At 26.1% G+C, this 72,089-nt stretch overlaps 7 protein-coding genes across 17 annotated transcripts in view; 2 read left to right on the top strand and 5 right to left on the bottom strand.

Annotated features, from left to right (window-relative positions):
• LOC107161528 (uncharacterized) overlaps positions 1–2,356 on the top strand; it is an 18,050-nt gene extending 15,694 nt beyond the window's left edge. For 4 of the 5 annotated variants that reach the window (XM_015507961.2, XM_015507959.2, XM_015507963.2 and 1 more), the window contains 4 exons: positions 490–620; positions 686–793; positions 1,125–1,199; positions 1,431–2,356. In XM_015507961.2, the coding sequence (XP_015363447.2) occupies positions 490–620; positions 686–793; positions 1,125–1,199; positions 1,431–1,642 (526 nt within the window). In that variant the 3' untranslated portion in view covers positions 1,643–2,356. The remainder of the gene's footprint in view (positions 1–489; positions 621–685; positions 794–1,124; positions 1,200–1,430) is intronic. The other variant, XM_015507962.2, reaches the window with a different exon arrangement.
• Positions 2,357–6,599: 4,243 nt separating this feature from the next.
• On the bottom strand, positions 6,600–11,718 carry LOC107161530 (uncharacterized). Of its 2 annotated transcripts, none has more exons than XM_015507965.2 (6): positions 11,360–11,718; positions 11,080–11,241; positions 10,207–10,411; positions 9,890–10,133; positions 9,077–9,290; positions 6,600–9,002 (listed from the first exon to the last, which is right to left on the bottom strand). In XM_015507965.2, exons 2-6 carry the CDS (start codon positions 11,207–11,209, stop codon positions 8,701–8,703), a joined length of 1,095 nt encoding a protein of 364 aa, XP_015363451.1. In that variant the 5' UTR covers positions 11,210–11,241; positions 11,360–11,718; the 3' UTR covers positions 6,600–8,700. The 2 variants fall into 2 exon arrangements, with proteins under 2 accessions (XP_015363451.1, XP_015363450.1); XM_015507964.2 differs by having other exon boundaries at positions 11,080–11,252.
• On the top strand, positions 11,078–22,248 carry Fibp (acidic fibroblast growth factor intracellular-binding protein). 6 transcript variants are annotated; one of them, XM_015507971.2, is made up of 9 exons: positions 11,078–11,210; positions 16,588–16,688; positions 16,788–16,986; positions 17,234–17,353; positions 17,448–17,555; positions 17,633–17,860; positions 19,501–19,629; positions 19,708–19,833; positions 21,470–22,248. In XM_015507971.2, the coding sequence occupies exons 2-9, from the start codon at positions 16,595–16,597 to the stop codon at positions 21,540–21,542; spliced, it is 1,077 nt and encodes a 358-aa protein (XP_015363457.2). In that variant the 5' UTR covers positions 11,078–11,210; positions 16,588–16,594; the 3' UTR covers positions 21,543–22,248. The 6 variants fall into 6 exon arrangements, with proteins under 6 accessions (XP_015363457.2, XP_015363458.2, XP_015363454.2 ...); XM_015507972.2 differs by lacking the exon at positions 11,078–11,210 and adding an exon at positions 11,788–11,923; XM_015507968.2 differs by lacking the exon at positions 11,078–11,210 and adding an exon at positions 11,815–11,965.
• Positions 22,249–22,852: 604 nt separating this feature from the next.
• Positions 22,853–33,822, bottom strand: LOC107161510 (uncharacterized). The gene is made up of 11 exons (XM_089216030.1): positions 33,527–33,822; positions 33,295–33,460; positions 31,183–31,318; positions 30,834–31,123; positions 30,685–30,759; positions 25,483–25,608; positions 25,201–25,420; positions 24,824–25,111; positions 24,597–24,763; positions 23,414–23,533; positions 22,853–23,348 (listed from the first exon to the last, which is right to left on the bottom strand). Coding segments are annotated over exons 1-11 (1,701 nt in total). The 5' UTR covers positions 33,529–33,822; the 3' UTR covers positions 22,853–23,237.
• Positions 33,823–35,504: 1,682 nt separating this feature from the next.
• LOC149060684 (uncharacterized) lies at positions 35,505–38,649 on the bottom strand. Its single transcript, XM_089230235.1, has 5 exons — positions 38,333–38,649; positions 37,898–38,162; positions 37,597–37,819; positions 36,271–37,167; positions 35,505–36,181 (listed from the first exon to the last, which is right to left on the bottom strand). The coding sequence occupies exons 1-5, from the start codon at positions 38,647–38,649 to the stop codon at positions 35,505–35,507; spliced, it is 2,379 nt and encodes a 792-aa protein (XP_089086361.1).
• Positions 38,650–46,221: 7,572 nt separating this feature from the next.
• On the bottom strand, positions 46,222–52,930 carry LOC107161512 (putative defense protein Hdd11). Its single transcript, XM_015507943.2, has 4 exons — positions 52,773–52,930; positions 51,210–51,588; positions 50,533–50,627; positions 46,222–46,533 (listed from the first exon to the last, which is right to left on the bottom strand). The coding sequence occupies exons 1-4, from the start codon at positions 52,877–52,879 to the stop codon at positions 46,440–46,442; spliced, it is 675 nt and encodes a 224-aa protein (XP_015363429.1). The 5' UTR covers positions 52,880–52,930; the 3' UTR covers positions 46,222–46,439.
• A 16,157-nt stretch (positions 52,931–69,087) lies between these two features.
• LOC107161518 (reticulocalbin-2-like) overlaps positions 69,088–72,089 on the bottom strand; it is a 5,230-nt gene continuing 2,228 nt past the window's right edge. The window contains exons 3-6 of the mRNA XM_015507950.2: positions 71,957–72,080; positions 71,337–71,535; positions 71,108–71,231; positions 69,088–70,888 (exon numbers count right to left, since the gene is read on the bottom strand). Of these exons, the coding sequence (XP_015363436.1) occupies positions 70,738–70,888; positions 71,108–71,231; positions 71,337–71,535; positions 71,957–72,080 (598 nt within the window). The 3' untranslated portion in view covers positions 69,088–70,737. The remainder of the gene's footprint in view (positions 70,889–71,107; positions 71,232–71,336; positions 71,536–71,956; positions 72,081–72,089) is intronic.

Consider the following 72,089-nt stretch of genomic DNA (forward strand, 5'->3'; position numbering starts at 1 on the left):
TACAAATTTGTCAAACATTTACTTGAAAATAGCTTCCTCACATTTTTAAATTAATTTTTTTTTGTCTTCAATATCATTCAAATTTTAAAATTCCTAATTTAAAAAATGTAAAATCTAATGTTGAAGGGTTATTGAGATTAATTTTTAAAAAAGTGGGATAGTTATTTTTAAGAAAACTTCATGAATAATTCAAATATGTTTTCAGAAATTTTATCTGATGACCAAGATAGATAATATAGACATAAGACAGATCTATTTTGATAGTAAATAAAGATAAGATAGAATTGTTTTAAGCCAATTTTTTTTTGTAGTAATTTATAGTACTTGATTAATTAAGATGTCTTCAAATAATTCAAAAACAGAGTATATTAATAGATGATATTTTATTGTTAAATTTAGTATTTTATTATTAAGATTGTTTGGTAGGTTATATTATTATGAATTGTAATGTATTGTTATTTCAACATTTTCTTTTTATAATAATTATAGAGATGAAGCATTACTTGATCAACAACATTTACAGTTCTTAGCTGAAGTTTCTAGTAGGAATATTGGTATAAATATAAATGAACCGTCAGTTACGGAACCACTTGAAAGAGAACCAGAGAAAACAGTTGAGAGTAAGTAGTATATAAATTATGATAGTAAAATAAATTTATTATATTATTATTGAATTTACTCACAGAAATAGTAAAGCCATCAGAAAAACTACAATCTAAGCGCAAAATAAGCAGTCATGATCAACCATCTAAACGCAGTAAATTATCTACTACTACTGCTCCTTTACCTTCAGGTAGTTAATTTTTGAAATTGGTGTTTTTAATTAAACTTTGGTGATGTGCGGGCTAATCATTTAATCTATTTTTAATATGCTCCAAAATATTTTTGTGATATTTCCATACATCATTGAGTAATGATATTGTTTGTAATTATCACAGTATCACAAAAATGCCAAAATAAAATGTTTTCTTATAAAGTTTAAAATAAATTAAATTTTTACACAAAAAGAATATACTTCAATATCAATTAAATAAAAAAATATATATTAATATTATTTGAACCAACGAAAATAACCACGCACGTCACTAAATATAAATGTATAATTAAAAATAAAAAATTTATAGTAAGTCGTGCTAAACAACTAGATGAAGACATAATACCGTTATCCCCAAGAGATGGCAAACCAATTGTTAAATACAGTAAGTTAAATTACATTTTTTATCTTAGTAAAATTAATGGTAATGTATTTGAATGATTATTATGATATTATTATAAATAATCATAAACTAAATTCAAAATTAGATTAAATAAAATTATATTGAAATATATTGTATGTATGATCTGATTAGCAATTTCTAACGCATAATATGCTATAATAATTATTATTACAACCTTTAATATTACATCTACATACAATTTTAAAATTTTAGCTCCAGGAATGAATTCAGCCCAAAGGCAAGCTATTTTAATGGCCAAAATAGATGATTTACGTAAAGAATTTAAAACAGTGAATGGTCGTTTATCTGTGGTTCATAGAAGATCGAAAAAAATTAATAAACGAAAAAGGGAGCAAGCCAAAGCTGCTAGCTTGAACCAAAACAGACATTTACAAGTAGCTAGTGGTGCTAGCACATCTAAATAAATCCGCCTATTAAAATTTAAGTATGAGATATAATATATATTAACTATTTGATATAATATCATTGAGAATGTAATTCTAAATAATATTAAATACTTCATTGTATTTATTTGTTTTTATACCTTCAATTGAAGAATATCTTATTTTTTACTCAGTAGACTAGACATTTTTATGACAACATATTAAAATTTAAAATTGTACCCTATTTAATGTTACCTAGCTATTTAGTATTAGTTCAGTGACTTTGTGTGTTAGCACTTAGTTAAAAAAATGTTTAGTTTCAAAAATTTTTTTTTTTTTTAAATTCAAATGCAATTTAAGTTTATTTAGCTGTTAAATTTGTTTTTTTTGCTAAGCTTTTGATTTGTGAGTGTGCAGAGGAAAATTGTGCCTTATAAAGATATTATTAAGCGTGTAAATATTAAAGTAGTATTTAAACACTTCCTCTTTTGTCATAAAATTAAGTGTTTTTCTATTATTGAGTAATTTCATTCTTTTATATTCATTAAGATGTTTGATTGTATTCTAGCTCTAGCATAATAAGCTAATATTCCATCATTCCTTAATTTATTCAAAAATCATGAAATAAATTAATAAATACTATATTATGTTCTTATATTTGCTGAACATAATGAAATTATTTAAACTTAAATGGTTCTTAAAAACATTATTTATGTTGGTAACTAATATAATAAATTATAAAATCATTAATATTGATATTAAGTTTTGTGTTTATTTAGAAAATAGTTCACAAGTATTTTTATGTATAAAAATTTTCAACTTTTTGATGCTATCTTCTACCAATTGCTATTTGTAATCAAATCCTGGACCTAGGTTTTCAGCTTAACATTACATTTGACAAAATACTTTTATTAGATATTCTAATTGATTATCATTTGTATCAGTGCTAATCTGGCACATTAAAGACTGAAATTTTTTTAAAGAGTCCCATAATAAACAGTATCATAATTAAAACTTGTGACAAAAATTACGATTGGTTAAATATTTCTATAAATACTTTTCAAAAAACTTGCAAGGGCCATCAATTTACTGTCCAGCCAAGTCCAAAATTTTTTTCTGAAGTCCTATCTGGTAGGGTTTGAACAATTTTTTGGAAAACTGCCCGGCCAGATCCAGTGCAAATATTTTGTGAAAAAAGACTACCGTGGAAGTAAACGTTTTCAAAATACGGGTTACAAATGTCTAACATAATGTTGGTGCGTGAGCTTATTTGGAGCTCCTTTTTTGGAGGTTCAGAATTTACTTATAAATATTAGCCTTAAGGTTATATATTTTAGCAGTGCTGTTAATTACATATTTGTTAATTATATATAAATATATATATTAACTTAATTAAAAATCAGTTACTTTTTTCATATAAAATTAATAATAATACTTACCATTTTTAAAGCTCACAAATATTATAGTAATTCAATAAATGTTTTAAAATTAATTACTGTATAGCTTGTAGGTATTTATATTATACTTAAAACCAATGGAATTCAAACAAATAATTAAATAACTTTAATGTATTTATTCAAGTAATGCCCCACAACTGTACTAAATATGATAAAATAATACAATTATTATGCGTCCTGTAGTATTGTTATATACTACACAATAAATACCAAAAGTCCATGAACTACGCTACTGTAGGTTTGCATTATTTGCACTAACGGGCGAATTAATTGTTTTAAGTTAATGAATGAATAAAAATATAATAATAAGTAATAAGTTAAATTAATAATGATTAGGTAGATAATAAATAATGACTAATTAGTTTACAAACGTGTATGGGATACTGAAAATAAATAATAATATATTTTTTTTATTTATTATGACGCAGTTACCCCTATAACATTTCTGTTTATAATATTTTAGTGTGTATTATATTCTGTGAATATGCAATAATATAATAACTATTATACATTTTTATTTTCAAATAATTGATTTTTATAAAATTGAAAATATTTTCCTCTGTAGTTTAGGAATACAATTAACTTAAAGTGTCAATATTATAAATTAATTCATAAGTTACTGAAAAACATGAAAAAAGTAACTCGTTATTTAACTTAGTTAAAAGTAACTTCACTTTAAACTAACCTCATATTATCTTTAATTACACTCAGTGTTCAGTTCGGGAAACTCATATACACAAAAGTTCAGGTCATTACACTATTACACTAACAGTTAGTAGTTACACAGCATTACAGCAGCCATAGGTGTGGGCTAGGCAGGCCACGGCCTACCCTGCAAGCCATACTGTACTTGTTATACAAATCGTAACTTGATACATTTTTATCATGCAAATGAATTAAATTACAAATTACAATTTTCTATGATAATAGCTAATTAAATACATTGAAAAATTGAATTAATAAAATATCTTTAAGTACCTATCTAAATCATAATTGGTTTGGCCTACCCTGCAAAAAGGTTTTGAAATATTTCTTAAATAATTCCTTAAAAATAGTTTGTTTTCAACAGCCTCATGTACAAATGAGTAATGACTAACTAGTTCACAACATAAAAAGCCACCTGATAGACCTTAATAAATAGTAAAAATCATTGTCATATTAATTAGTAATAATATAAGTAATTTTTTTTTAATGGATAAGCATTGGTAATATTTATATACTTGGGTAACTTGGCTAACAGTATAGGTACTAGGTAGCATTTATAAATTATAGTAAAATGTATCAAGGCATATGAAAAATATTAGGCAATAAATAATAATATACATGGGGCGTTAAGCAGTGACATATACACAACTTTTGTATTGGGGGGGGGGGGGGATTATAAATAATTTTAGTCAAATTATCATGGAAGAAAAATGTACCAAAAAATTGTACAATATTAGGTACTCATCAATTTTAATAAAAAATCAAGTTTTATTTTTATTTTTTATTTTAATTCAACCATTATTAACATTCAGAACTTACAAAAATATTCCTTTGTACTGCCATCAAAAAGCTAGCTCATTTAGCCGCTCCAAAAAACAATAAATTCATTATGTAATAACGCCTATAAAATAATAGTACCTAACTAATAACAATAAAGTAAATTTATTTATATTGTTTTCATATAACATGAACTCTTTCATGGTGTTCTTTAACTAGGTCTTAAGCTATTTTAAACACTAAAACATTCTATCAGGTGTAGCAGTAGACGTGATGTCTACGTCCCAACGTGTCATTACCCGTGGTTAATGTACAAAATATTCTAAATAACTTTGATAAATTAGGATAAATAAGTTGATTAACAAAAACCAATCAATAAAAAACTAAAAGTAATATTGTAATATTATTACTTAATATTCAATCCTAAACAATGTATAAAACCTAAATAAATATAACAATTTTCAGTCGTTGCTAAATAAATTGAGCCGGTGGTGGAGGCACGATAAACAACAACCAGGGGTTCTCCGTAGGTACTTAAACGTCATCTGAAACGATTAGCTTGCTGTCTGTTGGATGTGACCAGAAGTGTGACGAAATAAAAATTTAAAAAAATCATAGCCATTTTTTATATATTTCCTTGTAACAGCGTAACACCCTTGCATTAAGAACACTATTTTCTAAAATTTTAAAGCTTATGGGAGATCTAAACTTGACCAACCCTTGTATACGCCCCCGGTGTTGTGTACTATTTTTTCATAGTATTGTAGATTATACATACACTATGTAGGCAGAATCAATGTTATTAGATACCCCATGAACGTTAGGCTGGCATCAAATTGGTTCCCAATCCTAAATCTCACATTCCTAATTGGTTTCCATTTGAAAAAGGTGTTTTATTAAGTTTGAGTCGAATTGGTTCCCATTTAATTACGCATATTTTCCTTCTCAATTTTATAGGCTTAGGGCTATCAACTTCAAAGTAGGAATCAATTAAAAAGTGCGTTAATGAGTGTTAAAAAATATATAATACACAATTTAAAATCGACGAAGTCAATTAGTCATCACTCAGGTTAGGTGAAGGTACAAAATAAAATATAATAATTACAATTTAAAGCCGTTGATTGGCAAATTTAAAGCAAATTTTCTTTAAATATTAAATTCGTGAAAGCTTCTCTACAATAATATACTCAACTGTACAGTTCCCTAGGTATTAGTAGGTATTAGTTATTATTATTTTTTTTTTTTTTTTGGTATAGTAAGTTATGGTTAAGTACCTATAGGTATATCGATCATTATCTTAATCGACCGGGGTATTGTCAGCAATAATTTGCTAAAATTCCAATACAACAATCTATTTACATAATTGTATGTATTGCATGTAGAGACTGTAGAGTGTAGTTACATTTATATTTTATAGTATCCATAGTTTATATTTTGTATTAATTATTAAAAATTAAAAATTAAAATTTTAACTATTTTACCTAAACACAAACGGGAACCAATTCGGGTCAACTTAATAAAATACCTTTTTCAAATGGGAACCAACTAGCACTAGGCTACTACCGAACATTAACCCAACATTCATATCATCACCAATGCGCAAGATATATTATTACGTTGGTACCTAACTAGTTCCATCTCATTATAATCTTCAAGGATAATAATTGTTGTTTATACAATGGCATAAAAATTAAAAATGAAAACTGTTACAAAAAGTTACTCTCTTATATATAAAATGGATAATATTAAAAAAAATATAGATGTATGAGTTTTATTTAAATATATTAAGGTATGTCATGAATAATATCTCACTTCTATATTTATGTGCATAAACAATTAAATTTATTTAGAATATTATTTTTTAAATATTTTAAAAATTTATATCGAGAATTAATGATAATAAATAGTAATATAAAATACCTATGTTTTATTAATGAGATTTAAAAAAGTGCTGTGGTTTTAACCATGAATAGCAGTGGGTAGATATGATAATTTTAGTAAATTAAAATAGATAGATGATTATCTCGAAAAATCTTAAAATAATAAATTAATAAAAAAAATATTAGACACACATTTTTATTAAAGTAAATATAGCCAATATAGGTATACAAATATATATAGTTATACATTTACCAATACATTTTTTTGTAAGAATTAATAATATAATAAAAAGCTTTTATAGCCGTAGTAGGTTGATTTAATAAGTAATAATTAATAATGTTGTTGTTAATATATAAATGTTATAATTTTTTATCAAGTTAAATGAAACAGATAACAGATTTTTAACAAGCTAAAAACAATTATCACACAGTAGAATTTATTTATTTCATGCCTCACGCATACTGCTTATCATGGAAGTTAGTGGCGGCAGATTATATAATATAGATAGATAAGTACAACGTTATTGTTGTACTAAATGTCTCATGTATCTTAATTTATTAAAAACAATTAATTAAGATCCTGCTATCATTTATTAAATTAAATTAAATCAATAGGTAATTAAAGCATATCTTGCAGTTAAGACAAATTAACTAACATAATATATCTTAACAATATTATATAATATGCTTAATGAATACATGATAACTATAAAATAGATGATTAATATAATATGACCACATTATTGTAAAAAAAAACATAAAATACAAATAAAATATAAACTAACGATGTAGATGTCTATTTCAATACATACTTACTACCTATTATAATTCATTTTTAGCTCATTGGACACTTTAAATCCCAAATTGATATAAGTTCCGATTGTTATTTATAATAATAATTGATACCTCTTTTAAATTTGAATATTGAAATATAAGTAAGTGAATTTTTCAAAATAATCATGTACTCATTACTGATTAGGCTTTTGTTCTTTATATTTTTAATAATTTTACAACTTCCTTAAAATTGCTGTGATTACAATAAAAATTAAAGTAGATTTTTTATATTATTTTGGTATCATATATTAAAAAAACATCAAAAAATAATTAAAAATAATTATATAATTAACTATGTGAAGTCAGTTTTACGAAAAATTATTCAAGTAGGTATCTTACTTTGGAGTAGGTACCTGCCTAACTTAAAATTTCATTTATTCACTTTGACATAAAATTATTTTAGTATATAGAACGCTATAAATATAAGTTTCCTAAATATAAATGCAATAATCCCTTAAAGAGTATCCAATTAATGTGCGATTGAAACAGTATAATTATTATTACATTATTATAATATAATATACAAATATCGAATAACCGGAAATACCGTAGATAATAGTAGTAAACAAATACCAAATATCGGCATAAACATTTTAAATACCACCAGCCTCTAGATAAACCAATTTCTAAGAGCGGTTAAAAATAATTATCTAATCAACATTATATAAACCAACTTTTTTAAAATAATTTTAGATATAAACCATTCATTATGGAGAGGTTAGAACCTCTCCCCCACCCAAAAAAAAAAGAAAACCCTACCCTATACACGCCATGCCACCAGCCCAACTATAAATACATATTGGAAATTGACAAATTATCTATAATCATGTTGACTTTATTAAAATTAAGAGTTGGGTCCAAAGGATAATAGAAAAACACTATTATCATGATATTGTAAAATGCAAATAAGAGATTATCACTATGAAGACGTTATTATGATAATTCTATTATAGCGTTACATGAGTCATATATGTATTAAATATGTAGCTACCTAAGCGACAAACTTTTTATTATTAATTATTTTATGAGATTATTATTGTAGTGTGTTATAATACTATGTTATATAGATATCTAATTGTTTGCTTAATAAACTCAAAAATCAATTAATACATATTTATATATGATAGGTTAGGTAAATAGGAACCTTATATCTAACAATATAACATAACTGTTTATAAACATTGGTTTTTCTTAGGTTTTTATCAACGATCCCGTCATTACAAAACATATGTATATACCACTGGTTAGATTTTATAATAATTTATTAATATAGGGAAAGGAGAAGGTTTACCTACCTAACTATAGTTCATTATAATCGTAAATGTTTTAATAAAACTAAAAAAAATAATAATAACTAATTTAAAAACCAGCATGATAATGATCACTGGTTAAATAATATCTAATAATAAAATAAAATCATTATGAAAAGATGGAATGACTTAATTTATTAAGGAGCAGAAGAGTTACGTGGTTGAGTCATGGATTCATTTGAGGTTTCTTCCTCGGCACCAACAACGTAACTCATTAAAGGGTTTACACCTCTAGTGCTTACAACAGTATCATGTAAATTCATTCTGAACATTTCTGATTCCTCAACAATCATGTCTTCATCGATATCATCATCCTCTTCGTCCTCTTCGTCCGACTCGAGGAATTGCAATGGCGAGTCAGCCTCGATTAGCTCTTCCAAACTCAATAATGCGGCGAGATCTATGCCATTAAATCTATTGCTCGATCGTGGTTTATCGACTAAAATATAAATATTATGTTTTTAATTATTATTGAACCGTTTAGATAAAGTAGGTACTGCGATATGTATTTACTTTTCATCTTGCTGCGGTCTTTTATGGCAAGCCCACGCTTATGTTTAATTTCTTTCGGCAATTGTTCAACAATCTTTTCTATGAAGGTATCCAAAGTCAAACAATATGATTTTGATTTAATATGCACACGACAAATTGGACATTTTTTGACACGCTTTGTCCAAACGTGGATGCATGATTCGCAAAATGTGTGTGAACAGTTAAGTACTGTTGGCTAAAAAATAAATATTATTTTTTATTTAATGAGTCTTAACAAGCTTAAAAGTATCATTCTGTAATATTGACATACCTTTGTAATTTAAATAAAAACTAGGTAATTGCTAACTTTTACTGCAGCTAGTATAAAGATGTATACGATTTATATGTATATTTTAAATATATATTACATTACCTCAAACATAAAATCAAAATTCCTAAACCATTTAATTTTTATTTAAAATATACTGTACAGCTTAGCCGTTTAGGTATTACGTTTAGTATTACGAATTTACTGTTTTGTTGATAGTTTTTTTATTGCCATTATAAATTACAACCGTAGTTTCTTAATAATAAAATACCGAGTAAAAACCAAACTAAGTTATTACCTAGGTATCAATTATTATTATATTCATTGTTCAGTTTTCAAAAATGTAGCAATGGAAGTTAAACTTTGATTAAACTGTTTAATGCTGATACAGTGATACCTATAAGTTAGGATCTACTAATTTACGGTTACATATTAACTCCTTGGTTATATTTATCGTTAAATCAATATATGTATTATTATAAAACTTATTAAATAGTTGCTGATAATTATTATAGCATAGTAGGTACCTTAATAAAGATTTCAAAACAGATATTGCACTGTAAGTCATTGTCAATAGCACACCGTATAATATTATTCCATGGAGAATTATCATTTTCAGTACTTCCTTTCTTCTTTTTTTTATGAAGTGCATGTAATTTACTTGCAGCCTTTTTAACGCTTTTGCCGTTTCCTTTTTTCATTGCCACTGAAAGATCGGTCGCCACCTTTTCTATTTCCATTTCAGAATCGTCGGACTGTTTTAATATTGGTCTAAATCAATACAATTTCATAAAATATTAAAACAACATCAATAAACAAATAAATTAAAAATAAAAGAGAATACTTCATGGATGCTTCAAGAAGAAGTTGAAGTCCTTGTGCTTGTACTGGAGTAGATTTGCCACTAGTACTAGCACTGGTACTGGCACTGGTATTGATACTGGCACTGGCACTGGCACTGGTACTGGTACTAGTTGTTGAACTAGTACTTGTACTGGTATTAGTTTCTGGAGATGTAATTGAATGACTTTCTTCGTAATAAGATTCCGCTAAAAGGGAAAATAATAAAATTAGTTTCTGCTTTTTAGTAATAATTTGATACCTATATATATTATCTAAATCCAAAATCTATTCATTAATCATAATTCCATTTTTAAAAATAATTCTCTCATAGTCAGTCAGTTAGTTATAGGCTTTTTGATATATTCCTAGCGCTAACTAAATACTAATTAATGCTACCTTTCAATATTTACATTTGTTTATATAAATTACTGATGACATCATAAAAATATACCTTTTAATTATTTTTGGTCTTTTAAATAGGTATTGTGATAATATATGATTTAGTGTCTTATAAGCTAAAATATAATTTTCATTCTGTCAGAATTTTTACTTAAAATATACCTACTAATATACCATATTTTTTTATCCATATGCTAATAGCGGCTATAGGTGACTAAATTATAATCGTATGATGATGCGATAGCGATTTTGTCTGTTATTGTTAACCCTAATAAAATAAATTACGCTGAATCTTATAAGAAATTGACTTATAATTTCTTAAACTTCGCGTATGATAATACGTGAATATTATTCACACTCAATGGCGTCCTGCAAACACACACACACGCACGCACTGTCCTGTTACTCTTGACTTTTTTTCACTTGTGATTTTTGCAGTATTAAATTAATTAATAAAATAATGTAAAATATTTACTTGCAGCTGCTGCAAGTGCTTGAGTCTTCGGCGATCGGTGGTTCAAGTCATGAGAGTTCCAACACCTGCTGCCGAACCGGCAAACGCCTCGCAAGTAATACATGCAGATTTCCGAGTATTGCATCATCATGGTTGGTAAATATTATTTAGACGGTTTAAAATCTAATCGATACCTAGTAATAAATATTATTTAGTCATGAGTTAAACTATAGAAGTCTAACAATCGCCGGTCGGCTAGACGAATATTTTACAATATTTATGTTACCATTTATAGCATTACCTGAATTATAAGACAACGGGAACGCGCGCGCGAAAATCCAAAGTACTACCGGCTTTGTCTGGGGAATGTTCCAAATTGGTGGACTCGAATAAGTGCCACCGATCCCGAGATGTCCCCCGCGTCTTTCTCTCGCCACCTTTATTCAACAGTGTTACCACAATCATTCAACCCCTCCCCACCGCTTACATTTCGACCATGCACCCCTATAGCTGTCACTCTCACTCCTGTGGGTTTCGATTACAGTTGCGGGAAGAGCGCTGTACTCGCATGGGGTGGTGTGCGACGTGGTGTATAGCGACTGTTGTGTGGATCGGTGGGAGGATTCGGGGAATCGATCGTTTTTTGGGTCGGACGAAGTGCGCAAACGCGGTGGATAACGATCGGTGCCGAATCCGGAACCTGCACACTACCCTGCAATATAATACACAGCAAAATATAATATTATATTTACAACCGCGTATAGTTCGCATTAAAATATAAATACGTAGGTACCTAAAGGCACGTTTAAAATAGTATTAAAGTGATCTTCGAAGACCGCCAAACATAATATTTCTAAAATACAGTGTAGGTACACGCATAGACATACCTATATCCACGAGTGTGTAGGTATATTATTGTAAATTAAAATCTTAATAATCAGTGTACTGCACACATTACGGTTTTCCAGAGATATCTTTAGGTGCCTACACTGGAGCTTGGAAGCAGTATAGCATTAACGATCCACAAGGTGTACATTAGAAAAGATATTATACGATCGTAGATCTTTCTGTTTCACGCTTTTTGATTTATTGAAATCGAAATGCAGCATATAAACAGCCTGTATCTACCTGATATTAGTTACGTAGTTTGTACAAGGTGAATGGTTATACGGAAGTATAATACATCATTTACTATACGTATTTTTTCTATATAATTGTTAAAGTAATATGCGATGTTTAGTACTTAACAATTTATAATATATTATAACCAGGCGATCGACCCAATATAGCTTTGCGGACGATTTTTTCACTGCAGTAAGTTGTTGTCTTATTGCGTAGGTACACGAATAAAATGTATAATACTATTATAATAAGTTCATAGGTAGGTAGATATTTTATTTTGAACAATATTATGATATGTATTTTTGTGTGACATTTTTACAAGTGAAGTTTTAAGGTACCTATACTAAATTATATTATTATCTATAATTACATTACATACTTATGTATTAGACATTATAAATTATAATATAATTGTGTATAATGTGTATAATAATGTATATTTAATGTGTGTACAATAGATATGTAGGATTTTAGTATTATAATACAGTACCTAGTAATATAGCATTGTAGCCATATAAAGGAATAGGATACTATAATATAATAGGGTAGGTACCTATATAAGAGTTCATTATGTTACCTATTGGTACCAATATTTTAAATTATTCCTTAATCAAAAAACAAAAACCTTTCTAACATTATTTGAATATTCAGGAATGTTGACGGATTCTCTTTCTTTTTAAAAGAAATGTAGGTCATCTGGCGTATATTGTAGGTACAATGTATAATGCTACAGGTTACACAACATAATTTTATAAATAATGTTCATTATGTAGGAAGATTGTATAGAAACCTACTCTGTACTCTGTAATATATCGAATTTGAGGATGTAAAAATATGGGTGGCAGTATTGTGCTAAAAATTTCCCACCCGTTCCCGGTTTTTTGAACGGAAAAAAAAAGGATGTAAAAATATATATCACTCGCATTTTATGTACAGCTCTGCCTGTTGGGAGGCGTTGACTTAAAATATATGATGTCGGTAGGATATAATGATTATCTTGATTAAAAACATATGCGACTGAAGTTGTGTAGTACTTTTATTAAAACTTAGTTTCAGTGAAAAACGAAAAACGAAAAACGAAAGTATAAAATTATATTTTCTTCTTCAATCATTTTATATTTACCGGAAAAAAAAAAAATAAAATTCGTAAATTGGCTTAATACTTTCCAAGGATTTTAAGAAATGTAAAATAATGTTAGATTTGATTATAAATTGGCAGGATACAAATTTATGTAACTTACACACTAGTAAATAATTTTTATACTAATATGATTAGGTACCCTACAGGACTGTAGGCGTGTACATGTACACACATAGTTTATTTACCTATACCTACTCTCACAAATATATTTAGAGACATTTATAGTAAAATAATTTAGATAAGTCTGTATATTATATTATTTAATTATATATATAATATATGTTTTAATAATTATAGTTATAATCAACATTGGATTTTCACTAGGTTTCTCATTTAGCGATTTTCTTATTTTGGTTTAATTAAAAAAAAAAATGACCGCAGATACTTGCAATTTTCATTGAAAATCATTCATTTGATTTTCATTTTTCTATGCTTGATAAAATTTTCAAAATATTTTGATTTGTTTTGAGCTGATTATTGATATTTTAATTTTTCAACTTTTTTAGTTTTTTTTATAAATATCTATAAAAAAATATTTGTTGGGTAGAAAAGCTTAAAAATTTAATTCAAGACACCTAACATATTGTTACAATAGCAGTTGAAAAACATTAAAAATACATAGGCACGATTTTTTTTTTTAATTTTGACTAACTACGTAAAAATTAGGCAATGTTCAAATTATCTTAGATAGAAATTCATAAAAGATTTTCTTTTTAAATCTAAAATTTGAAAATATAATAAAAGATTCCTTATAAGTTTGTCTACCTTTATCAAAAAAAATAATGTTTACCAGAAAGTCAAATTAAATTTTTATGAGTGTTTAAAATTAATTAAACGACAAAAAAAAAATGGCCTCCGGTCTCCGGAAAGTCAAATATTTTAATAAGTATTAATAATAAGTATTAATAATCTATAATATATCCTAGACAGATAAACCACCTCCACTCAGGATTGTTTTTCATATACAATGATATAATATCATTGAATTCAAATTTAATTCCATCCATTACAGTAACCCACTTGTAACCTACTGTACAGCAGAGCGACATACACGACTTACCCGCTTTTTTTTATAATATACATTTCCAATGATACAGACACTAAACTTTTTGAGTTTTAAAATACTTGTATAATATTGCGTTTTAGTTGAATATAGCGGACAGATTATTGATCTAATAGAGGGCTTGTCAATAACATTCAATAGGAACCTGTGCGACGGCGCTAATGTCACTACGAGCAACTGTAAAACCTTATTGCTTACGACCTTACACTATTTTCTTAAAATTTGGACGAATTCACTCTAGAAATTCTTGGTTATGTAGACTATCTTTTTAACATGACATTAAGACAAAACTTAAAACTTATTTCTTTTTAATCATGCGAAAGCTTAAATAATTCGTTTTTATTTATAAAATTGTATTATTTTAAATACCTACATTTATAGTTACTATTAAAAAAATTATTATTATTTTTTTATTAGCCTCAACAGACTCTTTTTAGCATCCCAATATTCATTATTTAGTAATTTAATTTCTGTGTGTGACTGTGTTAGGGGGCCTTCCTATACATTACAATATGTAAGTTAGGGATACCAAGTTTTACACTACGCCACTGCAGCATGCTGCATACAGCTTTATCTTAGGTTTATATAATTATGCAATTGGTCCGCATTGGAGACTACATATTTATTTATACTCTTTAATCTTACTATCATATTCTAATTCTATATACATTTTATTGAAATATATTTTGTACATTATTTTTACCAAAATGGTAAAATTTAAAAATGTTTACCATGTTCTTAAACAATTATTTTTTTTAAAACTTATTCAAAGTTTTACTTTTTCGGATAAAGTTAAACTTAATTTATAGATAGGTAATCGATATCTTGTGACATACATTATACTGAATTCGTCAAGAAAGTTCGATCCCACCTTAACGACTATAGTCTAGTTTAACAGTGGTGGTCCAACGGGAGGGGGGATTGTGGATAAATCCTCTATGACCTTTTTTTCAACGCACAATATTTGACCACTTCTGAGTTTGAAGGTACAAAACATAAACAATTTGCCCCTTACCTGACTGGTATAGGTATTAGTTTTAGGACCATACTAGTATACTGCCGACTGTTGCTGTATGCCAGCGTTTCCCAACCTTTTTGCTATGGCGACCCATAAATTTAATCTTTATTAGGTACGCGACCCCCCCCCCCTTAAAAAAGTATGCCGTAAATAAATAAGATTTTTACTATAATCCATTTTATCATTGAGTTTTTTACAAAATACCGCGTTTTGTACCGCTCGTTGCTCAACTGCATATTAATATATTATGGATTATGGACAAACGACCGAGACCGATCGCATTGACTAGTCCCTAGTCATTAGCAATACCGATATACATTTACCGATAAGATAAAAAAAATTCCATAATCGTAATAACTTTACGTTCTACAATACTAGTTATTTATAATATTTATCAATTTACGACTAAAATAACTGTAATTGTAACTGCGAGTCGCGACCCATGGTTTTGGAAACGCTGCTGTATGCTATAAATGAGTTCAAAAGATGACTACAAAAAAAAGATTTTGTCTGAATTGTGAACTAGATTTTTTTTTTTTTTTTTGTAATACTCGTCATATTAGCTGTCATAGGTACCTGGGCAATAATATTATTAATGTTCCCTAATCGCAAATAACGACATCCAGCAGCGAGCAGCTAGGTTTATAACAATATAAAGTAATATCATATTTAAGTTAATTTTTATCTTGACTAATATTATATAGTAAACTGATAATAATAGCATAATGTAAATACCAAAACATCAAAATACACCTTTGTCGTCGTTTAAGTTATTCTACCACTATAGACTGAATTGATGCTACAGCCTACAGATAATCCTAAGTCTATACAAAAATAAGGAGTCTTGTCATTTTATATTTTATAAAATACAAAATTATTATTTTAAATTAATATTTAATATCTAAAGGGCTATTCGGCTATAGACAATAATAATATTATTTTAATTTGCATATATAATTATGAATTATTATGCCGAGCCTAAAAAAATGTAAATGTTTTGAGTGTTATCAAAATATTATCACAATCATATTGTAATCTATTATCTGGAAGCATCCGGACAAAGTATAAACAAAAATAGTGCTGATAAGCAAACACAAACGCAAAAAATAAAATTAATATAAAATTTTGTACTGGCAAATACGAAAGAAATTAATTCTTATAATATAATGTCGTTAAATATTACAGGTTCATAATGAATGCACCTAGTCCGGAAGTAGATGTGTTTATTAGTAACTACACGATCGTCGATCCAGACGTATACCATCTGTGGGTGAATGGATATTCCGGTAAACATTACCTACTTGATAATTTTATAATAATTGATAATATACCAGGTATGTGACTAATTAAATGTTACTGAATGGTTTTGTAATTGATTTTTTAAGCATCGGAAGCAGTATCCATTCTGAAACAGTATGGTATACTGGAGGAAATGGGCACTACACTTGACTTGGTTGCATCTGACATATTAGATCATTACAGGACTTATAGTTTACTAGAAAAAATAATCCATTATCCAACAAAGTTAGATCAACAGCTGGCATTTCAAATCGAGCCACAAACAAAACACATATTAGTGGAAAAGTATTTATTATTTTAGTTATATGACAAATATTAGTTTCATAAATTTACACTATATACCTATATATTGCATGTAATATAAATTTCCATCGTGGATACTTATATATCCACCATATATTGTTTTTTTTTCAAATTTTTATAAATTAATCAGTAGTTATCTATTCGTGCTTTTAATATAGAGTTTGTCTAACAATTGGATATAATATTAATTATTGTAACCTATCAATCAATCTACAATTATTTTATTAAGGTATTATGAAATAGATGATATAGTAGTTCGAGAATTTCTTGGAAAAAAATTATCATCAAAACATCGTAAGGATTTGGATGAAGTTAGTGAAAAAACAAGCATCGCTATAAAATCTTGCAGGTTTGTGTTAATTAATCATCAGAAACATAAATGATAAAAACTAAAAATATTTGTTAAAAAAAAAAACAGTACCTAAATGTAATTTTAATTTTAGACGTCAATTTGACAATGTCAAAAGAGTTTTTAAAGCTGTTGAAGAACTTCAAGGTTCTGTTATCCAAAATATTTCTAGCATATTTTTACTATCAGAAGATCTGGCCAAGTAAAAAATTATAAAACTGATGTTTTAATTACTAATTTGCAAGTGTTTAATCAATTGTTATGTTAATATTTTATTAGGAAGTATGGAGTAATTGTTTTCATAGCTTGTATGCGTTTTGAAACGTCAAAACGTAAATTACAAATGTTAACATTTCCTGATTTTTATGAACCAACTATATGTATTATGAACAAGTGGACTTATCCTAAAAGTAGTCCAGAGTTTGGAGACACTGATTTGGATCGAGAGTTTTTGCTTGAATTAAGAGAAGTTAGAGTATTATTAGATAAAGAGAAGGATCACAAACAGTAAATATTATTCACTAAATACAATTTACACAAAATGAATGAATTAAGATGACGCTATACTTGAATGTGTTTTTTCTGTCTTACACACATATAATATAGATTAAACAAGTTTACACAGTCTGAGTAAGACTCGCTCAATTTGGTTGTAGAGTAAAATTACCAATTACAAAATTGAATTGTTATAATATTCTGAGAGCGAAACGGTGCATTTTTTCAATGATTCTTGATATTATATTGTTAATAAATAGCGATAATGTCAGCATTTTAAATGACCTTTAACTTTTCAAAATTTAAATATTTTTTAAAAAACGCATCGTCTTGCCTTTGGGAATATTATCACAATTTAATTTTGTTATGGGTATTTTTACTCTAGAATTAAAATTGAGTAAGTCCAACTCAGACTGCACAAACACTGTTACTCTATGTTGTACGTATGTAAGACGAAGAAAACACACGTGGGTGTGGCGTCCTCTTAATGTTTCTTAAAGAGTATGTAACACTATAAATAAATAACTTGTTATAAATAAATAAATTGTTACATATTCATCACTTCACATTTTCAATTAAAAACTTTATTCTGTTTACTGATAGAATGTGGTTATTTCACGCGTACGACTGGAGCCAAATAAAGGGGATTTGGATGGTTATAGCAGAATAAGAAATGTATTGGATTGTGCGTAACCACATTCTTTCGGCAAATGGAGTATAGAGTAAAATATTTATATTTAATTAAAAAAGTAACATTATTTTATTGTTGTATGTTTAAAAGTTTTAATTTTTTTCTAAATTAAAATTCTAGACTTACAAGAAGCAACTATTGAGCACACTCTTAATTTTACATGGGATAATGGCTATGGTTCTATATTATGTATACTACTAGAGCATAAATCACCTCAATATGCATTCTACCATTAAAAATCAACTAATGTTGATATTTTATTTAAATTTAATTAATATAAAAGAATAATTTTAAATCCATATCATTTTTAATATTGCCACTAAAATATATTTTCATTAAAATTTAGTGACATATGACTTGGTCAATTCACTCTAATTTCACAAAACTAAACGTGATCTTCTTAGCGTAAGATTAGTTATGATACACTCTTGTAAGATGGAGACAACACATGTGAGGATAACGGATAACGTCCTCTTAAAACATCAAAAAGTCATAATATAAAAAATTTTGTTCTGAAAATATTTCATATTTTCAATCCATGACAACACAAAACAATTAATGTTTTGTTTCCTTAGCATATCATTTGATCAACCAAAATAAATATGAAAACCATACGAATTTATGTCATAATTTATTATATCTAAATCTCTTCGATTCATTAAATCTATAAGTTTACTTTTCAAATTTAAATTATAAGTTATAACATACAATAAAACCGATAAAAGATTATTTATATCCTATTTTTCTTTTTTCTAATTCTTTACTTGCAGATTGTAGTGAAAGAATACAGTAAATGATATTTGAACATGGTCATTAGTTTTGATATTGAGAACTGATATAGTGTTTAACATAAAAAAAAAGAACTTGTTTTTATTTGATACTAATTTTCTTCTAATTAATAGGTTTTTGAAAATTTGTTTCTTTTTATATTAAAATTATTGTTTTTAATCTGTCTTTTTAGTATTGTATGTCAAAAATTAAAGCCAGAGTTTCTTGAAAAAACATATAATAGTATGGAAGTTAATTTTCGTATGCTGAGTAGAGCTATAATAGGAATAGCCTATAATCTTCACCACAATAGAGACCTAAGGTAATTTTCAAAATTAAACTTTAGTTTACATTAAATGTTTATGATCAGTTATTATATATTTTTAAAATTTTACTATAGAGGATTTTTCCTGGAAGTAGTAGAAAAAATTGTTGATCCATGGAGAATACTTGGTTGGAACAAAATAGATGTTATGAATTTCCTTAAAGTATATGTCAACTGTGCAATAGAATTAGATATATTCCAGTAAGTAAAATATTTTGAACTTAGCTGAATATTTCATCTACAAAACCACTGTAAAAAGTATTGTATATAATTGAAATACAGTACAACTCGCTTAAGACGCTCTTTAAGGGACCAGCTCTCTAGAATGTCTTAAGCGGGAAAGCGTCTTATGCGGGAATGAAACAAAATGATGTGGTTGAAATATTGAGTTTATTTTTTTATTATTAAACATAATTTAATGAGAAATACACTTATAAATTAATTATAATTACAATATACATACATACTTATATTTTTGAGCTACTGAATTTAATTTAAAAAAATATTATTATTACACTATTACTTTTTCAAAATGTTGAGTTTGTCCGAAATCGATAGCGCTTTATGTTTTATACCACTAGCCATAACGAAATTACGGTTATACACATGCGAACGAACAGCACTTATTAAATCTCATAACACGATGAAATACAGTGAAACTGTTGTTATAAGTAATGATAAAATAGGTATAGCGATAAAATAAAACGATAAGAACACGTATAATACTAAAAATTCTATTTTTATTTTCACAAAACTACTAAAATTTATTGTAATCTGCTGAAAAAAAGAGCGTTTCACCCGATTAGACAGAGAAAAACTGAGCGTCTTAACAGGTGATTTTTACATTGACTAGTATAGGAAATGTCTAAGGACCGACTAAAAACAGCGTCTTATGTGGGAAAGCGTCTTAAGCGAGAGCGTCTTAAGCAAGTTTTACTGTATAAGATTATATTATTATGGGTGGATTTATTTGACACTTTATGATATGTATGAATATTTATTTTATATTTACTATTTTACCTATGCTTCAAATCGTATTTAGACACTGTGAGTTAAAACTAGGGAACAGATTTATATGTAATAAAAATATAGAAAAATGTACATATTTATGGAAGTATAATTTATAAAATATGTAATAAAAACATCCAAATATGTGGGGGAAAAAATTAATTTAAAAAAAATACAATTATAATTATTAAATTATCAAAATGATTTGTTGCGTTACAATTTCTTTTAAATTGTAGAGTGTTAAATATCATCTATTAGGTCTCAAAATATTTTTAAAAAGGTTAAATGATCATTCCATATCAACCGATGTAAATGGAGCATATTTTAAGTGCATAATATCATAAGGCGATAATATTGGCAATATATTCGACCTATTGGTCTGCTTACGAGTTTTAATTTGTGTAGGTACGTATAATTACGATTACAGCCAAACACTAACTATAAAAATATATTGCTACTGCCTGTCATCAATTGTCAATCGTATATACCTAAATGAATTCTATATTAAGATATCTATTATATGATATATTAAGATTATAAGATAATGAGTATAAAACTAATGATAACTACAAAATATCAACAATATACTGATTAATGACTATTTTTGTCTACTGCAATATATAGCTTGAGAATGCACGAATGATAAAATAATAAAATATGATTAAAAATATTTAAAAATTAGTGAAATATGTAAAAATATGTAAGATAAAAGCAGCATCATTTTAATAGGAATGATTTATATCATGAACATTTCTTATCGAATCTTAAATATACTGTTACATATAAATCCATTCCCTAGTTGTAACTATTAAAATTAAACTTTGTTTAGAGATGCAGAAGTGAAGAAAGCTTGGGAACGGTATATGGATGTAATAACAACCAGTGTCAAACAACTCTACTAAAATACCTGATACAGTAGTACTATATTTGTAATACATTTGAAGAAAATTAAAAAAAAAAATTGTTTGTTTCATAGTATAGACTGCTGAGATAGTAATTTATAATATTACGTCAGATATTTTTTAACCTGTGTCCTTATAAACAATGTGACTGTATTTAATATATATATATAATATTTGTTTTAGAAAAAGTTAACTATTTTTATAAGAATAAGCACATTAAACACGCCAAAATATTTGTTTTATGTTAATCGTATATGAGAGCATAAGCGTGCGCACGGGGGAGGCAGGGGAGGCGGTTGCCTCCCCTGCGAGATTTTCTTCTACACCAAAATATAATATTATACCTACCAATTGGAGAAAATCGGGTGGGGGGATTGGAGTCTGTACCTCCTTAGCTAAAGTATTGCCTCCCCTGCCAAGAATACCTACGCACGCTTAAGTATGAGAGTTTTTTTGATTGTGTATGTTATATTATTTAACTTTTGTTTTACTTAATGCTTTCATCTAAAATCTAGTAGTTATACTTGTATTGTATAAATTCACTAAAACTGTAGATTAAATTGTTATGCTAGTCTTCAGTGTAATGCGTCTGTATAATATACAATTAATATGTATATTATAGTTTCAATAAATTGTTTTGAAAATTACAAAATATTATAGTATTTAGACTTACACTTTTTGTAAATATATACGTTTTAAATCAAAACTTTGAATCACTTCTTTTATTTATTTATACCTAGAGTATTAATGGTTAACCATAATTTATTTGGTTTTAGAAGGTAATGAATTATTTTATCAATATCTGAACATCATGAACATTCAATTTAAGTTAATGTATATACCTACAATTAATTTATGTATGAATTTAAAAAAAATACATGATAAATTCAAAACATTACAATGTTGAGTTATAATTTAATTAACGTCACATATACATTGTTGAAATATCATAATAGTTAAAAATCACATATAAAAAAAGTTTACATAGCTTTGACATACATTTTGACAATTGTTGATTATTTATAGTTGTATAATAAATATATAAATTAAAATCTAAGAGTTAATTATTAATTTGTACTTGGTTAACAGGTAAAGACAAAAATCTCACTAAATGTCATATCCATCAATAGAATTTAAAAAATGTGAATAATAGTATAAATTATTGTATAGATCTATTTACTCAGAAAATACTATAAACTAAATTTGATTATATTATAATGGTACTGGTACATTTTAATTCCTAATCTCTATAGTTATAGTTTCATAACTGAAACTCAAAAATTAAATACATTGAACATCACAAAAGTAAATATTTTACAGTTAAATTATTTATTTAAAAAAACATTTTATTTTAAGATCAATGTGTTTAGATGAATAAAACCGAGTTCTTGATTTGTATATATATAATAAGTTGTTATAATAAATTATCTCTAACTGGGTTAGTATATTTTCAAATTAAAAATACTTTTAAATAAAAAAAAGCAAATAATAAAATTAAAATTAAAACTTTAAAATCGGGATCTGTTAAAAAACATTAATGTACATTAGTCATATAAAAATGTTTAGAAAAAAAATGTATAAAAAAACATAAATTTTATTAGGAAATCTTAGTATAGTTTGAAAATATAATAATTTGAAAGTAATTATTTCCTCATTATCTCAAACATTAATATTTTTTAACCACCTACCTTTAATTCAGCTAAGATTTTCGTTTTTAAAAAATGTTACTTGTTTTGAGTATGCTGCTGCAATATGATAAGGAGGTGGAACTCTTTGTGTGTTTACTTTTGGTTCATATATATTTTCCTGAAATTAAGAAACTCGCATATTTAATTTTATCCAAATAATTTAACTATAATATTTATACATACTGGCTCAATCACACAATTTTTCATCTGATAAAGTTGTTCCATTTTTTCCGATTCTTGATCTATTATTGAGCAATTATCAACTTCAGTAGGAAGTTGTGTATCAAATTCACTTGAAGGTTCCTAAAAATTTAAGTTTTATGCTTAATTATTTTTTTTTATTTTTTAAGAAGACCTTATACAAATATTTATTGTTTCCATCTTCCCTACGCATAACATACGAGAATATATTATATATTCAACAATTTCAATTTTGTGTTAAAGTTAAAGTTTAAAAATACGAAACCTAAAAGTAAAAATGCGTGTATTTTTGTTAGATTTTACAGTATTTTAATTTTTTTATATTGTTTTTAAGTAAATGCACAGTAGTTAGAATAGTAGTAGGGTTTAAAATTAAAAATGTTCACGATTTATAGAGAATCTACAATCCATATGCCTTATTTCATTAAAATCTATTCAGAAAGAAATATTAATGTTGAAGCCATATTTAGAAAAAAAATAATGTGAGATAAAGCCTTACGAAATACTTTTTTTTTACATTTGCAATAATTTTATCAATTTTTAGGGTATGTTTTTAGTTTCTTCTACTCAAGATAATTTATTTCAAGAAATATTTTTTAATGTTATCCAAATACAATATTCCCAACAAATTAAGATGAAAAAAAAATACGACAAAAGTTGCCTAAATTTGCACTTTTCCTAAAATATGCAAAGTATACTAATTCAAACTGTGTATTTTATTTCACCATTTTATGAAATTAAAGCTTATCTAGAACAATTTACGACCATTACAAAAAAAAAAATATGCAAATACAACAAGTCCTGACCCTGTTTATATTTTAAATATTTACCTTAAAAATGGTAAAAACCAATAACATAACACAGGTAATGGTTTTATCTTTAGGTTTGAAAATATGTTATTCACATTATTTTTAAAGTTAATAACACAAAATTGGAAAGTGAAAATATTGACATAAATACAAATTTAGCATGTTTTTCATTGGAATATGGTTCAAAATATCATGAAGGTGTCCTCTTAAATTTAAAAATTCATAATTAAATGCCAAAAAAAAAAAAAAAAAAAAATGGTTTGAGTGTAATTTTATTACTTTGCCACTACTTAAATTCTATGCTTATATTTTACTGTCGTAAATATTAGAAAAAATCTAAATTTAAATAATATTACATTATTTTTGTTCTTCCTTTCCAATAACATTTTTGCAAATGCTCTCATTTTTTTTGGATGTGGTGTAGGAACTCTCATTAAATTGCCTGGTTCTTCTAAACTAGAATCTTCTGTAAACCTGATTCTTGTATTTGTTCTAAGAGGTTTATAATTTTGATCTTTAATTTCTAGAAATAATATTGTACATATATTTTATTTATAAAATAACAATAAAAAATACAATTTACCAGTATAGCTATCTTCTCTTTGTGGTAATAAATAACAAGTTAAAATATGTTTTCCAGTCTCATGTTCATAATCATTTTGTAAGGGTGTTAGCGGTTTGCTTTGATTTTCGGAAAGCCAAAGTGCATTTAGATTTTTTAACTTAAGAACTGAAAGGGGAAGGTTTTTTATCTTGTTTTGTGTCAACATTAAAACAACTAAATTTTGTAAGCTTCCAATGCCATCGGGCATACTTGATAAATTATTAGATCGTAGGCTGAGTTCTCTTAAGTTCCTACAGCTACAAATCTCTAAAAACAAAGAAATGCACTATATTAATAAGTTATTGTTATGAAAGTCAGAAATATTTTCTAACTATAAATAAAAAAAAATGAATTACCTGTTGGTAAACTGGTTAATCGATTGGCATCCAAACGCAATGTATTTAATCTTCTCATCAAACCAACAGTAGGTGATAGAGATTCTAAACAATTGTAAGAAGCATCAAGTTCTTCTAGGCACTGAAAACCTTCAAAAATACTATTCATTTGTTTCAGACAATTATGATCTACCTTTAATGTGATTAAATCATGTAAATGCTTCATTGAATTCGGTAAACTCTGAAATAAAGTTATAATTAAATATTAGATAATAGTAATTAAGATAATAGAATTTAATTTACCTTTAAATTATTAAATGATAAATGTAGATCTTTTAATTTTGAACAAAATTGAATATCTTGATCTATCTTAGAAATTCTATTATAACTAGCATCTAAGTACCAAAGTTCATGTAGATTGCTAACTTCCTAAAAAAATTTGAATATTAAGTTTAAAAAGTAAATTTTGGATGAATGTTTGTTGGATGATGATGTATAAACACTAAAACAGTAGTTTTAAATTTCTATAGTAATATTTGACGTTTTTTGATAGCTACCTAATATGATAAATTAAGTTAAGTTCCATGCGTTCTATTGATAATTTGTAACTTAAGTGATTCCTATCAACTTTATAATATTAATAATAATAATAATATTTTCTTTATTACGGAAATAAATTCCAATTACAGTTTTTTTTTTTTTCATATAATATATTGTACACGCACATTAACAGTAAATGCAGTGGCGTAACGATAGGGTGGCATGACGGGCAATGGGCCACGGGCCCAGGACTCTAGAGAGCCCTTCAAAAAAAAAAAAAAAAAGTACATTCAAAAACAAATCACCATTAGTGAAATTTATAAATACGATTCCGTTTAAAAATATATGTATATTCTTGTAAAATAAAATAAATTTAATAACTGATCACGATTATATTTATAGATTATTTTATTTACCAGTCCGTTGACATTGTCGATATTAATATTATTATACATTTAATGATATTTTTATTTGTAGAATGGAAATAAGAATGAATGTCATCGCAATTGCTTGTCTTTGAAACCGAACGTAACATTTTAGCTGTAAGATCAACTCTTAAAAATCAAATAAGTCAACTTAATTCAACTAGAGATCTTGCTCAACTTTTAATCGTGAAAAATCATTCTTTAACAGCCAGTTTCCCAGAAGTATGTACTGCTCTTTTATTATTTTTGACAATTCCTGTTACATCTGCAAGCCCGTTCCGGTCATTTTTGAAACTAAAAATTATTAAAGGATATTTAAGGAGTACAATGATGCAAGATCGTTTAAGTGGCCTGACGTTAATTTCAATCGAACAAGAAACAGCCTGAGAAGTTGAACCTTTGAAAATTTAATCGATATGCTTGCCGAAGCAAAAGCAAGAAAGAAGAAATTTTGTATTGCTTTGTATATATTTTTTAAAATGTTTAGTAAAATGTTACTATAAAAATGATATTACACTAAACATGTTTTTTATTGTTTGTAACCTTTTATAGAAGGGTAGAATTTTATAGGTGGTTAATTTTTGTAGGCTATTCTTCATATCTCTTTCTTCCAAATTTATAAAACTAAGGGCCCGATTGGATTATTTTGCCACGGGCATTAAAAGTTCTAGTTACGCCACTGAGTAAATGAGTTATATATAACAATAATTTTAATAACAATGATAATAATAATTATAATAAAAATAACTTAAAATTTAATGAGCAAATAGGTATTAATATCATACAATAAATATTTAAATATTTAAATTTCTAAAATAAAAATAAAATAAAATAAAATGAAATAAAACGAGATGTTAATTTTATTTCTAATACCTAATTTGTTATGTATTTCTTAGAACATTTGACATAAAAATATTTAGAGAATTACCAAAAAAATCAATATTTTTTATAGAGTTTCCTGTGGACATTAAAATATTTGATGGAGAATTTCGCATATAGTTTGTAGCTGAATGTTTTATGTAGAATAAATTTACAGATCGGTGGTTTATTGAATTTATTTTAAAATTTATATTTTGTAGTAATTCTGGACAATCAATCATATTATTTAAAAATTTGAATAAAAATTTTGATTTAATTTGCATAAATCTTTGTTTTAATGATTGCATATTAAAAAACCGGATTGTAAGATTATAATCAGAATGGGGTGCTCTATAAACAAAACATTGATAACATAATAATCTGATAAATTATTTTGAATTTTGTTTAAATCTTGGATTTGCGTTTCTAAATATGGATGCCAGATTAGGAGTGCATAATCAAAATGTGAACGGATTAGTGAGTAGTATAATGCTTTTAACGCAGATTCATCTTTAAAGTTTTGACATGTTCGTTTAAAAAACCTAACTTTTTCGACGCTTTATTTCCAATATAAAGTACATGGTCCTTAAAAGATAGTTTGGAGTCAAATTTTACTCCAAGATCGTGTACTGTAGAAACTTTTAATAAATTTATATTACCCAACGAATAATTTAACTGAATAGGTTGTCTTTTTAAAGAAAATGTAATATAGAAACATTTTTTTAAATTTAAGTGCATAGCATTTTGCTGGCATCATTTATACATATTATTTAAATCTAATTGTAGTTCAATAGCATCTTTTCTGCAACTAATATTTTTGCATCATCAGCTAATAATAATATTTTTGAATGAGAAATTACATCTGATATATCATTTATAAAGAGGCAAAATAATATTGGGGATAAATGTGTCTCCTTGGGGGACACCGGAAGTAATGAGAATTTGTTCAGAGACATAATTTTTATATTTTACAATTTGGGTGCGTCCAGAGATGAAAGAATAAAACCAAGAAAGAAGTGGTTCAGTGAATCCATACGTTTTCAATTTATTCATTAATAATTTATGATTAACCCTATCGAAGGTTTTTTCCATATCGGTATATATGACATCAGTTTGTGATTGCATTTCAAAAGAATCCAAGATTGCGTGTTTAAATATGCACAAATTTGTTATTGTTGATCTATTTTGCCTAAATCCATGTTGGTCATTTGATAATAATTTATTGCATAAAGGTGTGATATTATTCACCAATTTTGAAAATAATTTAGGTATTATTGACAATTTAGATATAGGACGATAATTGTTTATCTGTAGCCTTTTTTGAAAATAGGGGTTATATATGAGGATTTCCATTGTTCTGGGAAGATACCTGATAACAATGACTTATTAAATAAAGAGGTTATAGCTGGAGTGAGTATGAATGCACGCTTTTTTAGAAATAATGGCGAAATTTCATCAGGACCAATTGCTGTTTTATAACTAATATTCCAAAGTTCATTGAAAATATCTATCTGTTTTAATTCAATTTTATTAATTGTTTCGATATTATTTTGTTTTAAATTAATTTCTGGGCAAGTTATATCGTTTGTGATGTATGTATTAGAGAAGTATTTTTTAAATAAATTAACAATATCGTTACCATTATTAACTTCTTTATCTAGGTATGACATAGTGTTTGGTTATTTATGACTATTTTTATTATTTTCATTTACAAATATCCAAAACAATTTTGGATTTGATTTAACCACATTCTGTGAAATTTGTATGTGTAATGTATAATCACGATGCCTCAAGTGCTTACATTTGGTTCGAAGATTAGAAAATTTCTGATAATTTGTTATGCTGTTTGAGTACTTATAAATATTATGAGCAATTTTTTTTTGTTTTATAAGAGTTCTTAGTTCCTTACTAAACCATTTCGGATATTCGAATTTGAATTTTAGGAATAAAGTGATCCATAATATAACGAATATGATAATAAAATAAATTTAAACAGTTTTTGATGCTATTTTTATTAAAATATTCTATAAAATCAACATTTCCTAGATATTTAATAATTGAAATGTAATTACCTGCACGCCAATTATACGTATAATCATAACAAGATGGATAATTTGTAATATAATGTGTAAAAGTAACAGTTATTGGAGGGTGATATATATCAATAGGCATAATTGGATTAATACATAAATCAACATCAGTAGTGGTAGAATTTGTTAAGACGTAATCCAGGATAGTATTTTTATTATTTTTTATACAATTTAATTGATACAGATTTAAAAGTGCTAATTTATCATCAAAGTAAGAGTATACATTTAAACAATTTGCTGACGGTAAGTTAAAGTCTCCAAACAGTAAGAAAATAGCATTTTGGTATTTTTTATACAATGATTCGATATAATCAAAATAAGAATTATATACATTTTCATTAGATTTATTTGGAATATACACAGAACCAATAATAATAGTGAGATTAGAAATATTTAAAAGTACAAATAATAATTCTATAGAATTATTTTCAATTACGATAAGCTTTGAATGAAGATTATTTCGAACAGCGATCGTTATACGTTTATATTGTTCAACAAACTTATATGATTTTGATATTGTTCAGTTTTGAGTATGTAACCTTTAATATTCAATTCTTTAAACACAGAAGCCAGTCATCCGAATGTAAGCTCCAAAAATTTCTGTTTCAATAACCTCCCCAAATAGCTGCCTATGATTATAATTTAATTTTTCATATATTATCAAAATCATTTTTTTGGCACCCATTTATTTCTTTATTTTGGACTGCTTTCGTAATATTACAAAATAAATTCTAACAACCGATTGCATGATTTCATCGTTTTGTTATATGACTATAGTAATTTGAGATACCAATATATTTAATCATGATTCATGAACTAATAAATATAGAATCCAATTTATGAAATTTTGATCAATTTTATCAATTACAAAATTACAATCAGTAAATACATAGATATTAGATCTACTCACAGTAATTTTTTTTTATTGCTTGCCTGCCCATGATAATTGTTATTCTTGATAAAATTAAGCATATCCTTGAAGGATTTTTTTAAAGTATTATTGATAATTTTGATTTTTTGTTTGATTAATACATGATCGCAGCTCATTGTTTGAATAATTTTTCAATTTTTAAGATATTGGAGCTCATATTATATAAGATTATTAAAAGAGCTTTTAATAATGTATGGTAATTTTTTGATTATGTGTTTCGTTTGTTTTTTTTATAGACAATAAGGTGTGCTCAATAAAATATACCAAAAATAAAATAAAAAAATAATTGTATAATCATACATAATTTTAAGTTATTTTAATAAGTTTTAAAATGAGCCTCAATTGAAGACTTTATTATAAAAATTTAAAAGTCATAGACAGTTTTAATAAATAATGAGCTGCGATCATATGAGTTTTTAAATTATAGATGCAACTTAAAACGAAATAAAATAAATAAATCCTTTAGGCAAACATTTAATTTTACTAAAAACAATAATTACAGTAGGTGAAAGAAAAAAGAAATTATTTTGAATAGGTAATATATATACAGAAATACAGACTTATAGTATGGTAGACCAGGCGCATTACTACATTATGAGTATTAGACCACATAAAGAAGAATATAAAATAATATTTACGTTTAATTTGTTTTACTACTTACAGAAGGAATGTCCACAATATCATTAGAGTCAATCCATAGCTCATGTAATCCATAAAGATCACTTATTACAGTAGGCTAAAACCATATAGAATTTAAAAATTTAATTATGATTTAGCTTAAACATTTAAAATATTTTTAATTATACTTACAAAATCAATGAAGTCATTTTGTCCGATGTCAAGTCTATATAATTGCATTAAACGTGAAACTGCTTTGGGTATTTGAGATATTTTATTATCCCTTAATTCTAATACTCTTAGATTAATAAGTCTACCAATGTTTGCAGGTATAAATTCTAATTGTGTGTCATTTAAACAGAGTTCTTCTAAAGACAATACTTGCGTCAAAGGTATTGGGAATATTGAAATAGGGTTAGCACTTAAGTTTAAAATAGAAAGTTTTTTACAATTCTTGATATTTTCATCAATTGTTGATAAGTCTAAAAATAAAAAATGGTAAAAAAAAGACTTACAATAATTTAATATACATTTCACTTACAATTTCTGCTCACATCAAGCTCGACAAGATTAACCAAAGATCCGATTGCTTTTGGAAGATGTTCTATTCTATTGTCACTTATATGTAATACTTTTAGCTGACCGCAATGAAATAAAGGTGAAGGTAAATCTTTGATCTAGAAAAAAATAGTAACAACTATAAAGTAAAAACTATTTTTGACAATTTAATAAGATATTTACAGAATTAATAAATGATTTTTATATTACAATAACTACTATTAATAACATTTTTAGATTCTGACTCCTCTGCAAAGCGATGAAGGTATTGGTTTTACAATGGATTTTATTTTCATTTTTTTGTATTCAGCATTTCTTTTTGGGACAGTAATTTGATTTTTTATTTCAGAATCTTTTATGGTAAAAAAATGGATCTAGCTGGTAATCATAAAAGTAAAAACTAAATAGCACAGGGCAAAATAAAAAGGGGGTATTATACGCAATACTTATTTTAGACAAAATCGGTTTAGTTTTTTTGTTGTATCTCAAAATTACAAATAAATAGCGGTTCCTAAACTTTTTTTCCGTAGTGCCCTTTTTTGAACCAAATATATCCACAGTGCACCACTGCTGTAAATACCACGGAAAACACGACAAAAAAATACTCATTAATGATCAAATTTTGAAAAAAAAATTTATACATTTTAATTAATTTATCATGAACTGTAGACCACTGCGTTCTTAGAAGTGCTCGCAGTTTAGAAACTACAGTTTTATACATTTTGACCAAATGTTAACATAACAATTTTCAATACATGGTTTAGTTTAAGAATATTTTGACTCTTTATGAACTATTTATAGATATGAGGAAATTTCAATTTTAATTAGTCTTTGTTTAATAACATCTGTAAATAATTTTGCCCAATCGTAATACTTTAAAATTTAATACAAGGTTTTTCACAACTTTTTGTAATGGGAAAAAACTTGAGTATAAATCAGACTTAAGTAATTCACACTTATTTGTGAGCAACTGAAGATGTTATTTTGATTAAATTTGTCAAAATCATGAACATTTCTAAATTATATTGAGTTAGAAATTCATAAAAATAGTTTTCTCTACATCAAAGAATTAAAAATATAATACAAGGTTCCTCATAAGCTCTTATAATAGTTATTGAAAAACATTGAAAATACATAGCCACAATTTTTTTAAATAAACATTTTTAAAAATATAGAAAATGTTCAATTTGTATAGTTAAATATTAAAAATTGAAAATAAGATTTCTTAAAAGTTTATTACTGTGAAAATTTTAATTTTTTGTAATTAAAAAATATTATTTGTGAATACATGAAATTTCGACAAAAATTAATTCAACCGACTTTATTACTAATGTATAATAATAAAATAAATTACTTAATGGCAATAATATCATAAAATCTACTTAGTATTATAGGCTGATAGACCATTTCCATTGAAACTGTTTTATTGTTGACAACGATTTTATGTCATTGATTTGAATTTTAACACATCACATTGATTACTCTAGACAATTACCATATAAAAAATTTGTATCCAGTTAGCCATTTTTTGTTTATTGGAATTACACAAATAAATATTTAAAAGAATCATGGTGTACATTATATTTAATGTTGTATCATACTTTATAATCTTTCAATAAACAGTAATTATTACTTAATAATATTAACTACATAAGTACTAAATAGGTATATAGGTAATATTATAAAACAGATATCAAATATTCTTATACAGTGAAACCTATGCCAGTAGACATTTTTTAAGATAAACTAGGTACAAACTTTCTAAGAATTGAAATCTTTGAACCACAGATAAAATTGCAATGACTGTAAGAGTTCGGTATTTAGAGGTTTCACTGTATATGTTCAAGCTTTAATCATGAGTACCTACTTGATAATACTTACAACATAATAAAAAATGCATGTGACATAAATGTACCTTCTTATTATGTTTTAAAATTGTACTCACTATATTATTGTTAATATTGTTATGTCCTCGAGTTTATAGCAATGAAATAATTAAACAAAAATCATTAAAAATCGACTACTTGTTTAGCAATAGAAATTAGGTAGATACATTTATATTTATTAACTATCATTAATGCTTTAGTTTCCTTACATGATTGGAAGACAGTAATAATTTTTCTAGGGTCCTTTCATATAAGAATATATGAATTGGTACATCAACTAGATCTGAGTTATTCATATCAATAAAATCAACATAATCTTCATAATGGTGGTTAGAGTTTTTCCGACCAAAGCACGATAGAAGAGACATGATTTTCCTATAAATAAAAACATTATTTAACGTTTATTAATCATTAATGTGATACGGAATGTTTTATACTTACATTCATCGGTTAAACATGATCGTGAAAGAAGAGAAAATACGAAGAGTTCAACTTGGTGGGAATCTGTTTCAAAAATGTGATTGTTTGATAACCGAAAATGATATGAACGCAAACAAAAAAAAGGAAACTGGTTCGCGAACGTTCTAATCTAGTTCCAATCATGCCTCCATAAAAATATTTTTATTTTTGGAGGCTCCAGACGTTCCAGTTGTGATAAGAAATACACTCAGATCCATGGCTAAATATACGTGTGTTTAGCCATGCTCGGATTCTAGCAGTTAAAACTCATTAAATCTTAAAATACGGTTTGTGGTTATTCATATTTTGCGTAGAATTATAAAAAAAATATGAAGTGTGTTTTACTTATAACACTTTAGTTAGAATCGGTTTTTGTACAGTTACGGAATTCCTAAAATTGAAATTCGAGCGATTCTGTCGTGCGTATGAGCTGGTAATGTGGGTCACTCCAAATATTGAAATATGGTTGAATATCAAAGAGATGTACCTACAATGCAACGTCTCCCAAAGTCTCAAAATAATGAGCACTCAGGTACAGGAGGAATTTTTGTGTTTACTATCTAGTTACGCTATGAGTCGCGTCTCGTCGTTCGCATTAACTCCGGATTACCTCAGTCCACAATAATTATCGACGTCGCCGTTGCATCGTCTGCTGCAAATCGTGATTGTAATTTTGACGAACATCAAATATTTGACGAATTATTTGATCGTGTGAACGAGGCTGCACATTTTTTCCAAGTCTTCCCAACTAAAAACTCATGCCTCTCCGTCATTGTTTTATGTTATTATTGTGATTAAAGTAATTAATTTTACGATTAGTACTGTAGGTTAAATTAATGATTGCCGAAAAAATTGTATTTGAATGTCATTATATGTATAAAATATAACATATTAAATTTCAAGATTTCCCACGAATAATATTTTTAAACAATAACAAAACAACTAAAATTTTTATCTCTGATTTTAAGGTGGTTCTAGTCAGTCATATTCTAAGGAATGTTGTATAGGCAATACATTAGACCCTTGCGATATGACTTATTAGTGTGTGAAAAGTAAAATTACATTAGTGTGTGTGCGTTATATTTTATCGCGCCCGCGACCCGTATCAGTACCCCTATATATATATGTCAAGCCGCGTGGCGCGTACCGTGTCATTACGGACTGCTATTTTTAATTTTATCTTATCTAACAAAATAAACTACAATCAATATAATATACAATGAAGGGTCAATGATCTTATTATTATTATTTATTGGCGGGTGACACATAACAAGGAAAATGCTTTTGCAAATATGATTTGTTTATAGTTCTTAGATGGGAGACCACTCTGTTTTTCAGTTACGTGTCATCTCTAATAATACATCGAATTACCTATGTTGCCGTGGCTTGGAAAAAAGTTTTATAAAAGCAATAATTAGAATATTATAGTCCATACAGTTTCGTTAATATTTACGTAGATGGTTAAAATTCAACCTAAAATACATTTTTTTACTTATTTTTATTTTTTCAATTCTGTGTCATCATTTGATGTTTTTTGTGACTATATGTCTATATATTATATTACGTAGTTTTATAATACATTATGCATTCTACACTATTAAGTCACCAATTAATTAGTTTATTATACATACTAACTACGCGTTTGGCTTATTTTCACGTCAGCGATTTTTTTAGTTTTTCCGTGAAATCATATTTTCAGTTTGATTGTTCTTATACCTCTTAGTTTGGATACATTAAAACAATAATTAGCTATAATATCAGCTAGGTGTATTACAATTTGAAATAAAAATTAAAAATTTATATAATATGCCTTTTGTTCATAATATACAAATTACAAATACAATATACATTATTTTATTTTGAACTGAATAAAATATGTTGCATCACGTAAAATTAAAAATACAAATTAAATGATAGTTAAATAAATGAAATAATAATTATAAATGTAATAATTTACCAATTAGGAACTATCTTCATTTTCTGATGCAAGTCCATCCCTAATAGGTAAATTTCTATCAAACCGAGAATCAACCATTTCTGGCAATAAACAGCGATAGTAGAAGTTAGTTAATTGTTGTAACATTTTTTCGGACCAAAAATTGTCGTCTCTTTTAATTTTTTCATGCAGCATACCTCGAGGTGTCCAAATACAAAAATAACAAAATTGTCTCTTTGAAATATGAAGTTGACCTTGTACTTGGTAATAAAACGTATCCGTACGTTTCAATCGAAGCTTCCCATTCACAATTTCACAACTTGTAATTTTTTTTCTTGTTATACCTTCTTCAGGAGTTAGATCTTTAGAAGTTATTGGACACTTGATTTCAACCAGTGAATCTCCATCAATCAGACCATCTGGAGAAGCAGCTAAAAACGGCAAATCTTTATCAATAATTAATCCCGACGGTACAATAGTTTTATTTAAAATGCCAGATAATGCACATTTAGCGTTTTCTTCGTTTTGTGTTCCATATTTTGTTGCATTATTTCCATTAAACGAACCGTACAAAATATTCGAAACAGTTTTAGCTCGTGATGTTTTAACTCTAAGTTTGCATATTTTACCGAAATAAGAAGCAGTTAATCTTTTTTTCCTGTGCAGATGCCACTCTGTGCATTCATTTTGTCGCCGTGTATCTAAAATCAAAATTAATATTATGAAATAATTTTATTTTAAAAATATTTTATTTACAAAAATATGTAAGGTTCAATCATGAATCATATACCTTTTTCAATTTGCTCTATTTGTTCTCCGGTAAGTTTCAAACGAGATAAAAAAATATCTTTTTTAATTTCAAATTCTTCTTTAGACATATCTGGAGAAGTAGTTAAATCCGCCGTAGCTCCGTAATGTTCATCTGGTCCATGTACTGTTTTATTATAGACAGGAGGTTGAAAGAGTCGTCGTTTACTTCTGGATTCACTTTTTAAAATAGATTTTGATATGTACTTTTTAGTAAATATTCCAGGACTACGCTTAGAAATTTTTTTATGTAATGAGTACAAACGTTTAGGGCCTTCATTGTACGATGTCACCGCGGCATTACATCGTAAACTATATGATCCACGCATTGAAAAATTTACCCGTTTACCGCCGATAAATTTTGCCAAAATGGAGTTATACGACTCAGCTGCATTGTTATTTACTTTATATAATAAACTTTCTGCGTGAAATAAAATGAGACTTTTAGCTGCCACTAGTTCATCCCAAATCCCTAAGGACTTCATTTCTGGTACTACATTTATTTCACCATCTTTTGTCCCTTTGCAAAAATAAACTCTACAGTTTGTATGCTCACCAAAAACATGACTATGGCCATTTATTAAATCTTTTTTTAAATTCATCAATTTTTCTTCAAACGAAATGTCTTTTTTATTTTTCCAATACTTCACAGCTTCAGTGATTGCATACCTCAGACGCAAAATTCTGTCTTTTATTGTTTGTCTAATATTACCAGGAATATTCACGCCTCTATTTGTTCTTCTTTTTGTAGCAATGTCTTTTAATTTGTTTACGTAATTACGTAAAATATGATTCGAACATTCGATTTTTTTTATAACAAAATCACTTCCATAGGGTTTGGCCAAATGCAGTTTATTCATGACACTACTGTCACCATCACCTATAATAACATTAATTGAAATAAACATTTAACTATGCATTATATACATAGTATAAAATTTACGTATTATACTGAATACAATTAAAAAATGACGTGAAACGAATTATAAAATAAAAGAAGCATAACTTTAAAATCCGCGCCCTATTGTTTAAATATAATACATATATAATTACGTTTCAAGTTTTCTCAATAGCTATTTGAAGGAAAACTTATGGAAAACTTAGTGTTGAATTTTAACCTTAGATTATTTTGACTAGTTATGCTGTACACAGACACAAAACACACCAACACAAAAAAACACAAATCATTGTAAAATCAATACATTCATCACTTTGTTCAGAATCTAATATAATACATTTTTAATTATTGTATCTAAAAAATTATTTTTAGAAAACATATAGTATATTATAATATATATCTTTATATTACCTATGAGACGTGAATATATCAAATTATGCATATCAAGACTTCTTTTGAAACCATCGACAATGATATCTGCTTCCATAGCAGTGGATGGAAAGTTCCAATTTTTAAAACACATGTGTTCTTTAGGTTCTGTGTTGTTTTTATAAGCTCTTTGACATACGCAGCAGTACTTATTCCTTACGCCAATAAACAGAATTTTTCGTGTTTTAGCTCCAACAATACAGGCCTAAAAATTAAATTAACTAATATATTTATATTCTACAAAATATAAAATTATTATTGAGTCTAATCAATTGACACTTACAACTCCAGAAAGAGCATTGTACTTGGTTTTGTATGATCGTTTAGACCAAGCGCCATCTGCAATCACAGCAATCATTGGTCTACCTTCAGCATCGACATCATTATTTTCAATAGCAATTTTCGCTTCTTCTTTGTCAGCTAATTCCATGTCTTCCCATGATAATTCGTTCATATATTTGGAAATACCGTTATGAAGTAACTGATATTTATTATTTGACATAACAGGCATGTTAGTTATAGCTCCTAATTCTTCAAGTTGTGCATGCCTAAAATTAAACATTAAATTATAATAAATTATAATTATACCAGAATTAATTGAAAATGTATGTTATAAAGTGGCATAGTTAACGTAAAAAATTGGAATATAAAAATATAATATAAAATTCTTCATTTAAAAATAAGGCCACTGATGTAAAAAAAGACGATTTAACCTTACCCTTGTCCTATATTTACAGCAGCTGTCACCATTGCAATATTAGTGTTAAATTTAGTACATGGTGCTTCAGAATGTATAACTTCTTTTTGGTGACAAAAATTGCAGGTAAAATAAAATGAACTTATAAAGCCATTTCTAACTTCATGACTAAAAGTTAAATTATTGAAAGTACAATCAAATGGAGAATGATTAATTGATTTTATAGATTTAAATATGTGATTTATGTCCACAATCCGCCTTCCTTCAAGATTAATTTCATCTGCTTTGTCTTCGTCATTACTATTTTCCATCGCCAAAGGTAAAGCCAGATCTTCCATAGTGTCATCAGAATTTATGACTCTAAAAAAAAGCGGGTAAGTGGATTTTTTGAAAATTTGATAGTTTATTGAGATTGCAAATATAAACATTTTGTGACAATTTCATGTATCTACGATTATTGTTTTTTGTTTTACACCAAAAATAAAACTTGATTTTTGCGTTGCGTAAAAATTCCCGTATTTTTGTCGATTTTTTGTTTGTTTTTCCCGCCGCGTTTAAAAACTTTTCGAAATTTTTTAATTTTGACCCCCCCAAAGTACCAACTAGATTCATTTTCCCATCAGAAAAGTTGCTGGTCGAAAAAATCTGAGCACTTTTACTGCCCCAAAACGTGATAACAGACACAAAAAAAAATAAAAAATAAAAAAACACTCATCATTGTAAAATCAATACATCAAATCGGACCAACCATAATCTCACAATCTTGTCACAGCCAAAGGTCTAAAAGCGATAATTTTTCAACTGGCTAGAACCACCATAAGTTTGTCTACCTTTATCAAAAAAAAAAAAATGTATAAAATCAATTCAAAATAAATTTTTATGAGTGTTTGAAGATCTTATTTTTACAACATTGGATATTCACTCAATTTCTCAGGTAACAATTTTCTTATTTTGTTTTAATTCAAAAACAAATGACTGTAAATGCATGAAAATTTCACTGAATATTGATATTCTCATTTTCTAGACACGATAAAATTTTGAAAATATTTTGACTAATTTTGAGCTGTTTATGGACAATTTCATTTTATATTTTTAGTTTTTTTTTTCAATAAATATCAATACAATTTTATTTGATCGGCCGAAAAGATAAAATAAACACTTGATAAAAATTGAATTTTCTGAGGTTGTTTGTTTTTTAATTATAACAAAAATATAAAGAAACCAATTTATAAAAACTAAACACATTGCACCTATAATGTATAATATTGTAGTTATACTAATAAACATTAATCACTTCTGCGTTTATTTTATGTCTGTCTGATACTACTAATCTGTATGTGGGTTGAAATATGTTATTATTTATAGTATGAGTCATTGTGTCATCGTTTGTATTTCTTTTAAAAAATAATAGAAAATTAAAAATTAATAATAATAATAGAACAATAAAATACAAATTACCTGCTATCAGACCAATCAATGTTTTTGTCATTATTTTCATTTGAATTATTAGAATGATCCAAAATCTATCACAAACATCAATGAATAATACACCATAATTATTATTATATTTACTTATGTAATGTAAAATATAATCAGAGACGGATTTACCATAAGGCATTGTAGGGAGGCACTACCTAGGGCGGAAAATTTATTATAACACTTATTTTTTACAGCGTATGCGTATTTTAAAATATGTTGAAAATTGTAATAAATGCCTATGCCATATAACGGTAAAAAACCTGCCTCTAGTTATTTATATCTATAACATTACAAGGTATTATTTTAATTTATTATACAAAATAAACACATAGATACCTGAATATCGTTGTTCTCTAAGGTTTTAGTAATTTTGGATTGCAGATTTTTCAAATTATGCCTTGATTTTTTCCGTGGTGCAGATAATTTTGGACGAGTTTTTTTACTGAATCGCCAATCACTCATTTTTATAAATGTATTATTATTTGCAAATGCATAAAATGAACACAAACGTTAAACGTAGTGAAACACGTGATGGCAACTGACGGTAACAACTTACTATTTTCATTGATTATAAATATTATAGTATTATTATTAGTAGTACCTATTAGCATTACTACTAAAGTATTTTAATCAATGGTATTAATAATAATATAATAAGTAAAATATATAATTTTAATTTCGAAGAAATTCGAACTCGATAACAATAGACTTTATATCGCCCAGCTGCGGGTACACGGTTCAATAGCACACGTACGCGCATGCACAAGTCAACGTAATCACTCTGGAAAAATATTTTTGTACACTCGTAACAGTGAAAAATGCTAATAAGCTGGCGAAAAATACACATACTTATAGTGGTCCAATTTCAATTTTGAAAAATTATTTGAATTCGTCAGCCTCTTTTCTATGATTTGTAGGAAACCGATTTTGGATATTTTGGATAATTTACGTATACTACGGTTTCAAATGACTGCTTGATTTCTCAAATTTAACTTGCACTTTTAAGTGCTAACAAGACAAAAAGATGAAAAAGTTTTTCCTACAGATCATAGAAAAGAGGCTAACGAATTCAAATAAGTATTCAAAATTAAAATTTGACTACTAAAAGTATGTGTATTTTTCGCCAGCTTATTGGTCTAAATGCATGAAAAATCCAATCTGACTAGAACCACCTTAATATGTAATTTTACCCAAATTTAAAATTTGAATAAGTATAAAAACAGTGTTTATGTATTATTTCAATTTTTTGGTTATTGAACGAGCTACTTACGTAGAACTTTGTTCTAAATTAAAATCTTTAGTATCTTTATAGGTACATTTTTAACAACAAAATAATTTACAAAATAAATAGGTATTCAATTTGATGCATTTGTCAAAGTTTCAACTTAAAAATGCTAATAAAAAAAGTCTTGCCTATTTATAATTAATATTTTTAAAATGCTATTGTAAGAATAAATAAGGCCCCGTGTATTAAATATTCAAGCGTTTTGAATTTTGATCCAACGAATACAATTTCCTTGACATTATAGAATAAAATCCAAAAAAAAGTTCAAATTTCAAATATCTGAAAACAGCTTAAAACATGACAAAATATTTTGAACATTTTATTTAATATAGAAAATGATAAAATAAACATTTGGTGAAATGTTCAAGTATCTACGGTTAATGAAGGTTATTTGTTTTTTAATTAAAACAAAAAGAGAACCATGAACCATGAGGTATCTTGTCGTATTAAATTTTTTTATCCAATCAGTAATTACTAATGAGTTTAAATAGTAGTAATTTTGATATAATATTTGATAGTGTGAACCATTTTTTCAATCATATATTTGAAGTTTGACGAACGTAAAATATTTGATGAATTATTTGATCGTATAAGTGTGGGGCTTTATAGTTTCAGTAAACTCGATCCATGAATCAATGTAGATGATTAAATTGGTGTTATTTCAACTAGTTCAAATGCTAGTACCTGTTAGACCAGGTCATAACTTTATTTTTTTTTTTGTGGTTTTATTTAATATTATAGAATAGTCCAGGCAGCAGCGTCATTTCAACTTTTTTATTGTTGGTGCCAAAATTTTTGCAGGCCATTCAAATCATTACTAGGCCACATGGAATTTTTTTTTTGGTGGATTAAGGGGGAGGGAGGGTTAAATGGTGACAAAAACTTAATATGTCACCTATATTAGTATATGAAAACATCACAATATTATTACTATTTTTGAAAAACTATGTGTAGGTACTTTTAATGAGTTTATATTATATAATTGTGGATGCCAGTTGTATTGGGTAAGTAAATTTAAAGGTATAAAGCACCTTAATAGTACTTAATCGAACCTAACTTATACATTTTTTCTCCCTGCACACTCAAAATAAATAATATAGCTAAATCTTAAATTTGTTTTATGGGTTACCTTGTTCAAAATGGCACAAAAAAAAAATATATATATATAATATATTAATATATAACGCTTAGGTATATCGGCGCTTATATTTATTGTTGGCAGGCAAAGAAGGCGTTAATAAAAATGTTGGTGCAAATGTACACCCTGCACCACCACCACCCCCCCTCCCCCACAAAAAAAATGACGCCCCTGGGCCCTGAGTCCAGGAGTTCATCCATGTAGAATATTTTCTCAACAACTCAATTTTTTTTTTTTGTCAACTTTCTTTGACAGCTCAGTCAACGGCATACTTAGAAATTACTACGGGAGATGGCAAATAAGTTTATTTTTTAATTTTTACTCCGATTTAAAATTTCGTTAAACATTAATATGTTTTTAGCTATGGTCGGGGAAGGAGGTATTGCCCTGGTGCACAACAGTCATTATCGTTCGAGTATTTGTATACTTTTGATACTTTATTTTGGAATACAGTGTTTTGAGGTATGAATCTTTTTGATACTTTAAAAGTTATTTATGAGCTAAGCAGCTAATTTTCATTGACATCACTCTTGATAGGCATATGTGTTCTAAATTCTCGGGCTCGATATATCGTCCATATTCCTGAGCATCCCTGCTTTCATTTTAAAATGCATCTGTTATCCTCGTAGAATATCTGGAAATATTACTTAATAATAATTTATTATACATTTGATTTGAATTTAAAAGTGTTGTTGAAATTTTGAACTAGACTAAATATTAAAAAAATTAGGTATCGCTTTGCTGTACTGTAGAGATAAGAAATAGGTCACAATAATGGATGTGTTAAATTTGAATGCAATGGCAGGTATCATTGTATACGAAAAACGACTCTGAACGAAGATGATTTGTTAGTCTAGGATATATTATATTACCTATATTTAAATTATAATATATTTTTATATGCTCACGAAATGTTTTCTATATTGACTCGGGAGTTTTTTTTACAGTTATTTGAAGTTGTTATGGAGAATCTTGTGTGTGGTTTTTTAACCTTAGGAAGGTATAAATCATAACAATTTTATGAATTTTCAACTTTATAATTCCATGCAAATTTTTGCGATCTTGACATATTTCACAAACATTTGAAGTTTAAATGCTTATGACCAAAAAATTTTTTTTTACTACGATAAGTACAACTTATATTAAACCTTATATTAAATTTTAAAGATTTTTGGGTAAAAATTTAAATCTTAGATAGATAACGCTAATATAAACATTTATTCAAAATGTCAAGTATTTATAATGATTCGTGTTTTAGTTACATAAATAATAATTATTTAATCTGTGATAATATTGTCCATGCTTATATATTTTTCCAAGAATACCAACATCATTAATCGCACACATATTCATCTTTCGTTTGATTATACTTCTTTTTTTAAGTGTTAAAATAAATAAATTATTTGTTGAAATTTCACTAGAAAATAGTGGACTAGAGTTAAATTAAATTATTATAAAACTGTTTTGCTTATAGATATTTTAGTATGTGAATTTCCGTTTTATTCTGTAAATTCGTTTTTTGTTTTTTGGTTAACAACTTCATTACTTATCAAATTCAACTTAAAATATATTTGTTTCCTAGTGGTCCTATTAGTTAAAATAAATACTAAAATTTAAATTGCTAATCCCTCGATTCATTTTTATTGTGTAAAATAAATTATAAAAAATATATAAATGTATGCAAAAGTAAAAATTATGTGCTGTGAAACTCGATTTTGGTCGAGAAAAAATATACCAAATATAAAATACTACGTTATTTAGGTACCGCAATCAATATAACTACGTGAAATAATTCGACTAAATGCAATACTTATCAAGTCATAAATCAAAATATTAATAAATATGTATAAAAATTAAAATCAGTAAGCAATGAAAACCAACAAAACACACAATCATGAAATAAAAAATACCTTGAAAAAAAAAGATCCATGTGAAACTTCAATGATTTCATATTACCTAACTAAATAGTTATTAATCATCAATATGTCCTAGAATATTTTTTTAGCACGCTTGAGAACATATCTTAAAGATGCGCACGAGGTAAACAAGACTTAAACATGTATAGATCCATAGTTGGTAAATTGTAAGAAAATAATATACATATTCCCAGTTCCCACACAAATTATGTAACAATGAAGTACATTGTTTTGGATCCTCAATAACAATGTGTGACATGAATGTAATTACCTATTATTTACCTATTTAATATTACCTACTTTCGCAGACAATTCACTTCGATTTGTATGTATAAACATTATAAATATTAGTGGTGGTAAACCCTTCCAATTTTTAAAACTAGTAAGTTTTCCAGGGTCAAAATTATATTTACTTGAAGAAAATGTGTAAGCCCTTCTGAATTATTTTAAGATTCAGAATATTACGAAAAATTATAGAACTAATAAAGACTAAAACAAATAGATCTTTTTTTTTTTTTTTTGATGTTCATATTATTCTAGAAGATATTTATTATAAAATTGGTTTAAATTATTATTATTTTTATTATTTACTATAGTTTAAATAATTGACCTTTTTAAATGAAATTTAAATGGATATTACCTCTTAAATAAATAAATAGAATAGACGGTTAGGTAACCTATTAAAACATTAGTCACTGTGATGATGAATGTGTTAAATTTGAGTTCAAAGATATAAAATCAATATATACCTACGAAAAATCATTCTGAGCAAAGACTGTCCCCAACCCAGGAAAGTGTACAATTACATCATTAAATACCAACACTATTATAATAATTAATTAATATTAATGGCTATAGACTTTGATAATTCAATGGCACTATGGCAGCGGAAACTATATGACACCGACCCCATAAATAGATAAGACTAAAAAATGTAAAATATACTAATAATATGTGCATAAATAATTAATGATATACATAATATTTTATACAGTCAACTTTCACCTTCTTAGGTACCTATATATAGGCATATAGCTACAAAAACATACTCACCTGTCACCTACACGCCTACAAATCTTGAATCCCAAACCTAGGACATGAACCTTCACACCGCCAAAGTATAAATTGATAATTTAGATATGAAATATGATTTCGTTCAAAAACTGTTTAAAACGCAATAAATAAGATCATATATATATATTCATCCCGCATTCGTGAATAACACGACTTCAATTAGAAAAAGTTACTTTACTTGTACACCAAAATCTCTAATAATATACGGTTAGCATCCATAGATATTATAGATACTATTTATAAGATGCACTGGCGTAATTCCATTAAATTTCAGCTGGTGCAAAACTTTTATCGGTCCAAAAATTGTAGTGACAATTTATTTAAGTTATATTTCAAGCTAATCGCTTTGCTCGAGCGTGTTCTATAGTCATCTTTTTATATTTTATAATAATATAACATAGGTAAACATATATCATAATCTGTGCCTATATTTTAAACATTGTATGTGGAGTAGTATCTGTAATAACACATTATAAATATAAAAATATAATATTTATATGAAATAAATTGTAGTGATAACAAAATGTTTAAATAAGTTTATAAAAACTTCGAAAAATCAATGAAATATAGTACCTAGGTATTGTATTTTAATAGGTATAAAGTTCGGCGTCTGCAAGTGCAAAAGTATATAATATCTTTGCACCTGCTATATAATACTAAGAGGTGCAAGTGCACCGTCGTGCACTCCCGTAATTACGCCACTGATAAGATGTATGGACATCAGGTATTTTCAATAGGTATGTGCTGGAAATTTATTTACATCAAATAACGGGATTCAATTTTCATCAATTCTTATTGCACATTTTAATATTAATTATTTACAAAAATTGAATTTTCATAATATATTTTTAACAACTTTTAGTTGCATAATATTTGGATTGAAATTATTATGCTTCAGTCTAGTATAAATTTCCCATTCTTAGATACTCAAATTATGAATATAATTTAGAATAAGGAAATATTCATAATAGATTTTCATGTGTGATGTATCGCGACTTGCAATAATAAAATTGAAGCATTTGAAATCAATATAATTTATAATTTATTTATTTAGGTATATTCCTTAAAACTAATATTATAAAAATTATATTTAGGTAATCCATATGACAATTTTCATTAATCATTCACTGTTTGTAAAATAAAATACAATTAACTCGTACTAATAATAAAAAATAATACATTTCATGATTATTTATACATAATTTAGGTGGTTTTTTTGTGTGTTTTTTTATGAAATTAGTTTTTCTTAGTCCAACTGGATTGAGTTACTGAAACATTTTCAGATTCCTTTCCAACCCAGTATTCTCCACCGTTCTTGGCGACTGTGTATCTAGAAAAAGAATATTAATTATAAATTATCAAATAATACTTGTAACTGTATACAATAAGTATTGGCATAATATGTTCTATATATTACAGTTAATTGTTTAATATTTTATTCTTATGGCCCTTTAAATATTATATCAATAAAAAAAAATATTTATAGGTACAACTGATAAAACATATAAGTTTGATTTATTGATTTAAAAATATTTACTCAAAAAATAATTGGTATTGTTCTAACTTATAGTTGTAACTAATAATATGCACTCCCCCCCCTTTAGAACTTTAAATTTGTTTTTTAAATCATTATACGCCAATTTGGTGAACATCGATTATTCTTTAAATGTAAGCATAAAATGTATAATTTTATAATTCATTTATTTTTAAATTAATTTCACCCCTTTCTAGAAAAATGACTGAGAACGTTCACGAGAGCTATCCAGGATACAGCTGTTATAACTTATAAGTCATAAGTCTTAAACTAGTTTAACTCTTAACATTCGTAACTTATAGATCTAAAAGACAAAATTTATACATGAGGCAAAATACAATGTATTATTATGTGCATTAAAGTTTTTAGTTTTTATTCTTATGATATAAAATGTACAAAAAGTTATTTAAGTTTGAAAATTACAAAAAAAAACCTATTTTAAAATAGTAGGTAATAACTTTTTTTTATTGATGATATTAGAAAAATTTAAAGCCATTGCGATTTACGATACCTACAGCAAATATTGATTTATAGCGTATATAAATTTGTTTTATTTATACAAGTGTTTATAAGTTTGGTAAATTATTAAAATTTCAATCAGTACTATATAATTTTCCTTTCAATTAAAAATTAAAACTTTTAAAGATTAGACAATAATTGCATCAGTTTATATTGTGCCAACACAACGCTATTGGTCGTAACAATCAAAAGTATAGAGGTACCTGACCTGTCTGCTACTTAAATAGAAAAAAAATAAACTAAATAATAACCTTGAAGAACGAGTTGAGACAGAATTCAATATCATATTATATTAATAAAAAATAAAATTATATAAATATATAGGTACTCAAACTAAGTATAAATTGTATATTATACATGTAATATAGATACATACCAAACGATAAATTATTTTAATAATCTGTAATTTATTTTGTCTGTAACATATAATTGTTGATTGTTGTGAAGTACTAAGTGTCTAAGTAGCCAAGTACGAGAGTATACACCAAGTAAATAGGTACCCGCTTATATGTTATTTTTAACTTCCATTACATTCACTTCTAAATCGTCTTTTAAATAATTGTATACTCTAGAGTCTAGGTTTATTAGTAGCCTTGAAATGTTGTTGTATGCAAAAAATTAGCATATCATTTAGACTGTGTAATAGTTACATGCATTTAAATCGAATCGGAAAATCTCGTACATCTAACTTCACGTTTTAAATACGTTTTCAGTTTTTCACCTTTAAGGTACTTATACCTATATAATATTCATTTAATTATTTTGAACGTTTAATTATATTAGGTAGTTAATAACATCTACATTAATATATCTGTACCTATGATAATAATAACTCTAAAAATCACTAAACCAGTCAAGTCAGCTACGTATGTTTAAATCAAGTTGAGAAATAAACCGGTCTTAACCTTCCGCACATTATGAGGACTAAGTTTAAAATTTTGTTTCTAATTATTTCTTGAATTATTACTTATTTAAATTACATTTGACACTTAATTACGTATATTATGCGAATAATTGTAACTAGTAAAAAAAATAACTACCAATATGTCTAAATGTTTGTTCAAACGAGTAAGAATAGTCTAGACTCTAGAGTAGGTACTATATAATACTCTACACCGACTTACTTATAATATAGCATGGTCAAGTATATATATGTCTACGCTTTAAAACAAAGACGACTACAGGAGGGGTCGGATGGGGCCCACAAATAGTTACTTTCAATGGTTGTTAAGTGCATATTTTTTTTCCAATTAGAAGATCATTGTTTATTAAATAGTTTAATGTTGAAAAGTAAGCACTTTCAAAAAAAAAAAAAAAAACATCAGTGCTCTTGATGTCCCATAAACAACATAATAATATATAGGTATTATATGATTTACGATGAAGATACAATAAATATAGTATCAACGATTTGCTATTTTAATTTTTTTTTTTAATTTAAAATAAATAATACGCACAAACATGCAATACAGAAAAATAAGACAGTTTAATGATATATATTATACTTATGATATTATCTTATTGCTTATTTTATTACATATCTATGTTCAAAACACGCTGTTCTCCTAACCAGCCTCCCTCCTCAAACCCTATGAAATTTTTTGGTGGAACTCTTAACTTACAGCATTATAATGTTACCTAACTAAGCTGATTAATACTATACATTACGCGTTCATTCTAAATGGAAATATAGTTGTAGGTACTTAAGCTTTTTTGGGTTTTCCCTGGACACTGGTCAGTTTTATATCCATGCATTCCTTATATTTATTTTAACAATACAATTAGTCCATTATTTCTTAAAAGATTCTTAATCATAGATAAATTTAAATTGGATCATAAACTTTATAAACTGATCTATATTTCTAAAAATATTTTTTGTATATATATTATTATATTATATACATAAATACACTGTGTATTATACACACTTTTTTTAAATGCAATCGATTTATTTACGTACATATATGTAATGTATTTGTATTATAACCATTTGTTCTCAATACAAATAAATACAATTGTTTATTATTAAATTTCAAACCTGAGCTGCTTTTAGTAAGCTAAAATCTAAAGCAAATTGAACTTAAACTGATGTAGGTACTTTCTAAAAATATGACAAATTAAAAAAATTATAAACTAACTATATACAGCCTTGAAGATTGTAATACGACACTTATAAATGATACAAATCGTTAACAATTGTTTTCATTCATTAAGTTCAATGAATAAACATTTGTTTCGTTTCCTTATTGCGGGTGTTTATAAATAATTATTATCGTATTCATTAGTTATTATTTTTGTCATGTTTCATCTGAGTGACTTTTTTACATTTCCTACGATTTTTAAAAGAATAGTCAATTTAATTCACAGGTGAAACTACGGCCGGTCAGGCCACTAAGGCCATGGCTTGACCTAATACTAACTGGATATACTGGCATCATGTTTAGACCTTTGACGCAGAGGGTGCCTTGTGCGTACCCAAGGAGCTAATGGGCCCTAGCCCCCTTTTTTGAATAATTTTTCTTAATAATTCATTGTGCCTCTTGAAATTGCAGAGGGTGCAGGCGCATACCCTGCACTCCCCGTAGACACGCCTATGACTGACATAATACAATTTAAAATTTAAATAAAATAACTCATTTTATAATTATAATTTTTTTTCATATTTTTCATTTGGCCTGTCCTAATACAATTTTCTAGTTTCACCTATAATTATTAATATCAATTATGCCAACTCTTAATAGACATTGAAATAATGTTACTGATAATATGTTACACTATTTTGTTAATGAGCTACAAATAATAGTTCTACGAACACAATTCACTTTCATAATTTATTTTATTCGATTAGCTGTTTGTGATCACTTTGATGCCAATCGATAATTATACGTTTAATAAATAAAAGCGTCTTTAATCGAGAAGCGATTACGATGAGGGACACACATTATTACATAACATTTGTATGCAAATGATTATTGAAATGTATGTCAACGAATAACTATACTTTTTGAAGAAATATTTCATATACCGGCATTAGTAAGTATGTTTCACATTTGTCACATAATATTGTATATTGTATCCATAATATGGCTACTAAGAAAAACCGGTTTACTCCTATAATATACCTACACTATATATATGTTTCTTTTCCAAAACCCGTTAAGCTACAACTACTTTTAACAAATATATGTCATTATTGCTTCCAAAAAACATTGCCCATCTGTTATTTTGTAATAGTTTAACATAAGTTATTGTAATGCCCTCTAATGTAATACTTACTTAAATTTGAAACTTTGCAAGTCAAGAGTTTTCGGTGCGGTCCATGTGAGCACTACTCTTGATTTTTCGACTGCGTTTGCATGAGTTGCGGTATTCTGTAAACAATTTATAAACATAATATGTTATAAACGTTTCATCGAATGAGTTATGACCGCATTGGTTATATAACAACGTCACACCGTGTCCTTATAATAGTTTTATCGGCCAACTGGTTTATTATCGTAAATATTATTGTAATACAGATACAGATTATAATTACAATTTTAATTTAGGTATTGTCTGTTAAAACATAATCTGGTAATGTTTTAATTATCCATCAACAAACATTTTGATCCAGATCATGAAATCGATGAAATAAATTAAAATGAATGTATCAATTATAAATATAAGGTATAATATATTAATAATTTCAAAATTTCAAAATTTCTTAGAAAACCGTATTTTTTTGTTAACTTAATAATATATTACTATGGCTAATTGCTTAGGTATTTCAAACTGATTGATTCGTATCGAGTTTTGTACAGTTGTATGGCTAAATCAGTTAAGACTAGGTTAAGACTTAATTAAGATTAGGTACTATAGTTGTTTTATTTAAACCTATACAACATATGCTATTTTAATGTAATTTTCTAATCTATTATAATTTATAATAAAATAATAATATGTTGTGCACTTACGTTGGACGGACCATCTGGGCAACTAATGAGCTTCCATTTGCCCTTGAACTCTGGGTTGTTCTTGGACGCGGGCAGGGGCGAGAACGAACCGATGGGCTTCTCGTTACTGTCTCTAGCCTGGATTATGAAGCCTTTGAATTTGGAAAAGTCTTTGGAGGCGAGAGTCAGCGTTATAGATTCACCGCCTTTCAAGGACTTGCGGTTAAGCGTTAACGTATAGGGAGAATCTATGGTCTGAGCGGGAGCTCCGTGTTGGGGCATCAAGTCGGAACACACTTCCAAAGGTGCGCCTTCGGAATAAGCCAAGGCAGTCTGTAGGTAACCGAACGCGGCTACTGACACCAACAGCAGACCTAATTTAGCGTTTACCACCATCATTCTGATTGCGAAACATACAAAAAAACACATTGAAAAAGTAGTAGATTATTTTGATTAAACGTAAAATATATTATAATAGGTTTAATTGTTTCAAATTATTCTCGATGTCTACAAAGTACAAACATATATCACATGTTAATTGAATATATAATAAGTATTCATCATAATAATAATATGTCGATACATGATAGAGAGCTTTTACTATATTGTCTAGTGTCTACCGATTTCCAAACATTATGAAATCTACATTAATTGTTGAACGTATACCAAATTATTAATACAATTTATATTAAACAGAGTGTGTTCACATATATTTTATTAACGAACTCGATTGCAACATATATTTCAGACTGTATTAAAAAAATATTAGATAGATAGGTATATACCAACTATAAACATCAAGACTTAGTTATTTTATTGAACTCTAGTAGTATTTTAAATACTCGTAAATCGTAATATGTTCATCACGGTTTATTAATGTTTCTATTGTAATATCTTATATATCTCCATATCAGGGTTTATTAGCACTACCTAATCATGTATTATCTATAATATATATCTTAATTCATTTGAATTTATGGAAAAAACATTTTGTTATTTATATAATATAAATTGTATTTTAAGAAAATTATAAACAACTATAATTTAATAATAATAAAAAAAAAGTTCAAATATTAAATTTAATTTATACAAGTTATTCTAATACAAATTTATAATTATATTTTGTGAAATTGACCTAACTCGATATAAACGAAAAAAATATTTAATTACCTATCTAATTACGTTTTATTCAGGTAATTGATGAATAATAATCTACTCACAGGCCACAATTGAAATTATTAATATCTCTTATCGATTTTTATTTCCTAAAATATGAATATTATAAAATATAAACCTACTACTTACTAGTTGAATAGTTATTGAATACATTCTACATAAGTAATAATTGTTTACCTATATTGAAATATCTCACACAAGTTCGTACATGTTGATAAATCTGACATGCATATTAACTTACTAACAATCTCAACGTAACTAAGATACAAAAATCATAAACTCAAGTCATAGAAAAAATCACATTTATGTACCTAATATAAAATAATTTGTATAGTATTGATGTAATTAATTAAGTATAATAACTCAAAAAATATTAAATTAAATTAATTCATTAATATTGTATGTTACCTGTTTGTTGAAAATATCGAATTACGAGTCAAATGTATGAGTTGAGCACACGATATCAAGTTGAATACTGTAGCAGTAGTCGATGATACCTTTGTCCAGTACAACATATAAAGACTATTACCACACAAAGAATACACAAACACAATTGCGGAAAGAAAGGGAACTTAACCTTCATGGAGATTGTCTAATAATATACTCATTATTGATTTATACCTGACCTGTACGGCTGTACATAATATTCAAACGAGTATCTAGAATAACTTGTTATTTGTGTGCTGATTCCCACCTAAGCTCTTCGTGCAGACGCAAAATTATAATTCGTCTTCACATTATATTTTAACCTCCCTCGATGGACATCACTTGGGATTCGGATGAATAACGGCTGTACTTAATATTGTAAAAAAATCAGTTGCAATGGCGTATGACCTACTAATTAATATTATTGATACCTACATTTGTATGCATCTTATAATATTATGAACTACCATTTTTATTTTGTAGACAAGTTAAAATAATTTTGTAATAATTTGGTAGGTCATATGCTCATATAGGACACCAGCTTATAATAGCCAGGTAGGTACCTATATATTAAAAGTATATAGTCGTTATTGCTGAGAAATGTTCTTTATTGTTTACTCTAGAAATTAGAATATCTATAAAGGTCGTTTTGCACGTAATTATTAATATTACACATTTGTGAATATTTAACAATATATTTCAATATAGTAATGATTAATTGGATAGCACACATTTTATATTCAAAGATGAGTTTAATTATTATCATATTATTGATATTATTTTATTTTATAATATACCTAATGCTACTATTGCTACTTAATAATTGTTACTGTTTGTTGAAAGTCGATACAATTGAATATTATTTACATATGTGATAAAATAATCGATATTCCAATAATGATTTTTGAAATATTTTTTTGAAACAGTTTCTGAAGGAATAAAAATAGTTGACTTTTGTATAGAACAATAGAACCCATTTGGAAATTAAAAACAGACTTATCGACTAATTTTCATCAAATCGTTAGGGGACATTTTAAATCGAAAATAAATTCGCAAAAAATTATTTATTTACCATATTTCAAACTTTATTAGTACCTAGGTATATTTTTTAGATTCTGAACGAAGTGATGAATGTATTGATTTTACAATGATGTGTGTGTGTTTTTTTTTTTTTTTTTTTTGTTTTTGTTTTTGTGTCTGTGTACAGCATAACTAGTCGAAATAATGCTTCGATTTCAAACTTTGGGGGTGGTTTCCGATGTAAAAGTGAAGATCCTTGGTGCATTATAGAGGTCAATAGTAAACATCTTCCAACATTTTTCAAAAAAATCGAGAAAAACAAAAAAAAAAAATGAAAGAAAAACGGGAATTTTTACGCAAAATCAGTTTTCGACCAAATCGATATTTTTATATGGTTGTAATTCAAAAACTAATCTCTGTAAATACTTGAAATTTTCACCAAATGTTTATGGTAGTGCTATCTATATACAGTTTAATTTTCAAAATTTTTGACTTTTTTTGAGTTATTTATAGACCACTGAAATTTTCGACTTTTTTGAGAATTTTTTTTTGAAGTGTCGGTAAAAAAATGTTGGACGACCAAAAAAACTTGAAAATTTAATACAAGGTTCCTTATGAGTTGTTCTTATTGTAGCTAAAAAAAAATTAAAACTCGTAAGTCACGATTTTTTGTAATAAGCGTTTATAGTTCAAAATTTTACAAAATCTGTCGAAAACGCGAAAATTTGCAAGTAATTTTGAAGTTGAAAAATCATAAAATTTTTTGCGTTTATAACTAAGGATTAAAAATACAACACTAAGTTTTCCATAAGTTTTTCTTCAAGTAGCTATAGAGAAAACTCGAAGCATCATTATAGGAAAAATTTTAAGTGCGTTTGAATTTAAAATTTTTACGAAATAGCGTACCGATAACGATTTATCCTGAAACGATTTTAAATATTTGTTATTATTCAAAAAGTATAAGTCCTAGATACTTGAACAATTTTACCAGTTATTTAGATTGGCATTTTCTTTACATGATTTAATTTTCAAAATATTTTGACTTTTTTTGAAATATTTATAGACGACTGAAATTTTCAATTTGTCTGAAAATTTTTTTTTGAAGTGTCGATAAAAACTTTTTGGCCTATCAAAATACTTGAAAATTGAATACAAAGTTCCTCATAAGTTATTCTTATAGTAATTAAAAAATTTTAAAAATATATAGGCACAATTTTTTTTTATTAGCATTTGAAGTTCAAATATTGACTTATATTACGTAAAAATACGTAAAAATTACGGCAATGTTCAAATTATCTTAGATAGAAATTCATAAAAAATTTTTTTTTTAGATCTAAGATTTGAAAATTTAATACAAGGCTCCTAACATATTTTTACAATAGCAGTTGAAAAATAAAAGAAATATAAAATGAATACATTTTTTTTTAAAAGCATTCAAAGTCTGAATTTTGACAAAATGCATAAAAATCACGAAAATTCGCAAATAATTTTAAACTAGAAATTCATCAAGTATTTTCCTTTTATATCTAAAATTTGAAAATTTAATACAAGGCTCCTAACATATTTTTACAATAGCAGTTGAAAAATAAAAGAAATATATAGTCAAAAATTTTTTTTATAAGAATTTACAGTTCAAAATTTGATTAAATACATAAAAAATACGGCAATGTTCAAATTATCTTAGATAGAAATTCATAAAAGTTTTTCTTTTTAATTCTAAGATTTGAGAATTTAATACAAGGCTCATAATATATTTTTGCAATAGCAGTTGAAAAATAAAAGAAATATATAGCCACATTTTTTTTTTACATGCATTCAAATTTTAATTTTGACAACATACGTAAAAATCACGAAAATTCGTAAATTATTTTATTCTAGAAATTCATAAAAAATTTTCCTTTTATACCTAAGATTTGAAAATTTAATACAAGATTCCTTACAAATTTGTCAATCTTTATCACACAAAAAATGTCCACCGGAAATTCAAATTAAATTATTATTAGCATTTGAATTTCAAATATTGACAAAAAATTCGTCAAAACCATGAATATTTGCAAATTATTTTGTAGTTCAAAATTCATAATATTGTTTGTATTTATATCTAAGGTTATAAAATTTAACACCAAGTTTTCCATAAGTTTTGCTTCAAACAGCTATAGAGAAAATTTGAAGCGTCATTATAGGAAAAATGTTTTGAGCGTTTGAGTTTTAAATTTTTATGAAATCGCGTAATGATAACGATTTATCCTCAAACCAGGTACATGTATATCTATGATAATATAAAGTATTATGAATTATGATAACTACATGATAACTACACTAATTGATTAACCATCCCATATGCAAAATACGTCTTAATTGAAAAATAAAATATTTGTTTCAAAATAGAATATATGACAATATTTAAATATAATATATCCTAGACTGACAAATCATCTCCGTTCAGAATCGTTTTTCGTATACAATGATACCTATTATTGCATTCAAATTTAATCCCATCCATTACAGTAACCTACAGTACAGCAGAGCGACATCCACGACTTACCCGCTTTTTTACGGTTGGGACCAAGGACTAACTGCATTATATTTTAATATGTTACATGCAGATATAACTTCTTTAATTATCAGAATAATTGTTGCAATTCATGTAATTAAAATTGCCTGTATTTTGCTATTTTTAACGACTAGTTACTAGGTACTTTAAATAATCCTTGTATGAAATTATATTATACATACTAATAAATATATTATTATTATATGTATCGCAGTATGCAGTATGGGTCAATAACTCTGTACTATAATATACCTAGTGAAAAAGATAATTGTAAAGAAACAATAACCTAAGATTTTTATCTACTTACCAACAGCCTATCTACTTAAATATTCAAGTTTCATAACTTATGTATCTATCCAAATTCTACACAAATACTTACATGTACGTGTGTTATACTCATAGGCGGCATCTAGGGGGGGCATGAGGGTGCAGTTGCACCCACGAACATTTTTCTGGGGGGGCAAAATTATCATTTTGCATCCACACACAGACAATCACAACAGTAAAAAATATTTCAATTATTTTATTGTTAAAAATTATACTGATATAATGTAATTTTGATAATAAAAAAATCCGGGAAAGTGGATGTCGCTCTGCTGTACAGTAGGTTACAGGTGGGTTACTGTAATGGATGGAATTAAATTTGAATTCAATGATATTATATCATTGTATACGAAAAACGATTCTGACGAAGACGGTTTATCTGACTAGGATATATTATAGATTATTAAAAATTTTAAAATCTTCGATTTAAAATAAATTTTTTTTATAAATTTCTAGCTTAAAATAATTTGTGAATTTTCGTGATTTTTACGTATGTTGTCAAAATTAAAATTTGATTGCATGTAAAAAAAAATTGTGACTATGTATATCTTTTATTTTTTAACTGCTATTGAAACAATATGTTTAGAGCCTTGTATTAAATTTTCAAGCTTTTCTGCCTAACAAATAAATTTTTATCGATATTAATAGAAAAAAAAAACTAATAATGATCGAAAATTGCAAATACCTATGAATAGTTTAACTTAAGTCGAAATTTTTTGAAAATTGCATGGTGGATATAATATACTTATATAAACATTCGGTGAAATTTTTGATGTAACTTTAAAATTTTTGATGTAACTTTAAAATTTTTGATGTAACTTTAAAATCGATTTTGTCGAAAACTGATTGCACGTAAAATTTCCCGTTTTTCCCTTAATTTTTAGTTTGTTTTTCTCGATTATTTAGAAAAATATTGAGAATTTTTTACTTTTAACCCCCCAATTTGGGGGCCCCAAATAAGTACTAACTAGGTTCACTTTCTGATCTAACATAAAGTACTGAAGTCGAAAATCGAAGCAAAATCGAACATAGGAAATAAACAGTATAAGTTATACTGTTTATTTCCTATGTTTGTAATCAACTTCTGAAACAGTAAAAATGATTTAATCTTTGACTAAGTGGTTGGTTTATGGTATAGACGACTCTCAATACTTTGGGAGGTTCAAACAAAAATATTCACAGTACTTTTCAAAAAAAACTATAAAATCTAAAAAGAATTAGGTACGAAAGTCGAGAATTTTACGCAACACAAATTTTTGTGACTTAACTGATTTAGTTTTTTGTAGTAACTTAAAAAGGAATAATTACAGAACCAAGAATTTTTTGTCATAATGTAATTTTCAAAATATTTAACTATTTTACTACTTAGGTACCTATCTATTGATTTGAAATTGTTGATTTTATTTTTAACACGAAAATGCTATATTAGGACGGGATTTCTCACTTGTATAGTTTCTCTTATAGTAATTAAAAAATATAAAAATACACGGACAAAGTTTTTTCATAAAAATGTGTAGCTCAAAAATTGTGTTGGTATTGCAGGTATTGACTTATACATGAATATCAATAATAATAAATGGTTTAGTATTATAATTTATGATAGTTAAAATACAATACACCTATTATGCAAAATGTATACGTACTATAGTGTACAGGTACAACTAAAATAAAAATAAATTTATAACAGTTATATTATATAATATAATAATTGTTAAATTAAAATACTTAAGTCTCTGAATTTCAACATCGCTTTTCATAAGGAATGATTTATCGTTGGATCCAAATTTAAAACTCCCATTACAATTTACAACAAAAAGTGAATAATATCTGTTTACTTTTATTGTTTTCACTTTGTTCTGTGCGAGTAATCAAACAAATTGAATAATTTTTTACATTCTTCGAATTTTTATTTTACTATTAAACTACTCCTATTTTATTTTTTAAAAGTCAAAGTAAATGTTATCCTGTTATGTTTTTAAAATTTTATGAGTAAACTTCTGTGTTGCTCTTTTGTGTAAAATAGATATTGAAATTTTAGCACCTTGTTAGTATCATAATATTAAAACAACTCAAATAAACCTAATCACTTTGTCAATTTCTTCCTGCACTCAAAAACTAGATACCTATCAATATAATAGGTACTGTAGTCTGTAGATACAATAATGTGACAACTACAATGTTGTTCATTAAAGGTGCATGACGTATAGATATTGTAAATTATCAGCCGTAAAGATACTGTAAAATAAACTATTGTGACTCAATGTGACTAGAAAATGTATTAATGGAAACTAGATTTTTAAATGTATTGCGTGAAAATATAATATGAAATTCCAGGAACGATATATTATTCTGTACTATAATTTATTTTACATTAACGATTTAAAAAAAAAGCAGTTAAGTAGATGTCACTCTTCTGTAAAATAGTTTACTGCAGGTGGGTTACTGCAGTAATGTATGATATTAAATTTGAATTCAATGATGTAATATCATTGTATACGAAAAACGATTCTGAGAAGAGACGGTTTGTCTATGGCGTCTGTCTAAGATATTTTATAGTTTTCTACTATATTGATTGTATTGATAATATTTCAAAAAAAAAAAAAAAAACAAAGATGTTCCTATAAAATAAATTCCAAATTAATCCAATCAGATTAATTATGCACACGACTTTCTCAGTCATTCATAGTAGGTATATACAATTTAAAATACCCATGAATAATATTTTTAAATTACAATAATAAAGCTAAAATTGTTATTTTTGGTTATTTAGTAGAAAATTTCAACCAAATTTGAATTTAAAGTAACTTAAAAAAAAACTGTGTTTGTATAGTTTTTAGATTTATTTTGTCGCAGAATTAACTACTTAAATGTGACTTTGTTTTTGATTTTTAATTCTTAGCTATAAAACTTAATTTTTTTATAAATTTTTAACAACCAAAATATTTGTATATTTTCGATTATTAAATTTTGTCAAAATTTGATCTTTAAATGGTTATAAAAAAAAAAAACGTGCCTATGTATTTTCAATATTTTCCAACTGCTATTATATCAACTTATGGGGAACTAGTATTAAATTTTCAAGTTATTTGACTCAATAAATACAATTTTATTGACATTTATTGAATAAAAAACTATAATAACGAAAAATTTCAAATGTTTACAAATAACTTAAAATTGTTGAAATATTATTAAAGTTTTATCAAGTAATAGGAATTGATAAAATAAACATATGGTGTAAATTTCAAGTTTCTAAATCTATTCGTTTTTGAATAACAATAAAATAAGAATATCGGTACAAAATAAATTGCATTCAATGTTGTAATTCAAATGTTCATAAAAATTTAATTTGACTTTCCGGAAATAGACATTTTTTATTTGATAAAAGTAGAAAAATGCATGAGTATCTAGTATTAAATTTTCAAATATTAGATTTAAAAGATACATTTTTTGAATTTCTTACTTACACAAAATGAATTGTGCATTTTTGTGGTTTTATATACTTATTTATAGTCTAAATTCGAACTTAAATGCTTATTAAAAAAAAAATAGTGATTATGTATTTTTAATATTTTTTAACTATCGATGTAACAATATTTAAGAACCTTGAATTAAATTTCGAAGCTTTTTTACTAAAAGAATACAATTTTACTGTCATTAAAAACAAAAAAAACTAAAAAGATTGAAAATTTCAAACGTCTATAAATAACTTCAAAAGATTTTAAATATTTTGAAAATATTATGATATATAGAAAATTCCAGTATAAACATTCGGTTAAAAATTAATGTACGTTAATTTGTTTTAGAGTTACCTACACCAATATTAAAATTCAATTTTCTCAAAAATTGATTTTAAGTAAAAATTCCCGTTTTCCTTAATTTTTTTTTATTTGTTTATCCCTGTTCTTTTAAAAACTACTGAGAAATTCAAAATTCGAATTCCTCAATGCAACAATAACTACATTCACTCTTCAACCGGAAAAGTTACTGAAATTAAGAATCGAAACATTATTTCAACAACTTATTGCGTACACAGACACAAAAAAAAGCACAACATTGTAAAATAATTCATTCATCTCTCCGTTCAAAATTTAAAACAACTAATACGTAAAAAGCTATTTTTAAGTAAGTATACCTAATCATAATTATTTAGTGTGTTAACTCTATGAAATAGTTTTGACTTTTAGAATACGGTAAAAATGAAAAATAAAACGCTTAGCATATATATTGTTATCTTATTATAGTTTATGAAGGAGACTAATATTTTCGAATATTAAAATAAACTAAATTACGTTAGCAACGACATTTTCACGTAACATAATTTGCATAATGATTATTAGATGTAGGTAGTGTTAATATCATAATTGTCATTTAAGTGAATTTCAATGAACAAAAATAACATATTACCTATTTAATTGGATGATTGAATATTTTATACATTTGGATTTTCTTGGAAAAAACTTTCTTTATTAACATATATTAAATAGTTATTTACATTTTGGTACACAAAATAAAATTGATAATGGGTAAGTATAAGTGTAAAAAATATTTGTTAATTTTATATATGTAACTAAGTACCATCAGTAGGTTGTAATTACCTACAGCCTATACTATGTATAGTATAAATATATTTAATGCTATATACTTCTAAGACTTTAAATAATATACATATATGTTTTACAAATTAATATTTATGTTAGTTTGAAAACATTGATTAAAAAAGTATAATTAACAAAATAAATCGGTAATTCGTGGACGTCGCTCTGATGTACAGTAGGTTACTGTAATAATGGATGGAATTAAATTTGAACCCAATGATATTATATCATTGTATATGAAAAACGAATCTGAGCGGAGATGGTTTATCCTAACCTAACCTTGCGTGGTGGATAGAATATACTTATATAAATATTCGGTGAAAATTTCATGTATCTATATTCTATGGTCATTTGTTTAAAAGTTACATCAAAAACCAAAATTGATTTTGTCGAAAACTGATTGTGCGTAAAAATTCCCGTTTTTTCCTTAATTTTTAGTTTGTTTATCCCGATTATTTCGAAAAATATTGAGAATTACTTTTGACTCCCCCCCCCCCCCTAAGTATCAACAAGATTCACTTTCTGGTCTAACAAGGTACTGAAGTCGAAAATAGAAGCATTTTTACTGTCCCAAAACGTAATGACAGACACAAAAAAAAAATACAAAAAAAACACATATCATGGTAAAATCAATACATTCCTCGCTCCGCTCAGAATCTAAAAAAATTAAAACGGGTTACACGTTAAAGTATTTTTATTAAAGTCTTATTAAAGACTGGGAAAAAACGTAGTAACTGGTAATTAAAACCGGAGTTTAAATAAAATGTAATTATAAACTTTTCAGTTTCATCAATTGACAGTTTCCATATTATTACCATAATATAAATTAATTAAATATTCAATTTTCTATAAATATTGTAAGTACACGTCATATTTATATTTAAATATTTCTATATTAAGATTGATAAATCAGATAACAAAGTGGTATAATTTAAAAAAAATGTATACGAACGACTTCAACTCTCAATACCTTTCTGAAGTTATCTTATTATCTACTTTGGAAATATACCATTATGGATAATTGTAGTATGTAGGTACTATAGTGGGCACTGTGCATAACACCATTGAGAAATTTCAAAAGACGCAACACGATTAGGATTTTTTAATTTTTTATACTTGAGAAAACGCGACATGAATGTGGACATCTTATATTTTAGTTTTAAGTCGTAATTATGAGGGGTAAGGACGGGGATATATATCTCCCCTAGTTACTCTTTCATCAGGACTTGGCTATAAAATATTTTAACTATCAAATTAAATTGATATAATAGTTAACTATTATCGCAGTCAAGATGCCAAACTGATAAAAACTTACAATTTACAACTTTTGATATCATTTAAGCACAGAATAAATTAAAACTGTTAATATTGTATATTTATAGAAGTACCTTAATAATAAAATACATTTATTTGAAGTATAATAAAAAAAGTCGTTTTGGACTTCTTTAATTTGGGTTTTTTTTAAACATAGATAGGTATTTAGATCATATATTTATTCAGTTATTTTACCTGAAAATATTTATATTTTGTTCAATTTTGGATTAAAAATACTATGTGATTAAATCTTTAAAAAAAATTAATTTAAAAGATGTAATAGGTATTTTCTCTTACGAATGCTTGGTCAAATTTAAGCAAAAAGGTGATTGTTTGTTCGTGGAAAAATCTGTGGCCAAACACGTGTTTATTTGAACAATTCAACAATACCTACGAAAAATAAAACGGCTCTCAAACTAAAAGATGATGAAGAAAATGTTAGTACTGAGTTAAATAATATAGCTACAAGTTTTGATTGCATAAAAACTAATGGACACGGCAGACGAACTAAAAACAGACGACATAAGGAAATGGTTTGACGGCGAGGAAGAAGAAAATAACCAGTTTTTGACAAATGGTGATATAATTAAGGAAATGATTGCTGAAGAAAAGGATAATGATAGGAATTATGATTAAAGGACTACAAGAAAAATTATTAAAAGCATAATTTCAAACAAAAAATTGAAAACAAATTAATAATTTCTTAAACCTGTCCCGTCAAAATATTAATTGACATAGCATGTATGTATTATTTATTTGTTATAAAAAAATACAATAAGGTTATTATTTCAGATTTCTTAATATGAGTAAAAATGTAAAATTCAATAAATAATAATGCATTTTTGTGTGAGCCATCATCTCTTATATAATACTCTCATTAATCCACCGTATTCGTTAATTCAGCAGTAGTGTGGTCTGATATCTGTCGGATTACCGAGATTCTATTGTACAGTGGCGGTTTTTTAAATTTTATCTGGGGGGGGGGGGTACTTTAACGTTATCTCATAATATATAAGACAAAAAAGGTTAACCCTTTAATTCTTACATAAAAAAAAAACATAGTATTTAAGATATATTAGATATAAGCGTATACCTATATCCGCATATAAAAAAAAGTTACTGTCAAACCCCAAGCGCCCTGAGTGAATAATGAATCATAGCCTTAACTCGTGATCTGGGGAGGGATCCAGACTCCCCCCCCCCCCGTAAAACCTCCACTGCAACTGTATGTTGATATTATTGACAAATATAAGTAATATTATAATAAAGCTCTCATATAATAAAATATATATTTAGTATAGAAGATACCTATGCCTCGTTGTAGTATACAGTGATACAATACCTACGTGTCCTTGTAGGCACTAATAATTGTTTTATTATTAATAATATATTCAGTTATTCATATTATTATACGAAAATCGTGAATATTTTTTTTTAAATTTATTGTTTGTATGTATACAAATATTGTATTAAAATATTACTATATTTTAATATATTATATTACATTAATTATGCATATTTAATGGTGTTAGGTATTGCATATTTTTGCATATTTCTGATAAAATTCGAAATGTATTGCATATTAAACCGAAAATTTACAATAAATGTATAAAAATCGGGTAAGTCGTGGACGTCGCTCTGATGTACAGTAGGTTGCAAATTAAATTATTTAAAGTTTAAATGTATCATAAATCCATGCCCCATGATAATATTTAAGTACCTATTATGACATTAAAATAGTAAATAAAGTAATATCAATATGACACAATATAGTAATTAATTAACAATAAAAATAACAATTTAATAATTAAAATACGCTAGTAGGTATAGTTATATTATAATGTTATGCTCGAGTTGTATAATTGGATAGGTATAATAGTAGTGTCTATATACATAATATAATTGGTTGTTTATATGATTATAATTTTTATTTTATCCCAAACTACTTTAATCGCTTTAAAATATGTTTTCCATTTATATTTTTAATTAAACAAATCAAATATTATTTCATTTAGTATTTTAGTATAAAGGTACCTACATTATATCACTTAGGTAACTAATTTAACTCGTTAGTCGTTTATTATTCAAATATCCTCTGTATAATGTATTAATGTAAAATGAATTAAATCTATAGACCAAATATGCAATTTCCCATTGATAAAATTACATAAGTTACGAAAGAATTCATTACGATAGCATTATATATTTTTATTAGATATAGGTAATATATATTTTTATAAATATACAATGACCGTTGTATATTTTCATTCATCAATGTGATGATAACTCCAATATTTTCTTAAGACATGCTTAATAGTTAATGCTATGTATTATATTATTTTATAATGAAAGACATTTATGTTAAAAATTTTGAAGTAGATATTTTAATAAATTGTTTAGCTATTTTTATACTAACTGATTGAGATACTTGGTTTAATTGTATTCACCATAACGCAAAATATTTTAATCAAAATAAAATAATAAGGATAGCAAATGAATATATTATAGTTATTTTTTAATTTCAAACACCCATATAGTTAAATTTAATATGAACAAATATTTAAAAAAATGTTGTTCAATTTTCCAAATTACTGAAATAAATAATAAATTACAATATACCTAGGTACTATACTGTAATATTTACGTTTTTCAAACTCGTTAATGACGTCGACATTCAATAAAATTATTAAAGCTAGTTTCAAATTGTTTTTGTGCTAATGAAAATATTGTGGTACCCCTAATTTTAAAGTATATTTCTAAGATATTTACCTATAACTAATTTTTTCTATTACTGTTTTTGAATTGACTAACCAAATTATAATTATTAGTGTATCTACCTTCATATGCAAAATATAAAGATTAAAGCAAATCATTAATTATATAAAAAATTATAGTTTTTAAATTATAGGTTTATTACTGATTAATTTGCATAACATGTTTTATGTTTATAAGTAGATGTAATTATACACGTATTACGTATTGTGTAATCCTCAATATTTTTATAAAATAAGTAGGTATATTGTATATTAGGTATATATTTATAAACGGTAATATAATTAAATTTAAAAATACTAACTTCATTAATAGGTACCTAGGTACTAAATATGGAGTACTTATAGATACCACTGATACCAGGTACCAGTAAGAGTTTGTATAAATTATATATATTATGTATAAATGGGTAAGGACGGTAAGATAAAATTGTAGGTACTTACTTACCTATTGTTATTTTAGTTGATTTTCTCTCGCCGCTCTCTGGTTATAATAAGATAATATTCGAACAGCGTTCGAGTTCAAAAAGCTTCAACTCATTTCCCTTTTTACTTAACATTTTAGGAGTCGTTAAGGCTAACAATGATTTTAATCAGTATCGTGGTTAAGTATTTAAGTAATTAATTATTATAAGTTGTTAAAAAAAATTTTCTTGCATATATTTTTTGATTTTTACAGCATATTATATATTTAGGTATAGGTATATGTCATATTTCGATACTTTTTAGTGCATAAAAATCGGTACTCTAATAATTATTTGTTATTACGATAAAATAATTAAATCTTTCAAATCTCAATATCCTTAGTATATTATTAATTATTCTGTCAGTTTTGTTTTTCAGTATTTGTGTGTACCTAACTTTAATTTGTTTACTTTGAAGTTACGTATAGTCATTGCAGTCTATACATAGGCGGACATGGGGGGGGGGTTAGCCCCCCAAATATTTTAATAGACCCCCCTAAATCGAAACTTCATTCGAAATTTTATTATTGCTATAATGCTATTATTTGTTTTAATAATTATCTGTTAATTTTTTTTTGAAAATTAACTGGCGGGGTCATGACTGATCTGATGATAGAAACGGTCTCTAGGTGCCGCGCTGACATGATAATAATAATATTATGCTTACTGTCATATAGAATCAAAAAGAAAAAGAATGGGGCCAAATACTTTAAAAAATTTTGTTGTCAATACATCTACTAGTGACCAATATATATCTAATGATAATACAAAACAGTATACTGCAGAAGATTATTTCAGAACTAATTTTTTTTATACTGTCATGGATGTAGTTATTACAAATTTTAAAAAACGATTTTCACCAGAAAGTCTTATGATGGCTTCATCCATCATTTTTTAAAAACTTGGCTAAGGACATCGATGCTTCAAGATAGATTCAGCAACCTTTCTATACTATATAGGTATTGAAAAAGATATGTCCAAAAATATTAATAGCAATGATATTTTAAATATCTTTGCTGATAAAAACAGATATTTGCTATTAAAATAAAATAAATTATTAATTATTTTTAAATATATGTAATTATTATAACAAACATTTATATTTGTATTAGTAATATTATATATTTTTGTATAGGAAGGGGGTGCGGGGGCGAAGCCCCTGCGAGTCACTTTACATTTGATTGTTATAGCCCCCCTAAAAATTTAACCAAATGTCCACCTATGAGTCTATACATCATACAGCCATTAGGTACCATGTATTTATTCCACTTACCAATATTAAATATGGCTATAATATAATAGGATATTTTATCATTTACTGCGGTTTTTTTATTAAATCATAGACGTAAAATCCCTACTTATTCAATTAAATACCATGTTTTCATTCTAAAAATTATACAGATCAATACAATATAATATTATGTAGATATTATTGCAGTAGACGAGATTAAAACTGTTTAGTCGTACAGAGTCTATACGATAGATCAGGAGTGGCTATATGAATACGTCCACGAGACAATTATAATATCTAATATTTTCACAGTAGTATAGCATTTGCAGCAATATTATCTTAATAAAAATAAATAATATTTTTTTCTCGAAAATGTCCTCGATATAGTCACATAGCACTTGAGATGGACAGGGCCCACATAAAGGGCGGAGTCAGTATGTATTATGATTCTAAGTAGGTACCTGCACTATACCGTCTACACCAGGCTCTCTGAGAAAAAAAATTGTAGGTAATTATAGTTATATTGGTATATATAGCTATTTTAAATTTTATTTAGAAATATAAAATGAGTCATGCCACGGTTACACATCTTTATACAATAATATAACTTATTATAAGTTACTTATATTATATAAGTGTATGAGTAATTACATTTTTTACTACAAAACTGTATGTTACTATCTGAGTGTAAATTATTTTTTCATCATAAGATCAGGGCACTGGCGTCGATAGACGAGTGGTGTTTGTGGCGCTAGCATTTTTTGAAAAAAATTTAAATGAAATAAAGCCGAGTCGATACGAGCAATTATAATATATATATTATTATTATATATAAGATATTAAAGCTGAATGTCGTTATATCTGCCGTCTGTCTTCTTGCTATTTTTTCAGTCACAAAAATATAATTATTAATTAATAGTGTTCATACTAATATATTTTATTTGTCAGTAAGTATTCGTATTCCAACAAAATGCACTGTTGATTTTTATAATAATCTATAGTAAATTAGTGCTTTAAACTTATTTTAGGGTAATTAATATACCTAATATTTAAAAAAACTATATAACAGTAAAAGAAGTCATGACCAATATTTTAACTATGTTTTGTAAAAAAAAAAAAAAATTAAATGTTAGAATTATATTAAAATTATTATAATAAATATAACTAATAAGTAATATACAATGAGGGCATGGTTTTATTTACAATACCAAAGTTGCAAAAATTCATGCGGGGGACCTGACGATGGTTAAAAATTATTGCCTAAACCTAACCCCTTATAAATGGTCCAATTTCAATAAAATTTATGTGAAACAATCTATTATAATTTTGAAATAAATAGAAGTGCATTTCATTCAAGTTAAATCATCTTTGTTACTCTTATTTAAAAATAGAACCACAAAATTGTCAGTTAATATATATACATTTTTGTATGTTTTTAGTAAAAGCTATAATCGCTAATTTTACCAATTAGAAGCGTAGGAAATAACTAATATTATGTTATATATGGCATCCATAGCACTTTACACAACCATATTATCATAGTAATTAACTCAAAAATTAGTCATAATATTAAAAAATGTTAGGAAATATAGAAAATAATATTCAATCAGAATTTCAAGTATCTGTTGTTTAGAGCTTACATAAAAAAACAACTTTATTTTAAGCTTGTTTTGTGTAAAAATACCAACGCTTTTGAAAACAACTGGCAATTTTCAATATTTAACTTCTCAAGAATACCAACTAGAATTAATTTTCTTGGTTCATTATTTTTAACAAGGTATTTATCTTTTACAAATAAAAAAAACATCAATTAAAAATGTATCCATTGATGTTCTCTCCGCTCAAAATCTAAAAGTTAAATATGAAACAAGATAAAAATCTACACCTAACTCGCTTCAAAACGAATTAGTAACTAAAAATATTCATAAGTTAAAATAAAAAATATACTTATTAAAACAATAAGAAAAAAATGCAATCATTTTGTTAATTTGTAAGTTATGTTTTGTGTACTTGAACAGATTAAAAACAATATTATTGGTTTATTTTTCAAAGAACAATAATTACATAGTCTCAAGCAAAATAAAACACAATACTATTAGGTTTAGGTAAAATAAATGATATTAGTGATCTATTACAATAAGACAATAAATTCATAAAATAAAAATAAAAATAAAACAATAAGGAGGCACGATGAAAAATAATTTCTAAGTTAAATAGTTTTTGATTTATCAATTATTAAAATATAAACAGAATAAATAATCGTATTTTCAATAAGATGTAACATTAACATTTTTTAATTAGTAGTCTTAAAATATCAAAAAAAAATAAATAATAAATAAATAAATAAATATTATAAGAAAACTACACAACATTTAAAAATATTTCGATTATTATTGTAGAATTTTATTTGGTATAATGACCAAGGTTAAAAATAGACTAAAATAATACACCTAAATTCTATTTTGACTTGATTAGGCGATGACAAAATTAAATTTCTCCAATAGGAACATACAATTTACAACATATTTTATTTATAAATTTAATAATTTAAACTATTCATTTATTATACGAATACAATTTACTATGAATAACTAAGATTAATTTCATTAAATAAAATATTAATAAACATAATATCATAACTCATAAGCAAATAGGCACTGGCTATAATGTTATAAGCCGATATTAAAAATATTTAATCAGTCATTTAAAATGCTCATCTACAATAATTATTTCAAATGCTCATTTTCAATTATTTAAGGAACAATATAAATAGTAAGGCATCACAATTTTTTTGAAATATTTGGAACCTTTTTACAAAATAGAAAATTAACTATTTAAAATTATATTGGAGGAAAGGGAGAAAAAACTTATGTGACTATTCTAAATTTATTATTTCAAATTCAAAGTTAGATAATTTATAAAAATCTCAAATAAAAATTTGCAGTAATTTTTTTTTTTGTAAGTTCTTCCAATTAATAAATAAATAATTTTTATTTAATAGTTTAGACTATCATATTCTTAGTTAGTTTTTGTGTTTTTTATAATTAAAAATTTGTATTGTTTTACAATATTATCTTAATATACACAAAAATATAAATTAATAATATTAAATAGAAATTATGTAATAATATTAAAAATACACATAGTGCATAATAATAATTTACCAGAAATTACTTTTCAATAATTTAAAAGAAAAAAAATTACTTATGTAATGTGATTATATCACCTATAACATGATTATTTATTGGGATACTTTTATCATATAATTATTTATTAATATATGAATTGCAATTCACAAAATTATTGGAAAAAAAAATTCAAAATTGATCACAAATTTATGTAATATACATAGTATATGACTAAACTTTGATCATATTTATAAGCTTGAAAAATAAAATAATTTTTCTTTCAAAACAATATTATTTTGATATAATTATAAATTTATATTTGTACCAAACAAAGCTATCAGTAAGATGAGTTTAAAAACAATTTATTTATTACTATACAGTTAAAATGTATTGGACACTACTAAATTGTTTATTTTGTGGTCTAATTGTGTTGAATAAGCTTACAGATAAATAATTGAATAAATTGGTTAAAAAAACTATTACAAACTCAAATAATTTCAATTTCATAAAATAAATGTCTAATATCATCAGTAATAGTACTTATTTTTATAATTCATCTTTAAATATGTAATACCCTTCACTTTCTGGTGAAATAAATGTATAATAATTGTCCAACACTTCATCAAAACTTAGTATACCATCATGGTTCTTGTCTGCTTTCAAAATTAAATTTTCTGCTTCACTTTCTGCAATCATTCTGTAAAATTCATTGAACAATAACTATTATATATTATCCATTTCATATTACAATATTATAAGATAAGAAGTTCTAATTTTAATTCAATGGAATATTTAAAAATTATAAATTGTATTTATATGAATAGGTAACATTTATATTTATAATATATCAAAAATATATTTTCAAATGAAGTTACAAAAATTTAGAGATTCAAGACTATAACATCAAATTTCTCACTTATTATTTGGTGATGCCCAATTATGCACTTCATCTTCATCTAATACTCCATCTTTATTAACATCGAGTTCTTCAACAAACTTAGATTTTTCTTCCTGAAGCCATTCTTCAGTGTGTTCTGCTCCTAGAATGCAGTTAAATAACTTTTACAAAAATACATTTTCATTCAATTTTAATTAAATAATTAAACAAATTAATAAAACAAATAAATTAAGTTAATTTATCTTACTTCTATCTCCTATAAACTCATCAAATGTAATTTTTCCATCTTTATCATTATCAAATCGATTCATTACACCAAGCAATACTACAGGTTTCATGTGTAGGTAATCTTCAGGAGTATAAAAATAACGAAATTCTTCTTTATTTAAATGACCATCCTTATCGACATCAGCTGCCAAAAACAATTGTTTTTCATCTTCTGTCATCTAAATAAAAACCATTAATAATAAGTACTTTTAGATTTGTACTTTAAATGTATGGCATTGTTTTATTATTATTATATTTATAAGAATGTATGAAGACTAGGTGGACTTATTTAGTTTATAAATTGGAAAAAAATTGTGATTAGAATTACAAATTTGATACAATGCTTTATAAACAATTAGTTAAGGTCCAGTTAAATTGATCTATTTGAATATTATAAATTTTTATCAAAATTAAAGTAAGAAATTAATTTTATCATACTGATGTTCTTATAAGTATGTCAAAGTAATGATGATCATTGAAGTAATAAATTTTGAATTTTATTCAGAATTAAATAAAGGCGCTTGCTTTTTAGTATATTTGATGTATTTCATGATAAAAATTATGAATTTTTTCATTCAATTATTTGTATAACAATATTACTTCATCATCAAAATGTTCACTTGAACCATAAGTGTCACCAACATATTCCTTCCATGTAATATGGCCGTTTTCATCAAGATCACTAGTTAGGAATTCTGCATCAGATTCTTCAGCTGATAATTTCCTAAAAATA

Source organism: Diuraphis noxia, unplaced genomic scaffold (genome assembly GCF_037042655.1).
Source record: "Diuraphis noxia isolate RWA-SAM2 unplaced genomic scaffold, SU_Dnox_SAM2 contig0001, whole genome shotgun sequence".
Lineage (NCBI taxonomy): Eukaryota > Metazoa > Arthropoda > Insecta > Hemiptera > Aphididae > Diuraphis > Diuraphis noxia.

What these genes read in the sequence shown, in the direction of transcription:
- LOC107161530 (XM_015507965.2), bottom strand. Translation starts at nt 11,209, where the DNA reads ATGATGATGCAATACTCGGAAATCTGCATGTATTACTTGCGAGGCGTT. An exon ending in AGCACTTGCAGCAGCTGCAA is followed by an intron (nt 10,412 to 11,079) that starts GTAAATATTTTA and finishes TTTCCCTTTTAG; the next exon opens with CGGAATCTTATTACGAAGAA. An exon ending in GTTTTGAAATCTTTATTAAG is followed by an intron (nt 9,291 to 9,889) that starts GTACCTACTATG and finishes TTTATTTTTTAG; the next exon opens with CCAACAGTACTTAACTGTTC.
- Fibp (XM_015507971.2), top strand. Translation starts at nt 16,595, where the DNA reads ATGAATGCACCTAGTCCGGAAGTAGATGTGTTTATTAGTAACTACACG. An exon ending in AAACACATATTAGTGGAAAA is followed by an intron (nt 16,987 to 17,233) that starts GTATTTATTATT and finishes TATTTTATTAAG; the next exon opens with GTATTATGAAATAGATGATA. An exon ending in AAAGAGAAGGATCACAAACA is followed by an intron (nt 17,861 to 19,500) that starts GTAAATATTATT and finishes CTGTCTTTTTAG; the next exon opens with TATTGTATGTCAAAAATTAA.
- LOC107161510 (XM_089216030.1), bottom strand. An exon ending in GCTTGATGTGAGCAGAAATT is followed by an intron (nt 31,124 to 31,182) that starts GTAAGTGAAATG and finishes TTTTATTTTTAG; the next exon opens with ACTTATCAACAATTGATGAA. An exon ending in AAAATGACTTCATTGATTTT is followed by an intron (nt 30,760 to 30,833) that starts GTAAGTATAATT and finishes ATATGGTTTTAG; the next exon opens with CCTACTGTAATAAGTGATCT.
- LOC149060684 (XM_089230235.1), bottom strand. Translation starts at nt 38,649, where the DNA reads ATGGAAGATCTGGCTTTACCTTTGGCGATGGAAAATAGTAATGACGAA. An exon ending in ACAATGCTCTTTCTGGAGTT is followed by an intron (nt 37,820 to 37,897) that starts GTAAGTGTCAAT and finishes TTTAATTTTTAG; the next exon opens with GCCTGTATTGTTGGAGCTAA. An exon ending in GATATATTCACGTCTCATAG is followed by an intron (nt 37,168 to 37,596) that starts GTAATATAAAGA and finishes ATGTTATTATAG; the next exon opens with GTGATGGTGACAGTAGTGTC.
- LOC107161512 (XM_015507943.2), bottom strand. Translation starts at nt 52,879, where the DNA reads ATGTTGTACTGGACAAAGGTATCATCGACTACTGCTACAGTATTCAAC. An exon ending in TCGATATTTTCAACAAACAG is followed by an intron (nt 51,589 to 52,772) that starts GTAACATACAAT and finishes TTTCGCAATCAG; the next exon opens with AATGATGGTGGTAAACGCTA. An exon ending in GCCCAGATGGTCCGTCCAAC is followed by an intron (nt 50,628 to 51,209) that starts GTAAGTGCACAA and finishes AATTGTTTACAG; the next exon opens with AATACCGCAACTCATGCAAA.